Source organism: Quercus robur, chromosome 6, assembly GCF_932294415.1.
Source record: "Quercus robur chromosome 6, dhQueRobu3.1, whole genome shotgun sequence".
Lineage (NCBI taxonomy): Eukaryota > Viridiplantae > Streptophyta > Magnoliopsida > Fagales > Fagaceae > Quercus > Quercus robur.
The window spans coordinates 39,147,851-39,219,316 of NC_065539.1; the positions used below are offsets into that span (position 1 = coordinate 39,147,851).

The 71,466-nt window shown below is 36.1% G+C and overlaps 6 protein-coding genes and 1 non-coding gene across 9 annotated transcripts; 4 read left to right on the forward strand and 3 right to left on the reverse strand.

Moving 5' to 3' along the window:
* Positions 1–6,657: 6,657 nt before the first annotated feature.
* On the reverse strand, positions 6,658–7,710 carry LOC126690170 (uncharacterized). Its single transcript, XM_050385299.1, has 2 exons — positions 7,438–7,710; positions 6,658–7,002 (listed from the first exon to the last, which is right to left on the reverse strand). Exons 1-2 carry the CDS (start codon positions 7,708–7,710, stop codon positions 6,658–6,660), a joined length of 618 nt encoding a protein of 205 aa, XP_050241256.1.
* Positions 7,711–9,146: 1,436 nt separating this feature from the next.
* LOC126688700 (actin-related protein 9) lies at positions 9,147–30,525 on the forward strand. 3 transcript variants are annotated; one of them, XM_050383472.1, is made up of 21 exons: positions 9,147–9,305; positions 9,413–9,485; positions 9,591–9,700; positions 9,797–9,856; positions 9,955–10,020; positions 10,386–10,488; positions 14,408–14,616; positions 16,267–16,387; positions 17,662–17,726; positions 20,595–20,684; positions 21,860–21,910; positions 22,826–22,957; positions 24,325–24,414; positions 24,510–24,580; positions 24,659–24,858; positions 24,931–24,974; positions 25,072–25,121; positions 26,113–26,158; positions 28,263–28,313; positions 30,001–30,147; positions 30,282–30,525. In XM_050383472.1, exons 1-20 carry the CDS (start codon positions 9,303–9,305, stop codon positions 30,142–30,144), a joined length of 1,779 nt encoding a protein of 592 aa, XP_050239429.1. In that variant the 5' UTR covers positions 9,147–9,302; the 3' UTR covers positions 30,145–30,147; positions 30,282–30,525. The 3 variants fall into 3 exon arrangements, with proteins under 3 accessions (XP_050239429.1, XP_050239431.1, XP_050239432.1); XM_050383474.1 differs by having other exon boundaries at positions 14,426–14,616; XM_050383475.1 differs by lacking the exon at positions 21,860–21,910.
* An 852-nt stretch (positions 30,526–31,377) lies between these two features.
* On the forward strand, positions 31,378–31,505 carry LOC126690634 (U11 spliceosomal RNA). Its single transcript, XR_007644681.1, has one exon. It is a non-coding gene; the product is annotated as a U11 spliceosomal RNA (small nuclear RNA).
* Positions 31,506–34,424: 2,919 nt separating this feature from the next.
* Positions 34,425–35,468, reverse strand: LOC126688701 (enoyl-CoA delta isomerase 2, peroxisomal-like). Its single transcript, XM_050383476.1, has one exon. It carries the CDS (start codon positions 35,332–35,334, stop codon positions 34,609–34,611), a length of 726 nt encoding a protein of 241 aa, XP_050239433.1. The 5' UTR covers positions 35,335–35,468; the 3' UTR covers positions 34,425–34,608.
* An 8,799-nt stretch (positions 35,469–44,267) lies between these two features.
* LOC126690171 (uncharacterized) lies at positions 44,268–44,762 on the forward strand. The gene is made up of 2 exons (XM_050385300.1): positions 44,268–44,360; positions 44,442–44,762. The coding sequence occupies exons 1-2, from the start codon at positions 44,268–44,270 to the stop codon at positions 44,760–44,762; spliced, it is 414 nt and encodes a 137-aa protein (XP_050241257.1).
* A 9,591-nt stretch (positions 44,763–54,353) lies between these two features.
* Positions 54,354–61,449, forward strand: LOC126688702 (DNA repair protein RAD5B). Its single transcript, XM_050383477.1, has 18 exons — positions 54,354–55,477; positions 55,610–55,743; positions 55,964–56,099; positions 56,227–56,280; positions 56,476–56,625; positions 56,733–56,884; positions 56,991–57,075; positions 57,258–57,482; positions 57,738–57,881; positions 58,009–58,161; positions 58,430–58,497; positions 58,653–58,775; positions 58,881–58,980; positions 59,104–59,216; positions 59,325–59,898; positions 59,992–60,063; positions 60,171–60,269; positions 61,140–61,449. The coding sequence occupies exons 1-18, from the start codon at positions 54,500–54,502 to the stop codon at positions 61,260–61,262; spliced, it is 3,483 nt and encodes a 1,160-aa protein (XP_050239434.1). The 5' UTR covers positions 54,354–54,499; the 3' UTR covers positions 61,263–61,449.
* Positions 61,450–62,823: 1,374 nt separating this feature from the next.
* On the reverse strand, positions 62,824–63,135 carry LOC126690172 (uncharacterized protein At4g14450, chloroplastic-like). Its single transcript, XM_050385301.1, has one exon. It carries the CDS (start codon positions 63,133–63,135, stop codon positions 62,824–62,826), a length of 312 nt encoding a protein of 103 aa, XP_050241258.1.
* Positions 63,136–71,466: the final 8,331 nt, after the last annotated feature.

Below are 71,466 nucleotides of genomic sequence, written 5' to 3' on the forward strand. Positions count from 1 at the left end.
TTTAAATTTTTGTCATTACCTCTGCCTCTTGTCTCAAGGTTTAGGGCAGAACCAGATCTTGAGGTTTCACCTGCATCTCTTCTACAAATCTCTTCAGCCAAAATTAAATCTCGTATATCATTGTACTTGAGTTTTTCCTTTTCTGTAGAATTGCTTACTGTCATCCTTATTGCCTCCCAACTATTTGGCAAAGAAGCCAAAATGATCAATGCACGAATCTCATCATTAAAATCAATTTCTATAGACGACAATTGATTTGTGATAGTGTTAAATTCGTTCAGATGTTATGCTATTGATGCATTCTCTACCATCTTCAAATTAAACTGTTTCTTCATCAGATGCACCTTGTTGTTTGCTGACGGCTTTTCATACATACCAGACAAAGCCTTCATTAGATCTGCTGTGGTCTTCTCCTTTACAACATTGTGTGCAACAGATCTAGACAGAGTTAACCTGATAACTCCCAGTACTTGTCTGTTAAGAAGAGCTCATTCCTCAGCCTTCATAGTCTCAGGTTTTGTCCCCAAAAGAGACAGATGCAATTTCCTCCCATAGAGATAATCTTCAATCTGCATCATCTAATACGCGAAGTCTGTGCCATCAAACTTTTCTATTCCAGACACTTTTCCTGCTTCCTTTGCCATTGCTCCCACTCAAACCTAAACCTAGGCTCTGATACCAGTTATAGGGAATTAACCCGAATTCCCAACCTATGAGAAACAAAAAAAATAGAGAAAACACACGCCAAAGGAAAAAACAATCACACGCACAAGACAATATTTACATGGTTCGGCAATTTTCCTACGTCCACGGAATTGCAGGGATTTCACTATTATCAGAGAAAAAATACAAAGTGCGGCTACAGTGTTTTTAGTCTCTCAAGAACGACAACAACAGAAACCCTAATCACCAAAAAAACAGTTTTTATATCTTGCTTGGGCCTGTCGGCCTAAGCCTCCATTCCATGGACTAAGCCTTAGTAAATCTCCCATTAAAAACCACGCAACATTATTCAAGTCGGGTTGTCAACCAGATTAAACACAACTAGGCTCCACAAAGCCCAACACCACACTTAGTTATAACTTACAAAATTTTGTAGTACATCAACGGTTGTTCAGGACAAGGAATTCTTCTTTCAGTAAAGTCAGAATTGCATTTAAAAGCTTTTATAGTATCTAATTGTGGATGCTAGAAGGTCCACAACTGGTTATTACATTTTCTTAGGAGACTCATTGATTTCTTGGAAATCCAAGAAACAATCAATTGTCTCAAGATCATCTACTGAAGTCGAATACAAAGCCATAGGAGTGACAGTGTGTGAAATTACATGGTTATTGGCTTTATTGAAGGACCTTGAAGTTACTCATCCATAACCTATCATGATGTATGGTGATAATCAAGTAGCTATTCATATTGGGTAGAATCCAGTGTTCCATGAAAGAACCAAGCATATAGAGGTGAACTGCCAACTATAATGAAAAAAAAAAAAATCTCGCGGGTATATATATATATATATATATATATGTATATGAGTGCTCATTTGCTTTTCAATCTCTCATTTGAATCGGCAAGATGTTTGGCAAAATCGTTGACATAATCATTCTTACAATCAATGTAACAGGCTCTGTGCTTGAAATTATTTCCTACTTTACCGCATTTCTTTTGAAAAAGGGTTTCAAAGATACTCGTGATGGCCTCAAAGCGAGTGAAAAAGCATTGATGATGTAGATGGGGAAGAATACCACCACGTTAGAGTAGATCCGTGACAGTTGGATTCGTTTGATTAGGTTTGGCACAACCAGGTGGACTAGGCTACAGAAGTTGTTTCCATCCGTTAAGTTCGACTCTAAGCCTCCCAAGTTGTCTAATGCTAAGCCCGACAAAGAAAGCGAGCCTTGACCTGTTGACCTGTGACAACCTAAGCCTTGACCCCACCTAATCTAAATCACAATTAGAATCAAAATGAGAATGAAAATGTTTTTTTGGTTTTCTTTATGTGTTGGTTCCTTATGAGAAAGTAGAAAATCCCTTGAATCTTTTTTGTTTTTTCCTTTCTTTTTTGTAAAGTTGAAAATTAAAAATGCATTGAGTTCCATTCTTCTATTAATGTGTTCTATTCTTTGCTTGTTTTGGTTCTTATTGTTAATTGTCGTAAACCCGCGAGTTGTGCGTAATAATTTTTTTAAGGTGATTTCATTAAATATATTTATTGTTGTTGTTGTTGTTGTTGTTGTTATTGTTTTAGTTATTAACAATTGATTTTTCATTATCTTTTAAGGTAATAAAAACCTTACATATATATATATATATATATATATTTTTTTTTTTTTTTTAAACCTTTACATATACTTTTTTTTTAATGTGAATCTTTACATATACCTTAAGTAAACTCTATATATTTCACTTTTTTAGATGTGTAAAATCAGAGACTACTACTCCATAATGATAGCAGCTAATTTGTTTTATCATTTTTTTTCATGATCTTACTTGTAGCATTTCTTTCTACCATTATATATTTACTGACTGATAATAATTTGCATAATAGAGACGTTAAATCAGAGGTAGTGTCGTTCATTAGATTTTTAAAAGTAATGGTGTATGAAGATTATATATATACTTTTTTTTTTAACTTAATAAAAACCTTCCATATTCATTTTTTTTAAACCTTTACATATACTTTTTTTAAATGTGAATCTTTACATATACTTTAAGTAAACTCTATTTATTCCACTTCTTTAGACGTGTAAAGTATAGACTACTTTTTTTTTTTTTATACAAGATAGAATTCTACTCTAGCTTAATCTAAGTATATATGTGTATGAAACTCCCTCTTGGAGACTTCAACCCCGGCCCTTGCCCCCCACACCCTACCAAGCCCTTATACTACTCTATAATGATAGTAATTTCTATTATTATTGGAGAACATCTCCTTTTTTAAGTGAATGTAACAGTTGATTTTATTACACTATAAAGTTTTTAATGTTTTCCGTATGATTATCTCTATTTTATTTTTTACTTATTCTTGATATGGTCATCTTTATTTTATTTTATTTTTGATTTTTTCTTTATTAATTCTTTAGAACTTTGTATTGTTTTCTTTTCATAATTTTATTGCATTAAATATGCATTGTAGCGTTTTTTTTTTCATTTAATTTTGCTACCCTTAACATAGTATATCTATAAGAATTAGTTTCTTTATGTTATATTTGGTTTGATATCCTCATTATTAATATATATATATATATATATATATATATATATATTTTTTTTTTTTTTTAAATTTAGTGTTTCTAACATTGTGGGGTAGTATCTTTGAGTCCACACGAGTTTACTAGGACGGCTCTAATACGTTAACTATCACGATTCAAGGAAAAGTGCTAGCCATGTCTGCGTTATACCTCAAAAGGACTAGTCACAATTGAGACTCCTTGTAGTTGTTACTAAAGCTTATATCTACCCAGTAAATACCTGATGTGAGACTCATCACACACCAGCACAATATACACTATCAATCAAATTGGAACATCTCCAAACTCGATGACCAAATTAGCAATCTGAAAAGAGAAAAAGGGACTATTGAAGTGCACCGGTGTGGGGCTGGCAAAAGACCCTTTAACGATTTAGTCAGTATTTCTCTCAGTGACTCAAATATAGGAATTGGATGAATAGTTGTACATACCTTTGCTTAGTGAGGTTTGGTCCTTTATATAAAGAATTTGGAGTGGTTCTACTTGTTAGATGCCACTTCCATCGTCGGAGATGTGTGGACTTAGTGGGGAGAGTGGAATGAATTTCGGGGAATTCACCCATGTCTCTAAATAGTTGATCATGGTGTATTTGGCTCCTTAGTTGATGGGAGTTCTTGAAATTTACTAAGTGTTTATCCATCATCTATAAGCTCTTGTATTTAACAAACTGCTTTCCTTTGTATGAACTCTATTTCTCTTGAGGTGGTTTTCTTCAATCTCCTTGGACGACTCTTGTGGATGACTGTTGACTTTTTGGCTATCCATCAAAATCTGTTGTATCACAATAACAAAAATAAGTGACCCCCCCCCCCCCCCTAAATATTCTCCCATTTCCACAATCAAGGGATGTGTTGCAATTAGGTAGGCTATTTTTTATTTTCTTTCTTTCTAAAACTTCTTAATCTTTCCAAAAATAAAATAAAATTTTATTTGAAACATAAATGCACACAAAACTTAGATATTCCTTTATGGGTTGCAAAGAAAATGAAGGGAACAAAATTCAAACAGCACCATCAAAGTCAAATCCCAATCAAACTCTAAATCAAAACCCATTTGAATTGAAAGTGAAGAACACTTAAAAAACCCCCCTTTGAAACCTACCAACGCTAAAAATCAATCCTTCTAAGCCTCAATTGGACTAGATTTGAAAGCAAGTAGCCCCCATTTTGTAAATCTTGTCGTGTAAACGACAACAACTGCATAACAACCCTAGGTCAGTGATTATCATCGGCTTTTAAAGAAGATTTAGAAGTTTTATTAAAAAGATTGAAACCGGAGCAAGTGAAAGATGGGAAATTGGGAGTGACAAACACTGGATTGTCAAGGAAATTATTTATTTAGCCAAAAAAGAAAAACTTATAGACAAAATTTAGTTACAAAATTGATTGCAATCTTAGATTACAACCTTACTTAATATCTTTTTATTAGAAATGAATTTTAACAAATGCACCATTGGATTACATCTTCTTCTTATATATTCTATATTTGCAAATTTTCTAAAAAATTAAAGATTAATAGCTATATAATCAATAAATTGTTTAAATTGAGTTTTTGTAATTTAAAATTATATATAAAATATAAATTTATAGATCATATAGTAAATAATATCCAATTAACACAAAATTTGACATGTATATTGAGAGTATAAAGAACACGCAATTCAATGATTAGATTTTCAAATATGTAGTAATGTTTATTTTATTAAGTAATATTGTAACTTTAGGTTATAACCAATTTTATAACTAAATTTTGTTCAAAACTTATTTTGGTAGGGTATTGTATGAGCACCAATTGTTTAAGAAAACAAGGGTTGAAGAGAGAAGTCAATATTGAATAGAAAGAAAAAAAAAATTATTTTTCATATTATTAAATTTATTTTAATTGTTTTAAGGTTTTTTAGGTTAGTAATTTTTTTTTTTTTGCTAAATAGTTTTTTTTAGGTTAGTTAATTACATGGTCCATGTGACACAATTTAATTAGATTAATTAGAATAAAGAAAAAATAGTGAGTTAATCCCATATTGGAAAATGACTATGAGTTAAAGAGGTTTAAAGCTTGTATTGTATATCCAAGAGTTAGGCAATTTTGGATATATATCATTTTCAATTTCTTTAAGACCTTCTCCCCTCTTCCCATGTGTTTTAAAAATACTTAGGGTATATTTGGTAATTGTTTTTTCTCCTTCTTTTCTATTTTTGAGACTAAAAAACTTATTTAGCAAGCCAAAATGGACAGAAAATAAAAACTGTTCTCAAAACTAAATTTATAAAGGAAACTGAAAACTTGCAAACGATATTTTTTAGTTTCTAGTTTTCAAAAGTAAATGAAAATACGCATTTGATTTAATGAATTTGTCTCATTTAATAAGTTAGCATTAAAGTTCAAATCCTAGTAACTACATTTTTTTTTTCAAAAAACTATTTTTTTAATTTCAACTAATCAAACATGTTTTTAATTTCAAAAATACAAGAAATTTTGTTTTTTCTTTATATTCCCAAAAACAAATTTTTGAAAATAAAAAATAAAAATTGTTACCAAACATATCCTTAGTATTAAAAAAAAAGTGTTTTTCATTGCAAAATGTGAATAGGAATTCCTATGTAAATAAAATTTAAAATTTCAATGCTTAAGGGTCTGTTTGGATACCGCTTATTATTGAAAACTAAAAAACTGTAGCAAAATAATTTTTATATGTGTGAATAGTGCCATGAGACCTAGTTTTAAAGAAAAAATTGCTGAAATCTGTACTTGCGGGTTCCATGAACAGTGCACATGACCCACACAAAAAAACACAGACGCGCAAGTCCCCTGTTTTCAGTGTAATCCAAACATACACTAAGTATGTGTTTGGCTTCAAATTAAAAAGTCAGCTTATTTTACTATTCAACTTATTTTTGCTACTATTCATGTGTCCTATTACACTTTTTGGTATTATTCATAGGTCCCACTATACTATTTCAGCTAACTTTTATATTTATTTGCAGTACTTTCAATAATAAATTTTCACTTTAGGCAAAATAAATAAGCGGATCTTAAATAGATTCTAAAACTTGATTTTCAGAAAAACTTTTCTCCAAACACAATTTTTCATAATGGACTTTGTTAACAGGTGCCGGCTAGCACCTGTTAATGAACCAGTTGTGTTTCATTTATGATCTATCACAAATCCCATATGCATAGAAAATTGGCAAAATTTTACTTTTTACTTGTGATTTTGCAAAATGATTTGACTTTCTCCATCTAAACTGACACACATTTAATGTATATTCAGTTTTTTCCAAATCCCTAAAAAAAACATGAATAGTTTATTTTAAATTTTATCACATTAACGGGTGCTACACACCCATTAATGGCACCCATAATACTCTTAATTCTTTTTTTTTTTTTAGAATCCAGCTTGTTAGGACTTTTATTGAACAATATTGGCTAAATCAGCCTGAAATATAGCATAAGAAAGTGGAGACACAAACTCCATCCACACTACATAATCTAAAATATGAATCGCGTGTCTAGCTAATCCATGAGCTACCTTGTTACCTTCTCTCTTTGTATGAGAGTAAAGTAATGTACTAAAACTAGCTAAAGAAAGTTTAATATCCTCCACCAACAACCCAAATGGAGATAAAGAATGTTCACCCCTTTTTAAAGCTTGATGGACAAGGCTAGAGTCTCCTTCCAAAATAGCCTCGTTAATTCCAATTTCCCTTGCAAACTCCAGTGCTCTGTTTGCAGCAATAGCCTCCATGTCTGCTGCCTGATAAGCACAAGGGATCAGCTGCGATAGAGTAGCAATGGCTGCACCGTGTGAGTCTCGGATAATAACACCTATCCCAGATTTTCCTTCGTGCTCGAAAGTGGCTGCATCATAGTTGATTTTGTACAAATCACCGGGAGGGGGCTGCCAGGAAGCACGTGGGCTGCGCTGAGATGGGTTGCACGAAGATGGACTTGCAACGAGCTAGGCTGCACTTAACTCGTCCAGTCTTGCTCTTGCCGAGGAAGCAATCTGAGACAGCGTGCAATGTGGCTTGTGGAGTCGAGCTTGGTTTCTCTGAGTCCAAACCGACCACACCGTCATTGCAAATAGCTCGGCATTCCTCTGTTCTTGTATCACCCATGAGAGCAGTTCTTTGAAATCCAAAAACCTCCTATTATGGCGAAAACCTTATTGAACCGAATCTGTCCAGACCTCATCTAGTTTGGGACACGCCCACACTGCATGTAGCATTGTCTCAGGGAGCTGTTTGCACCGATCACACAGGGGGTTTGTGATGATAGTGCGCTGCATCAGGTTTTGTTTTGTAGGCAAGTAGTCACGGCATGTTCTCCATACGTGGTTCTTGACTTTGTTCGGAATGTCCAGCATCCATAACTTCTTCCATAGCTGGGTTTCAAGGGCCACCTGATTCCTTTCAATAGCTGGTTCTGCTTCTTCTTTAGAAAGCGATAACCTGACTTGCATGAGTACCTACCATCGTGAGATAAAGGCCAGTAGAGGCTGTCTTCCGTTTTAGTTCGTGCAAGGGGAATTTTTTTGATGATTTCAGCTTCCTGTGGGGTGAAGAGTCCTTCCAACATGGTCATATTCCACTGTCTTGTGTCTATGTCAATCAAAACATCCACTGTTGCCTCCTCCATTAAGTCCACTACCGGAGACAAAACCAAACCATGGTTCTTTTGAGGTAGCCACTTGTGTTTATAAATCTGGACTGTTTTCCCATTCCCAATGCGCCACTTTGCCCCCCTAAGGATGACATCTCTTCCATGGAGAATACTCTTCCATGCATAAGAGCTTGATCTCAAATCCTCCGCCTCCCATATGGTGCAATGAGGGAAAAACCTTGCTTTGAAAATTCTGTAAAACAAGGAATCTTTATTTGTCAACAGTCGTCATGCCTGTTTTGTCAAAAGTGAATCATTGTACATTGCCAAATCTCTGAAACCCATTCCCCCTACCATTTTTGATTTTGTCATTTCGTCCCATTTTAACCAGTGAATCTTCCGCCTATTTCCTCTTTCTCCCCACCAAAACTTTCTAATCAACACTTCAATTTCATTACATAGACCTATCGGTATTTTAAAGCAATCCATAGCAAAGGAAGGGATGGCTTGAATTACCCATTTTATCAACACCTCCCGCCCTGCTTGTGATAGTAATTTTCCTTCCCACCCTTGCAATTTCTTCCACACCTTCTCCTTAATATAGTTGAAACTAGCTTTTTTCCCTCTCCCTACCAACGAAGGAAGGCCCAAATACTTCTCATAATGCTGAATTTCCTGCACCCCTAGTAGGCCTCTGATAATTTCTTTAGTGTCATCCGGAGTGGATTTGCTAAAGAATAGTGCTGTCTTGCTTTTGTTTATCTTCTGACCCGACACCCTTTCATAGGAACCCAATAAATCAAGGATCACATTGCACTCATTTGATGTTGCTCTATAGAACAATAGGCTATCATCTGCAAAAAATAAGTGGGTTAGTTTTGGTCCTCTCCGGCACAAAGAGAACCCTTTAATCCTTCCTTCCGTTGCCTCTCTCCTTATAAGCCCATGTAGCCCCGCTGTGCATAAAAGGAAAAGGAAAGGGGATAATGGATCTCTTTGTCTGATGCCTTTGCTTGGGTTAATTAAACCCTTCGGTTCTCCATTCATCAATATTGAATAAGTGACCGTTGTAACACACAACATGATAAGACTGATCCACCTTTCTTATTCTTAATTATAAATAAAATACTCTTATTCTTAATTTTTTTTTTTAAAAAAAACCCAGAAATTTAGGGGAGATTTAATAACGTTGTTCTAGTATCGTTATTTATATATTTTAGAAATATGTATAAGTAAAAAAGTGTATAAAAATACATGTAATTTAAATTAAAAATTGAAAACATGGTTTAAATACGCATACTATACTGCCCATAAATTTTAGCTCGTTAATTAATTTTGCCGTAAAAACAAAAACCGAAAACGCAGTGGAGCAACAAGAGGAGCAACGGGCAACGGGCGATTTGAAATCGGAGTAGTTGTTGCAGCAAGCAACTCACTCCTCTTTCCTTCACCATGGTAACAACTCCCAACTCTCAAACCTCCTAATCTTTTGCTTTCACTTGCACTGCCACTCGGAATTTTAAAAACTATGTGATTATTTATTATTATTTTGATTTTGGCAGGATTACCTAAAAACCGTGGTACCTTCACAACTCACCGCCGAGCGAGGCCCCAATCTAGTCGTCATCAACCCTGGTTACTACTCTAACCCTAACCCTAACCCTAACCCTCTCACCACGCTACTGTTTTGCCACTACTGTTTTAGTTTTTACAATCACAAATTGCAAAAACACCTTTCAGGTTCTGCAAATATCAGAATAGGCCTCGCAACACACGACACTCCCTTTAATATTCCTCACTGCATTGCACGCTATACCAGCCAAGTCCCCAAGAAAAATGTTCAAGACCAGGTTCGCTGTTACCGCTTTATCACTTACATTTTCAAAGTTTTTTAATTTATGATTTTCTTCTTGTTGATTCTTGGATTTGGTTTGGGCTTTTTTCAGATGCTCAATTCTCAGATTACTACTGCTCAGCACATGGAGCGTGAGAAGGCATATGATGTTGTGAGTCTCAGTCTATGCACATTGTTATCAACTTTATCTTCACGGTTTAGGGAACATTTTTCATTATTTAAATTGTAATTTTGTTTGTTTTTGAAAAGATCGCGTCGTTGTTGAAGATACCTTTTTTGGATGAAGAGGTTGCTAACAATTCTTTCCCGCGCAAGGTATGCCTAGTGATTGGTACAAATGATACTTAGATGAAATTAGATGTAGTTATGGTGATTTGATTAACATGACCTGTTTTTTGTATTGTTTATGGTGTTTTGTAACGTTTCCTATAAACAACAACAACAAGCCTTAGTCCCAAAATTTTGGGGTAAACTATGGATTCTGAATCAACTAGTCAGGGTCGGTCACATGTATTATTTTCTTTTATTCTATTCAATCCAAACTCATACTCTATCACTTAATTGACATGTTCTTTTGACCATTTCTATAGTGTTATTTTCTATCCAAAGTCATTTTCTTCTATTGTCTACAGAGCAGCCCTTAGTCCACAATCAATGAAATTGATTAAATTGTTGTACAGATGGGACGTGTTGATGGGTATAATCCACATAATAGCAAGAAGGAAACAGCATTTACTTGGACTGATGTATATGAGAAGGAACCAAATTCATCTTTGCCATTAGGTAACAAAAAGTTTATAACATTTTTCTGTTTTGTCTATTTGTTACTGACTTCGCGTGCACATTTTTCTGAGCATCTTATTTGAGGTGGACAAAAGAGTGGTCTTTCTTTTTCTTCCCTTTTGGATTTCCTAGATTTGTGTACTTTTTGGCTAGTTTATCTGGCTTTCCTTAGTACACTGCCTGTGTACTTGGGGAGCATCATGAACTATACTTATTTCCTTTTAATATATATTTCTTTGCCAAAAAAAAAAACAGATAAAACCTTCCATATAGTTATAGAAGCATTGCTTGAGAACTAAAACCTTCCAATTATAAAAGCACTTCAAGTGGTGTATTTAAAGCCAGTGAGGTCCTAAAAAAGTGATAAAGAACTAAAAGTGCCACCCAAGTTGGTGCTTCTAAAAAGAATTATAGAATCACTACTACTAGATTGGTGTCTCCAAAAAAATTATGACAGTAATTGAAATAGTGCCTTTTCAAGTTCAATGAAGGCATTCCCAAAGAAAAGTAGAAGCACTGTTTGAAACAACACTTCCCAAATTATTAAGCCTTGTTGCATATAAATAGGGTTTTTTTCACATGCAAGTTTCGCCTAGAACTAAGTTACACACACACACACACACCTTGGTGTTTTAATAGAACATCCTTTGCTCTTGTTGTTTTTCATCAATTAGTTGCAGTCCTAATGATTTCTGCGTGTATTGCTTGGCAAGCTTTGGTCTTGATCCATCTTGATATAAGTGAGTGAGTCACTGCTGCATGCTTAAACTGGGAGGGATTAGGGAAAAGAATTGAACCATGTTAGTTTTCAGTTCCCCATGTTTTGTGAATAATCTCTCAGGTCAACTGGCTAATATTTTACTCCATTCCCACACACTGGTGGTCTGGGGTAAGGTCTGCAAGCATAACTTACACTGACTGGCCTAATCTGACCATAGAGCCTGTTTTAAGTTGTTTCTGCAATCCAAAACATGGCCCACTCAGCAGTAAACAACATGAGCAGTCTCATTTAACAAATTCTTGTTCTTTATTGCTACATTGCTGGTTTTCTAGGTCATAATTTTCCTCTGCTACCACTGCAATGGTTTTTAAATTTATTTTTCCTTTGCTTATTGTCAAGCAATGTACCAAATGTTGGGTTGTTAAGAAGCAAAATATCCATACATCCATAAAATGTGTGTAACTAAAATGAGAATGTTAAGTGGAAATACATAGAAAGATAGGATTCAAAATTGGATAGAAGCCAATGGTTAGAGTTTTTGAGATAAAGCTTTTGCCGGTATTATATAACTTTTGTCAAAAGAAGCATGCTGGTGTTTAAGGCTACTGTAATCTTGTATCAGTATATTCTAACTTTATTCAAAACTCAAGGCATCAATATATGTTAGTAAGTGTGATGGGTTCACAGCATTCTATGTTTATTGTACATGCACAGTTCTCTATGCCATGTGATTCATCCTTTGATTGATCTTTTTTTTTTATAGGTAATAATAATATTATTAAAACAAACTAAAAAATAGACAAAAGCCAATACAAGGTGTTCATGATGGTGAACACAAGGAAAAGCAATAAACAAAATAAACAGCAAACAACTAAAAGGAAAAACTTAAAACGCAATACTAAGGGAAGAAATAAACTCTAAGATAGTGGAGCATTCCGAGAAGCCCCAACACCTAGACCAATCAAATAAAGTCTTCTGGCACAGAGCTTGTAATTGAGCCAAGGATTTCTCAGTGTCCTCAAAAGAGCGCCGATTTCTTTCCATCCAAACAATCCACATCAAACAGCCGGGAATCATATTCCATATGTCTGAATTAAATTTTCCTAGCCAAAAACTCCAACAATACACCAAGCTTTCCACAGAGCCTGGCATGACCCAATGTATCCCAAAGATCTGAAGCTTGTAAACCCACAAAGAGTGAGCTACCGGACAATGGAGGAGAAGATGATCCACGGTTTCCTCATTCCGATGGCACATACAACACCTATTCACCAAAATGCGCCCCTTAAGCTTAAGATTATCCAAAGTAAGGATCTGCCCATGAACCGCTGTCCACACAAAAAAAGCCACCCTCCTAGGGATCTTAGCTTTCCAAACACCCTTCCACGGAAAATTGGAATCAGCTGCACCCTTAATGATATTGTAATAGGACCGGGTATCAGACATGCCATTCCCTTTGAGACACCAATGAGAGGTGTCATTCCCACCACCCCTAGGGATCCGAGATTGAATGAACTCAAGGAAAGATAAGGCAGCCCCTAATTCCCTTTCATGAAAGTTCCTATGAAATCTCAAATTCCAGATTCTATCGTTACGACCCTCTTGGTAGCATAGAACATCAGAAATGTAAGCTTCCTTGTCGTTAGAACACACATACAACTGAGGATAAAGCCTATTAAGCGTGTTATCTCCAACCCACTTATCATGCCAAAAAAGAATACGAGAGCCATCCCCCGCCACTAAGGACACATGGTTGGAGAAGCTCTCCCAACCATCATGAATACCACGCCATGGACCACAACCGTGAGCCCTTCTGCAACTTTTAGAACTCCACCCCCCTTGACCCTCACCATATTTAGAAGCAATAACCCTCCTCCAAAGATGAGTGCCTTCTCGCCCAAACCTCTATAACCATTTCCCTAACAATGCTTTATTAAAGTGCACTAACTTCCTGATCCCCAGACCACCCAAAGCTATCGGTAAACACACCTTCTCCCAAGCCACCAAAGGATATTTGAAACACTCCTCTGAAGATCCCCATAAAAACTTCCTCTGAATACGCTCCAATCTATCAGCCACAGCTACAGGAATGACAAATAAGGATAGATAGTATGTAGGAAGGCTAGAAAGAGTACTCTTCACCAGGGTAAGTCTACCCCCCTTAGATAAATAGAGACGCTTCCAACCCGAGAGTTTCTTCTCCATCCTCTCCAAAATAGGATTCCACATAGATGCTGTTTTGTAAGGGGTGCCCAATGGCATACCCAAGTACTTCAAAGGCAGACTACCCACCCTACAACGAAGAATGGCAGCCAACACATCTATATTTTCAACCTCCCCAACAGGAACAATCTCGCTCTTCCCCGCATTAACTTTCAGACCAGTAAAAGCTTGGAAGCTAGTCAATGCCAGCCTAATGGACAACAACTGATCTCTAGACGCATCACAAAACAAAATGGTATCATCTGAAAACAGCAAGTGTGAAATGCGTACCCCTATAGAGTTAGTAGGCCCCACATGAAAGCCACGAAGTAGACCACAATCCTCAGTTTTCTTCAGCAGCCTACTTAGAACTTCCATAATAAAGAGGAAAAGAAGAGGGGACAGCGGATCACCTTGTCTCAACCCACGAGAGCTTCCAAAAAAGCCTACCGGGGATCCATTCACAATAATAGAGAAACGAACAGTAGTTATGCAAGCCTTAATCCACCCCCTCCATCTCACCCCAAAACCCATCCTAGCCAATAAGTAAAACAATGCGTCCCAATTCACATGGTCATAGGCTTTCTCAATGTCCAATTTGCAAACCACCCCGGGCACATGGCTCTTCAATCTGCTGTCTAGGCACTCATTAGCAATAAGCACTGAATCCAAAATTTGTCTCCCACCAACAAAAGCATTTTGGGACTCAGAGATGAGACTATCTAGCACAACCCTCAATCTATTTGCCAACACCTTAGACAGCAGCTTGTACACACTCCCTACCAAACTAATAGGCCGAAAGTCCTTAACATCAATAGCATTATTTTTCTTGGGAATTAGAGTGAGAAACGAGGCATTTAAAGACCTTTCAAACACTGATCTTAATTGATCTTAATCTGGCAAATCAGTTTGATCTTAGTTCCTACCAAATGCTATTTCAGTTTGATCTTAGTTTTTATACCTTTATATATGCATATATTCAAATTGGTTATTCAGGAAGTTCGATAAATGAAGGTGTGGCTAATGAGTCTTTGGACCAGCATGAAGGCAGCAGTTCTAAGGAGCTTATTTCTAGCAAACCTAAATACAGACAATTCATTTTTGGCGAGGAAGCACTTAGAATATCACCTACAGAACCGTATTGCTTACGACGGCCTATTCGCAGAGGTCATTTGAATATTTCACAACACTATCCCATGCAGCAGGTATAGTTTTTATGTTTCGGTGTTGGGGTTTTACTGATTGTTCTTCTCTCTCTGAGTTTTTGTCCTCCCTTAGTTTAGTTTCCTGACTTCCCTCTGTTTGTTGTGTTGTTTGTTCCTTTTTTTTTTTTTTTTCTAGTTGTTCATCATCATGAACTTCTTGTATTCCTCTTTTTTCTATCATTTATAAAAGTTTTCTGATTACCTATCAAAAAAAGGTATAGTTTTTATGTTTATTAGCTTCCTCATGCATAAAAAATAAATGATTTCCAGTAGTCATATACATCAAATGCAAGTTTTCTCTTCGCCAGGAGGAAATGCACATGTTCTTCTTAGGATTCAGTGTCCCGCATGCTGCCCCAGTTTGTTAGAAACATAGGACATGCAGTTGCAACTTCCCCAATCTATTTTGTGGTCCAGATCATGAAATTTTTGTGCCTGATTAAATATTTCCTATTCCTTATTATTATTTGGAATTTTATTCTGATGGGATATATTAGGATAATGGTCACAAATTGCAAGAGGAAGGGAAAAAGGAAATGGATAGATAAGAAACCATTTTTACACTTGAAACTGATTTCATATTCTTTTTTCTTTTTTTTTGGATAGATAATAAGATTTTTATTGAAAGAACTAAACATCGTGTTCACGATGGTGAACACTCTAAACAAGAAACAAATGCAAATAGTTCAAGAACTAAAGCTAACAGATTGTAAGAATTCAAAAATTGAAATACACTGCGTAAAACCCCAAATACAAGCCCACTAAAAAAAATTACCAATGAGAAGAGATTTTAAGAGGTCTAAGGGTCTCTCATTGTCTTCAAAGGTACGGGTATTTCATTCTTGTTAAACTAACCATATTAAACATGCTGGGACCATATTCCATGTAGTTGACAGGTGCTTTCCAAACCAATTCCTCCAAGCAAAAAGATGAGAGCTAACTGTTTTCAGCATTACCCATTGGATCCCAAACACCTCAAAAACTTCACTCCATAAAGCATGAGAAAACTTATAGTGGAGTAGAAGATGATCCATAGATTACCTATCACAACGACACAAGCAACACCTATTAACCAGGGACTGACCTCTCATAATTAGATTATCAATGGTGAGTATCCCACCCCTAATTGCTGTCAATAAAAAGAAAGAAATCTGTTTGGGCACCTTTGCACACCAAATGCACTTCCAAGGAAAACTTCAGTGAGAGGACCAGACAACAAATTATAGTAACAATGCACATCAAACACACAAGTTTGAGTCAACTTCCAAGTCAGGTTGTCATACCCCTCACCCATTGGAATAAAGAAGCTCAAAAAAAGAACAAACATTTTCCACCTCCCATTGAAATAAAGGAACTTTTATAAGCTATATAAGCCTATCCCAATCATACGTTCTTCCATGGTAAGTGAGCTACTGCATACATGTTCCTGTACTGTATACCATCATGTTTGTTCCAGGTAACACTACTCAATGTTTTGTTTTGTTATCATTCACCTTGATCTTGCAAATTCTGTGGCCAACAAATATGGAAATATTGGTACCAATCTTCCTCATTGAAATTCTTACGCTTCAATTTCTAAAGAAAGCACAAAACAAGACTGTTTTCCAGTGTTTCACAAACTACTGTGCCTCACATTTTGCATATTTTCAGGTATTTGAGGATCTGCATGCTATTTGGGACTGGATTTTGATAGAGAAATTGCATATCCCTCTCAATCAAAGAAACATGTACTCTGCTATTCTTGTTGTGCCAGAAACATTTGATAATCGTGGTATTTTTATCTCAAATAGTTCTTTATAGATCATGATATCTACAGTTGGAGAAATCTTCTTCTTAATCTTTGCTATCTTCTGCTATGCTGTAAAATTATCCTTGAGTTGTATAGAAGTTTATTTCTGTCTATGACTCTGTCTCTGTGACCTGAATCATTGTGAAATTGTCAGTGACTTTAATTGCTGTCCTCCTCTCTATAATGTGTATAATTGTTTAGAAGTGTCAAGTGTGCTCTTAAATTGTTTCTGGATCATACTCCTTGTTTATAGGAATTCCTTAACATCTATCATATGCATCTTAAATGCCTAACCCTATATGTATCGAGGAGGTCTGCATGTCAAGTACATTATAGACAATTATTTTTGAAATCTTGGAGTCTCAGTTGTATGTAGATTTTTCTCCTGCTTGAACCTAAAGATAATCTCTTTGTAGATTAAAATTTGCTTACCAGATCTAGAACTAAGACACCATACTCATGCTTCTTAAAAAGCTTTTTGTTTCTATGTTGGATACTCTTTGTACTAGCACACTTAATACTCTTGAAATTTAAAAATTGTGGATATTCATGGCATTTATATTTGGTTTTAAGGAAAAAAAAAAAAACACAGAAAGAAAAATTTTGGTTAAGCTTTTCAATTTTAAGCATCCCTGAAACTTTATCTCATTGTGGTTGTCAGTCTGCACTCTGCAGTAGTGTTAGTGTGCATCTTATTATATTGTAGTGGGAGTTCAGAATGATGTCATTTTTTATATGTTGACTTTATTGATTTCAAAGGCACAAGCTCTGCTACCTGGTTTAAGTCTGTTAAACTTGTACCATAAATTTGGGATCTAGTCCCCATCTTAGGTTGAACTACTCCACCTATTCACCCATCCACAAAATAATTAATATTTTCAAGTTGTGCCAGTGGCTGCTGCATACTAGCTAACATTTTTTGTGTCTAACCGACTTTGATGTTACTGGATGAAGCCATACTGATATAATATTGAGTATTTTTTATTCTGCAAGCGTAGTTCATGTCACCGCTTGACATGCCATTATAGGAAAGATAATGACTAGACTCTGGTAAAAACTGCATTTTATAGTTTTCTTGTGGTCTAAGAAATAAGGATATTTTACTTGCACATCTGTGCTTGTGGTCTAAGAAATAAGGATATTTTACTTGCACATCTGTGCTTCTTTTTCCCATCTTTACTTATTTCTATCTTTTTGAAGAGAAAAATTGGGGAACTATTTTAATTTCCTATTTGTTGTCTGTTTGTCACATGCAGAGATAAAGGAAATGTTAACCTTAGTGTTGCGAGACCTGCGCTTCAGCTCAGCAGTGGTACACCAGGTGAGATATTTGATTATTTATTAAAATTTTCAAATGCTGACTTCTAAATTTTCTGTTCATGCTGGGTTCAAATTATGTCTTATATTCACCCTAGTTTTTTTCTTGAGATATTTATTTCTTTATAGTTTGTACTAATCTTGTCAAACTGGAGACATGTAAGTAAAATTTATTGTTGTCTCTGAGAAAGAGGAAGAATGACATGATTTTTTCCTTCTAGAAAGATTCCATTGGTGAGGTGTTTCTATTATAGACTCTTCTAGAAGATACTATTTGTGAGGTGTCCTTACCAACTATCACTATCAGAACATTCTTTGTTATATTTTGTAAATGCTTCTTCTACATATGTGGAATGGATTGGGTGAGATCTATATGGAAAAATAGCTCCTTTTCACATTTTCTCTTCTCATTAACATGGTATCAGAGCAACGAATTTGAATTGTTTCCTTGCCTCTAATTCATTCCCATGCCTACCCTTTGTTTTTCCCCTTCCTTTTTTTACCCTCTCTCTCTCTTATTTTTTATTCTCTGATTGCTCTGTTGGTTGGTTTTGGTTGTATTGGGTTGAACAATTTATTGATTTGAATGATGTTGGGATGTGTCTGAAGACATTGGAGCTAACTTCTGTCATCATCACCATCATTGCAATTGAATTCTGGTAGTGGAACAGCAGAACAATGTCCATGGCTGTTGTGTTTGCGGCTTCCTGATACTTAGAATGGCTTTTTTTTTTTAATTTAAATATTGTTGGTTGATGTGTCAATGTTGTTTTGTGAATTTTTGGTGGATCTATGAGATTTTAGGTGGTTTTTAGTCAGTTCTGACACTATCATGGTGGTTTCCGATGTGAGGAGTTGCACGTTTGAATGTTTTTTGGTCGTCGATGACCTATGCTGATGTTGGCATAGTGGTCTTAGGAAGTTTCTGAGTGTCACTACTCACCAGTGTTGTCACAGTTGGCAGTGACATCTCCTGTTTGGGCCTTGATGTTGATTGTTTCCGACCCTAGACAAGGATAGCTTAGTCTGGATAACATTATTTGTTTGGTTGTTGGTGCTACTGTTTGCTTGTCTGGACTCTGGTAAACTCAGTTTTAGGAGGATAATCTAATTATGTCTCTCACGCTATCTAGTATAAAATTGAGCATTTGGATCACTTTAATGCCCATTCGATCTGCAAAGGCTATTTCAGAGCATTTGCAACATATCTATTTTGGATCAGAGAATTTCACTTGCTTGTATGACAAGCAATGTTTTGGTCTTGAGCAAAGGAATCAGAGTTGGACTGTTACTCACAGGTCATGCGTGTAGTCAAAGAGAGGAACTTGTATCGATCACTCACAACTACCATTTTGTATATGGGGAATGAGATGTTGTTCAATGTCTTAGTGGTTTGAAGCTTGAGTATGAGCTAGTCACAGATCTTGTGTAATCATCTTTCCATGGGATTTATTCTTGACTTTAGTGTTCTACTCTTTCTAGATAATGACACCAAGCGCTTTACGTTTGTTGCCTTTTGTGGGTTGTGAAAAATAAGTTTACGCAAGATTAAATAAGAGAGAAGAATGAAAATCAACATAGAAATTTTACGTGGTTTGATAGTGTGCCTATGTCCACAGGAGTGAGCGGCTAATAATCCACATTATGAGAAATTAGGGTTACAACAATGTTTATATAGCATAACCCTACCCGGTACGAATTCCCAAAATACCACTATACCATACCGACCATTTGGCTAGTGGCCCATAATCAAATATAAGCCAACTCTAACATATACTTAGTTATCTCTCTATCACAAGACCAAACATCTCATACGAAATTATTGTGGTGAGATAGCTCTTAGTAGCCCCAAAACTCTTAAATTGGGACGATGCTATTTGAATGATTGAATACATAAAGAGAGCTCTAGGACGCGGCATATTGTTTAGAAATAATGGTCATCTCAGGGTAGAGGCATAACTGATACAGACTAGTAGTATCACCTTCAGATAGAAGGTCCACCACAAGGTATTGCACCTACTTGGGAGGAAATCTCATGACATGGAAAAATTAGAAGCAAATTATAGTTTCCTGATCAAGTGTAGAAGCTAACCTCTAGTAGCTAATTTGGTTACAACACTTTCTTCAGAAGTTAGGCTTCTTAGTAGCTACTCCTATCCCACTATCTTGTGATAACCATGACGTCATACGTATTGTTTCCAATCTTGTTTTCCATGAAAGGACTAAGCACATTAAATTAGACTTCTATTTCACACAAGACAAGATACTAAGTAGAGAAATAGTTACACAATTTGTGAAGAGCCTTATAGCTCAACTAGTACTTCCTGGTGTTTCCAATTGTGACGTCCAAGGTTCAAATCCCTCTTTTCCCAATTATCAAATTATCAAAAAATTGAAAAAAACCAACTTGCTGCTGTCTTTATAAAGCCATTATGTAGGAGTTTATTAGGCCTATATGTTCCAACCTAGGTTTATATGACATATATGCTCTAGCTTGAGGGGAGTGTTAGAAAGAGGAAGAATGCTATGATTGCATCCTTCTAGAAAGATTCCACTGGTGAAGTGTCTCTATTTTAGACAATTCTAGAAGATACTAATGGTGAGGTGTCCCTACTAGTTGTCACTATCAGAAATTTTTTTGTTATATTTAGTAATTGCTTCTCCTATATATGTGGGATGGATTGGGTGTGGGCTATATAGAAAAATAGCTCCTCCTTTTCATATTTTCTCTTCTCATTAACATTCTCAATGTTGTTGTTGATCTTTCTTGAATGCATTTCCACGTGTAGAATAAAAATGTTTTGGCTGTAATTAATGATTCATCTGGGATTTCCCTAGTAGATGATGATTTATACTGAATTTGGTGATGCAGGAAGGTCTAGCTGCAGTTTTTGGGAATGGGTTATCAACAGCATGTGTTGTAAACGTAGGTGCTCAGGTGACATCAGTCATTTGTGTTGAGGTAACTGAAATATGTGTGAAACCTATTTTTTGCTTGACATTCTGAACCTTTTTCTGCACTTCTGAAATCAAATATGTAAAAACTTCTTGTTTTGTTATCCGGCTTGCATATGTAAAAAATGTGTGAAATCAAATATGTTATGATTTATTTGTTTTGATTTTTATTTTTTTTATTCTATTATGAAGATTGTACATTTAGCAAAAATATTTTCCTTCTTCACAAAAGCTTACAGTTTTCCCCATATATTGCACTATTATAGACAAAGTTTCCCTCCAAACTAGTTTGGAATTTTTTTTTACAACCCATTACATGGCAACTCATAAAACCATCAACTACTACCTTCAGTGCTTCCATAACAACTCATAAGGATCGGCTCTATTAGCTTAACTACAGATCACAACCATGTGAGAGCATGTTGCCACTCCAGAAATATGTGTGAAACCTATTTTTTGCTTGACATTCTGAACCTTTTTCTGCACTTCTGAAATCAAATATGTAAAAAACTTCTTGTTTTGTTATCCAGCTTGCATATGTAAATAATGTGTGAAATCAAATATGTAAAATCAAATATGTGATGATTTATTTGTTTTGATTTTGATTTTGATTTTTTCTATTATGAAGATTGTACATTTAGCAAAAATATTTTCTTTCTTCACAAAAGCTTACAGTTTTCCCCATATATTGCACTATTATAGACAAAGTTTCCCTCCAAACCAGTTTGGAAATTTTTTTTTACAACCCATTACTTGCCAACTCATAAAACCATCCACTACTACCTTCAATGCTTCCATAACAACTCATAAGGATCAGCTCTGTTAGCTTAACTACAGATCAAAACCATGTGAGAGCATGTTGCCACTCCAGTATATATATATATATATATATATAAATTTTAAATAAAGAAAGGGAGAAACTCTAGTACACTGTACACAGCTAGTGTGCAGGAGCTACCACTCCAGAATAACTGTCAACGAAACTACTGCCAGAGGTATGCTATTGACGCCTCCATCAAAACCCCACAAACCATGGTATTATTGTTAGTAGAATGTCTCTCTTCCTCCCTCCCTGCCCCCTAAAGTCTTTTGGTATTTAGTTGTAGCACGACAAAGCCTATGTTTTGGAAAGTAGGGTTTCCTGCCTATAGTTATCAGCTTATTGTGACATTTGGTTTTCAGGATGGAGTGGCACTACCTACTACAGAAAAGACATTGCCTTTTGGTGGTGAGGTTTGGTCCCTCTTTCAACTCGTTACTTATGAATTAGCTATAAATTTGCAAGGAAATTGTACACCCTTGATAATTGGTTCTTTAGTTGTTACTATTGGAAAAGAGATTTTTCTGTGCTTCTTCACGCTTATTAGTTAAGTATATGAGGAAATTGTTCATCCCTGAAGTTGCATTGTTTGGAATGTAGACACCAAATTTTGTCATTTCATCCTCTCTCTCTCTCTCTATTTTGTTTCATTTAAAATTGAATTCTATACCCATGTCACTCCTATTATACTTGACTAAACCTCATCTAATTATTTATGTCAACAGTGTATGCCACCAATTTTTGCTTCTCTCTCTCTTGTGAATTAGCTTCTGAGGTCAAGCAGTCTCAACTTGTGACCTTTCTGACTGATTTCTTGTTTTCCAGGTGCCTTAAACTTGTATCATATCTTGCCACTGCATTTCTTTGCTTTTGCATGAGCCCAATAGTCCTAGACAGTTTTCTTTCTTTTATTTCCTGTATGCGTTAAATCTTTCTTCTTAAAGGCGCATGACACCAAGTATTTAAGTGCCATGCACCTCAAATGGTATCATGCCTTGCTGCTGCATTGATACGTTATCTTACAAATAACCTAATCTTCCTAGTTAACTTTATTTCTTTTTATTTCCTGCTTGTCACACCTCTAAGTTCTTTAATTATCCCAGTCAGTTTTCTCTCATCTTGTTAATTTGTTTTCCTCCTTTTATTGAAGTTCCATGAAATCAATATCTCTTTTCCAAATTTTTATTTGACCTTTTCTTTCTCATAAGGTTTCTGGAATACTTCTGTTGCACTCTTTTGTGCTTGTTCTATGATAGCCTAGTCTGCTTCATATGACACATAGGTGATTTATAGAGTTGGCTTTGATAATGATCTGTTTACATTTTCAGGATATATCAAGATGCCTTCTCTGGACTCAGAGGCATCATCAGACATGGCCACAAATCCGTACTGACATTTTGACAAAGCCAATAGATCTGTTGATGCTTAACCGACTGAAAGAGACATATTGCGAAATTAAAGTGAGTTCTCTATTTTTCCTTGGGTTAGCTGATTTTTAATTATCTTTCTTTCTCTTGATTAACAATAATGGTAGCTTTCTTCTCTGAAAGAAACCTAGATTTTTTTTTTTTTTTTTTTTTTTTAATGTTTTTCTAAAGAGTCGGTGTTTTGGCAAACTGCATGTGAGTGAATTTTATAGTTACTATCAGTATTTTCCTGGGCCTGTCCTTGTACTCTATAGCTTGTCAATAATCTTTAATTGCTTTAGTTTGTTACCAGTTTGCATTTTTTATCTAGGCCATGTTGGTCCCTGCCTCATGTGGCCTAAATTTTCATTAAAATTTAAGATTTTAAGGTATATTGAGAATTTAAGGTGCAAGAAGGGGGGAAAGTGGGAAAAGAAAACCTAAAAGCTAGGAAGCAACAGACACTTCATTTAGGGTACCGTACCCATGTCGTACCTGTGTCCATGCTTCCTAGCCTAAAAGGCATAAAAGATTTTTATTAATAGCAGTGAGTGGATGCAGGGAAAGTGATGTGCTGTGATATGAATTAGAAGATGTGAGTTGCTTAGAACAAATTGATAGATGGTTAGGCACCTCTGCAAAGAACACAAACTTCTCAAGAAAAGCTCTAAAAGGCTTATTTCATTTACATACAAAAACCGAATTACAAAGTGCTTACATTCTGGTACTTATACTGGTTGTTTGACATTGGCACTCTTCTAGATGATTGACTAGTGTCTAAATCCTATTGGCCAATGCTTAAACAATCATTTAACTAGCTAACTAATTGGTTACAATAGGACTAGGGTGGCTGCAGACTTAGCTACTGGTTTTGTGTCCAGCTACAACTGTAGAACAACTACTTAAATGCCCTGTATCAGAGTTATATGTAAAATTTATTACTTATCAAACTTTGAGGATTCTGGGATCTTTGCCGGATCTCAAACTTATTTTCTTTAAAATGTTGTTAGATTGGATGTTAGTAGTGCATAGTTTTTCTCTATTGTTGGTCAGCAATTTGATAGATATTTGTAATTTGCGTGCTTGATTGTTGGACTGTTGTATATGCCGTGTATACTTGGGTGACTCTTTCTTATCTTAATAAAATTCATTACTTATCAAAATAAAAAAAGCGAGTTATATGTTATAACATTAAAAGTCCACAGCATGTTAAATACAGGTTGAGTGATTGCTTATATGAAAAAGTTTGCTTTTTAGTAATTGACATGAATGGTGAACAAAATAGTTATATTTTTAATATTTGATGCAAATGGTGTCTATCAAATATGTTGGAGTATTTAACGTTTTATGGGCATGAATAAGGTTAAGTTTCCTTGCTTCTTTGGTTGGACTCTTTTCTAATAATATTTTCCCGTGCTCAGGAGGGGGAACTTGATGCTGTCACTGTTGTTCATTCTTATGAAGATGGCTTGCCAGCTGGATCTCACAAGACAAGACTAACAGCTCTTAATGTGTGTCTCTTAAAACTAAATCTTGTTTTATTTATTTTGTCCTTTCAAGTGTACCTAGTTTGGCAGAACAATTTTCCTTATGGATTTTTTAATAGGTTCCTCCTATGGGTCTGTTCTACCCATTGCTTTTGGTTCCAGATGTGTATCCTCCACCACCCCGTTCTTGGTTAGTAGTTCAATTGGTTTGCACATGAAGAAATCGGTAATAATTTGTGATAGTAATTTTAATTGTTTACCTTACCAGGTTTCATGACTATGAGGACATGCTTGAGGATACATGGCACTTGGATTTTCCCAGAAGATCTGACATATCAGATGGTTTATATCCTGGCATGAATGTTGGATTACCAATGTGGGATACCTACCCTGTTTTTACAGCTAGACCAAAGAAAGAAGAGAAGGTTGGCATTGCAGAGGCTATCACGAGTAGCATTCTTTCAACAGGTACGTTTGGATATATTTCTCTCAGTGTCTAGTAAGTGATACTAATTAAACTGTTTGGTGCTCTATTGACAGGGCGTATAGACCTCCAGAGAAAGTTGTTTTGCAGCATACAATTGGTGAGTTTTTGGCAGCTCTGGTGGACTGTGTGAGATCCTCTTTTAAATATTGAATGTTGTCAGGAGGAAATGACATTTTTTTTTTTTTGTGCTTTAGATTGGTGGAGTGGGTTTGACAAGTGGTCTTGTTCCTGCAGTTGAGGAGAGGTTTGTTCAACTCTTGCTTTTAGAAATAATGAGTGTGATTTTGGGTGCTAACAGCGATTATGATATTTTATATGATGTTCTGCATAAAATATAAAATAAAGTGTGAATCTTAATCTTGACAAAGAAAACCCATCAGGATAGACATTCATTCCTTTTGCTGGATTATTGCCTAACCATGTGTATCAACATCAGAGAGTACTAGCCTTTTGCAAATAAACTAGGTTAAAAGACTGCAGTTGTTAGGCCAGGAAATGTACCAGTTTAAGTTATAGGTCTTCTCCAGTAAAGAAGGTTCTAACAGGCTGATTTATTTTGGTGTTTTGTGCTGTGATTTATTCCTTGTAGGAGTGCTGTATAAGGTCGATATTACATTTACTAAGTGCTTTAGCTCTGAGGGATTTACCAAAAAGATTTCAAATAAGTTGACTTCAAAAGCGCATATGTTCATTTCCTAGTCCCAGATACCTTGTATTTTGAGTTGATTCACTATATTAGGGTGCTACTACCAAATTTTCTGTTGCTGGATCTTGTTTCATTTTGTGTCACATTCACCCTTTTTCTGTTTGCCAAGTTTGTTAGGGGAAACTACTGATAAATGCTACTTTTGTGTTATACTTTATTTGATAGAATTTCACAGAGAATTTCATACTTATGTAATGGAGCCCCTGGAGGACTGAATCTGTCCAATTCATTTTAGTCTTTGCCATATGACTATAGTGGAGTTCCCTTTAATTTGCAGTGCCCACCCCACTCTTCCCATTAATTTGTTAATTTTAACCCTGATTTTTGGTGGTGGGGTGAACATTGCAAATTTATTTCAATTAGAGTTGATTGTAAAAATTTGTAGTTTAGTATGGATAGCTAAAATTATACATTAAATCAAGTACACTGTTAAATGATTTCTGAAATGTAGTGGACTTATTCAGTTCTCTTGTGAGATTCCAACACCCTAATAATGTTTAAATGTCTTATTTGTCATTTATTGTTGCAGAGTTTTACATGCAATTCCTTCAAATGAAGCAATTGATACTGTTGAGGTTAGTTTAAACACGTTATTTCCTTCTTTGTCAGTTTCATTGTTTGGATAATTGATGTAAATAGAATCTGCTTTGGTTGTACTGCAGTACATTCTGCTTCTTGGAAATTGCTTCTGCATTCATAAAATAGCTTCTTAACACCAATTTTTAACTAAGACCTATGTTACACAATTCAACTTCTTTGAATTTCTGAACTTTTAACTTCGGAAAAATCATATTTTGATCTTATTTATTAAATGATGAAATAAGAATATAACTTAAATTCACTTATGGATCATAAAAAGTAATAGCAGGACCTCTTTGCAACTGAGATTTCTTTTTTCATATTTTAAGAATTTTTGCTGCTAGATTCAAACTTCTACATGTCAAGGATACCAATCAAATATATATATATATATATATATATATAAATATATATATTGTAGAGTATGCCAGTGGAACACTACCATCAAACTTTCATCTGGGAGCTTAAAACTTGAAAATTAGACTACCACAGTAATGGTCCTTGTTGCATAGAGATGTAAGTGATCCAAGGCATGCACCATGCGCTTTAGCAGACACAAGTTTTGTCAAAGTGGAAGAGAGTGATGATGGTTAAAACAAGTGCTTGTTTTCATTGGTTTATTGGACTTTAAAAAAGGGCAAAAGTACAACTGTACCTAGAAAAATTAATAACTTTAAAAAGTTGTACATTAGCTGAATAAGCTAGAAAAAAGCCAGTAAACACAATATTGATAATTGTTGTAACTTACCCTTTACTATATTTAAAAAGTCAATACCCCTTTATCACTAAATTTTAAATAAGGAGGGTAGTTTTGAAAACTTGTGCATTTTTTATTTGAAAGGCAATGCATTCAATGATGTTCCTTAAAAAACTGGATTTTCTAAACTGGATCAACAAAATGGGACATAGAGAGTAATATTTACGGTTTGCAGGACATTTTGATTCACAGTTTGGCATGTAGGACAGTTGTGTAAATTGTTGCACAAACTTGTTCAGACTCAAATTATGGGCAAAGAATTTATCCAAAAAAAAAAAAAACCAGAAAAATAGAGAAGTAAATAACACCTACCAAGGTTTGAATAAAGGAAAAAAGTGGAAATAAATTCAGCTAGGTTAGAACCCTAGATGGCTGTGAAAACCAACCTTCACAAACCAAAAGTTTCCCATATCTCATTTCTAATTGAGCTAATTTGTTGTAAGATAAACATACACTCCCTAACCCTAGTTACCAAAAGTTATATAGACATAACAGCTTAACAATCCCATAGGCGAACTGCGAACAAGTACAGCAATTATTACCGGTCTGACTTTTTTATTAAATTAGCCCTAATCTTCTTCTTGTACTGATGAACCTCTAAGTTCAGGCTGATTGCTGCTGCATCTTTAATAATACAAAATTCCTTCATTCACCCATACAAATGCAGATTGTTTCCTGATAAATATAAAGGAAATGCAGAATTAAAGCTATTAGAAATTAATGTCAAGAAACTTGAGCATTTTTAGAATTTCTGGTGTTATTTAACATCTTGGTTATTATAATGCAACCAAAAGGTTAAAACATGGATAAATAATTGTTTTTATCTTTTTTTTTATCAGTGAGTTTTGGGCCGAAGAGGACGGCAAAGGACTGATTCAAACTTAGATAAATAAATGAGTATTTAAAATTATAAATTATAAAATCACACATATATGGCCATGTCTCCTTGTCTGGATTTTATGAATTGCCGTGTCCAAGAACTTGTGTCCGTGCTAAAATGCGACAGTTATTCATACCCACAAATCATAGCAAAATAGTCGTAGCTTAGATTGATATCACTGGTGAAAAAAGAAAAGACTTCTCTAAAAAATTTATATATAGAAAGCTAAGCTTAAGGGGGAAGAAAATTTATATATGTATACATGTGTGTGTGTATTAGACTTGTAGTCGTAATAGTATGAGTCTCACTTATACAACTGGATGCACAGATCTAGTTTTGGCTGTATACATGTTATCATATTATGAGCTTCTGAGATTCCTATAGTGCCTCCTATTATCATATATTGTCTCACTTTTTTCAGTTGTAGATGATAAATTTTCTTATCTTAATGTATTTTAAATAGGTTCTGCAATCACGAACAAATCCAATTTTTGTGTCATGGAAAGGCGGAGTGGTAAGTCAAGTGCACACTGCTGTTTTCTGTTATTCTAGAATCCCATTTTTCTTGTAGTTGGTCCTTGTGAAGTTGATTCTGATTAAATTCTGTGTTTGTTTTCTGCATATGTTGACTGCCGTTTCTGTCTTTATGATTGGCTGATGAGATCTTTTGATTGAATATCTCAATTCCTTTCTGTGTGCTTTGATGGAGTACATGCCACCATAGAATATGAGAAATATTATCTGATAGTTCCCGGTGGAAAACATGCCTCCATGGAATATTAGAAATATTATCTGATAGGTCCCAAACAAATATGACTTAGATGACCTTTTTTCAATAAATATTATAAATGGCAGAATAAATGACAAGACTGAACAGTTAACAAACTTCAATAAATACAAAATTTAGGAAATATTAAACATGTATGATGAAAGTGAGAGTACTTCTTTTGGGATGGCTTGGAGAGTACACTTAATTGGCTTCATCTACTCTTCTCCCTCTAATTACTTATGCAAAATTCAGGAAATATCAAATATGTATTATGAAAGGGAGAGTACTTATTTTGGGATGGCTTGCAGAGCACGCTTAATGTGCCTTATCTACTCTTCTTTTTCCTCTAATTAGTTAGCAGAAAAGTTTAAAAAGAATAAAGAAGAAAGTTATTTAATATGTGTGAGGTAGGGGTTGCATTGTTTGCCAATGAACTATGGCTCAACTAACTCTTCCTCCTCCCATAATAATGGGATGGAAAGTGAGGTTGTGGATTCAAGACCCATTGGGTGCATGTGTAACTTACATTGTTCACATATATGTGCAATGATGACAAACAAGATAATGACACTTGTTCTTCTTTAGGATTAATGCGGTTAATCCAATTTAATATAGTTACTATTTTCAAAAAAATGCAAATTTTGGTGAAGTTCCCAAAGTGATCAAACTTGACATATTTATTTGAAAATAAAATATTATATGACGAAGACTAAGTGAATGACCTTAGCACTGAATTATGTAACTATTGAGTAATGTATATAAGGGCCAAAAGCCTCTTGACCTATTGGCACCTCCGGCTCCCCCCACCCCCCTTGGGGGTGAGCTTGACTTCCTCTGGCAAGAAAGAGAAATGAATATAAAGGTAAACGTACTTTTATTACTCCAATAAAATTGAGGTTTAGATAAGATAATATATCAGAATATAATATTTGAGGAATCAGGTTGATTAATGGAAGGAGTCAATAATGTGAAAGTCATGAGCTGATATGTGATGAGCTAAAAAGTATGGTTGCATGATTCAACTATATTAGCGTTTCCTGCTACAATTGCTTGTATTTTTTGTAATGTGTCGGTACTGTTTGGATTTCAACTTATAATATCTACATATATAAATTTGTGTCAAACAGCGAACTTTTGAAAAGAGAAGTTTGTTATTAGAGAGATTAGTGTTGAGAGTCAAAATTATGTAGAAATTTTGCTTCCCCTGAGTTTTACCTATATTTGAGTTGTGCTTGCACCATTTGACAAAAAGTATCTCATGCATTGGATATATGTATAATTCCTCTCACAATGTGGATCTCATGAAGTTGTGGGGTCCACACACTATAAGGTAAGGGTGCATAAATTTGATGTATGAGATAATTATTGCTCTTTGACATAGGATTTTAATTGCTTTACTTTTAAGAAATCCTTTGTCACATCTTAATGGCAGATTCTCGGGATTCTTGATTTCGGCCGCGATGCTTGGATACATCGAGAAGACTGGATTCGCAATGGAATTCACATTGGAAATGGCAGAAAATACAAGGACTCTTATTTCCTTCAAGCACAAGCAATGTGTTACATAAACTCCTGAAAGGTGACAGGCCCTCCTGCTGGTTTTTTATACTTGCTCATGATAGATGGTGCTTTTTGCAACTTTCAAGCAAAATTTAATCAATGTTTTTAGAATTTCTTCTCCCATTATTTACTGGTTTCAATTTAAACTTGCAGGTTTGACTGTCAGACTTCCCTGGAGGGATTTAAACTGTGTGTGTGTGTGTGTTTGTGTACAGTGGAAGATTGATGCTTGCTTACTGTAAGGATCTAATAGCCCAGCTTTAAAAAGAGAGTATCATTAAATTTTTTTTTTTTTTAAGTCAATGTATGTTCAGTTCTTTTCTTCACTTGCACTCAAAATCGAAGTTTTGCTCTTTTGGAACCTCAAATCTACCAGGTAGAACAAACCTTAAACCCAGCCTTTTGATTGATTTTTCCCTCTTCTCCTAACGAGTACCAAGAAAGTGACCTTAATCTGAGGCTAATTTTTTTTCCTCAAAATTTAGATCACCGGATCTTAGGGATTACAATCGATTATCATATTGAGGATTTTTTTTTTTTTTTTTTTTTTTTAATTTTAATTTGGGACTAAATCTAATGCTTTAAAACTTGGCTAGTTGGCTCTTATTCTTTTGAACGAATACAACCCATATTATGTAACCAGAGCGTGTGAACGAACCAGTAGAACATGCAGCGGCTTGGCTTGCAAACCGACTAGACAAATTAGCAGATGAGGTTCAGTTGGGATTATAATGGAAACCTTGCTGTCCTAGAGTGGCAATATACGGTGCAAAAGGGTCTGATAGGTTTAGTTGAATTTGAATATGATCAAATAATGCCAACAATGAAACTCAAAACTGGGAATATCTACTAGCCTTGAGATCTTACCGTAACTAAAAGCTAGTTTCATATTTGTGATGAAATAAGAAGGTGCCAGCTGTGGACCAACAAAGTCCACTACTTAGATTAATCTGGGAATGTACTTGATTAACATTCTTCAACCTTAAGTCAAAAGGACAAGGAGAAAATGAATTATTCTTCAATAGTTCTGTTCTATAAAAATGAGTACATCTAGGAACTAATACGCAGAACTGGCTCCACAATTTTATTATTATTTTTTAAAGCCAACGAATTTCGTAGCTTCTGCTAAATGAAGTCTCTCGGTCTCTTTTCTAAGTTGTAAGTCTACAACATCCCACATCGAAAAGAGAAGAGCGGGATATCGACAATAGCCTTCTATAAATATGGTTCGTAATCGAACTGGGAGATTTAAAAGGGTCGGTTGGCTAATTATGCCACGCTCGCCCTAGATTGGTGAGTGCTGTATGGAAATCAAGACATATGGCTGACATAATTTGTGGAAACCAATAGGGTTGGCTCCCTCTAGCCGACCCTCCATAGCATTACATCAATTGTTATGTTCTGGAAACAAAGCAATGTCTTTCATCTGTCTGGCTCCGAAAGCTTCTTGCTGACAAAATCACACATCGAAAAGACACGAGTGAGACATTGAAAATATCCTTCTATAAAACTAATTCGTGATGCTGTGACTGAAAAGAGTCGGTAGGCAAAATAACGTTAGCCCTCGATGGGTGAGTGCTGTATGTGTGATAAACATATGGCCGACATAATTTGTGGAAATTGACAGGGTTGGCTCTCATGTAAGCAAATTGTATTGTGGCCTCTCATGGTCTGAATCTGAACAACTGGAAGTAATACCCAACCTTCCAAGTTCCAACCAAAAAAAGAATAAAAATTTGATTCATACACTCGCTTACTTTTGTGTTTGGAATTTCGTATTCTACACAAGTACACAACATAAAACAAATTCGCTTGTGTTCACAAGCTATACAACAAACTAACATTACTCAGGCCTCCGACAGTACATAAATAAATACCGTTACTACTGCTTTAAATAAATAAAAGAAGCTCTTCTAGTCTTCTTTAACAAAAATATTGATAGGCGAAGGGATATAACCGGATTTGGCTAGGGTGTTTTCACCATGATTTGCAATATAATTGATCAGAATCAAATCTTCTTCCATGGTCCATGGCCCTTTTATCACTTTCAGCATTTTGGGATGGTTTATTCCTCTTTATTTTTGGGGGGAAGGACATGCATGGCCCTGGTTACACTAATCTCTGTGCACACACATAAAAATCGAAAAACTTACTAAAAAAGGCATAATAAAGAAAAATAGGCACTAGTATTTTTAATTGAATTCAAATCCTCTAGAGTTTTTATGATACTCTACAAAGTAGATTACTTTAAAACCTCACTTTTCATTTAAAATTAATATGAATTCAGCTTCCTAAACATTCACGTTAGACCAACACCGCTCACTAAAAATCAAATAAGGTTTGATGTATTTTAGTTTCTATTTGGATTTGAGAAAGTCCCAATCAACCAAACAACTCATTAGGTGAGCACACTTAGGTCAGATTTTAGAAGAGTCTTGTTAAATTTTGAAAATGCAACGCCATAGAATTATTGATGTAGTATGGGTAAGCCACAGGACCTTGGTGAAGAAGATACACCATGCATGCAATGCAGACATCGAAGCTTCCGTCTCCAAAAGTGGTCTTTGATGTGATTTGATTTTTGGGTTTGATTTATTTTTTGTTTTTTATACAAAAACCTTGCCCTATAGATGGCTGTGCATATTTGGTCTTAATGTGATTTGATTTTTGTATTTGATTTTTGATTTTTGATTTTTTTTATATATAAAAAAGCCTTGTCCTATAGATTTTTTTTTTTTTTTTTTTTAATCTCTTGAGAGTTTGCCCTATGAAAAATCAATATAATAGGGGTGGCAATTTGTTTTTGTGGATAGTGTTTATGGATCAGGTTCATGTCGTGTTGAGTCATGAGTATTCGGCTATATAGGTTGACCCAAACCTGACTTGTTTAGTAAACGTATCAAGAATCCTCAAACCTAACACGATCTGTTTATTAAATAAGTCAACCTGACTAACCCTTTTAATTAACAAATCAGGTAAATGTCAATACAAATAACTTGTTTAATAACCTGTTTGATTAATAGGTCATACATAACCTAAATAACTTGTTATCAATTTCTATGTATCTAAACTTAAATACAATTACAACCACAAACAATAATAACAAAAGCTTGTGTCTTTATAAGCTAAACGGGTCAAATGAGTTTGCATGTTGAATATGAACACGACCTGTTTATTAAACGGGTTAACCGTATAGACTTCAATATAATCCGAACTCGTTTAAGCCTCAACCCATGACCTGTTTATAAACGGGTTGGTCATGTTGGATTTGCGGGTCGTGTCAAATTTTGTCATCTCTATAATATATATAATTGTATCTATTTAACCAAGATTCAGTATTTTTATCCATACTACTACATCAATAGATTCTACGTATCATATTTTTAAAGTTTGCAAAGATTTTCTTCTAAAATCCGACTTAACTGTATCCATTAGTGAGTTGTTTGGTTGATTGAGAAATTTTCAAATACAAAAAGAAATTGAAATAAATCAAATAAGTTTAAGAAGCTGAATCCGTGATTTTTTTTTAAAATTTTTTTTTTTTTAAGAGTAGTTAGTAAATAAATGAAATGACAGTATCTTAAACCATTAATTTTAAATGAGGGGTGAAATTTTAAAAAACTTTACCTTATAAAGTACTCTAGAAACTCTCAAGAATGTAATGCCCTTAGGACATCGGTTAATAATCTATTTAATGTTTTAACAGTTTTTTTCATTTTCCATAAAAGTTGTGTCAAAATTTTTCTAAAATAGATTGTTAACCAATACTCTAAAGGCACTCGTTAGCATGACTCATATATATTATATTCTTTTTAAGTCATTTTTACTAGTATTTTTTGGAATTTTTTTTTTGGCCGAATAAAAAGACTTTATTGACGAAACAGAAACCAGAAACTATGAAATAGCCTAGCTAATAGCCTAATACATTAGCTACATTATTAGCTTCCATATGCACCCAATTAAACATCCCAACACTAGACTCAGCAGCTTGCCTAGCTGACTACAAAATCAGTAAGCCTCGAAGGTGACTGATCTGCTCCAGCTTTGATGGCTTCAATGCAGCTCTTAGAATCACTCTCTATGATTATATGAGAGTTAGACGTGTCTAAAGATAAACGTAAAGCCCACAAAATAGATAGCATTAGCCTCTGCTTGAACAGGACGTTGGTGATCACTCTCTTCGAGCAAGCAAACATCAGCTACCCTTTTTCCGGTACTAGAACTTGGAAAATTGAAATCTAAAATCTTGCATTTGTAACTCTATTTTAAAAAGTAGTATAAACTTTATACATAAAATATTTCTCAAAGTATTCCATTCATTTCCAAATCCCAATTTGATCAAATTATTCCAACAATTCTCTATAACTTTTTAACAGCCCAGCCAGCCAAGGTAACAAAATTACCTCCAACACACATGACATGACAGAAGCTTAGAGCAGCTTTTTATTACTATTACATAATCAGATGTGAAATTATTGTCTCAAAGCTTAGACGAGGCCACGACTGTTTTAGGAACCAATCCGAGCACGCCACATATCTCCGGATACAAACTCTTCCTGATCTCCGCATACACCTCACCGTTCCACTTCCTCTTCACCAATTGCTCCCCAAGGCGCACCGCGCCTTCAACCACACTCTCCTCGCTATCGTGCGCCGCCGAGTCCACGATTCCCATCCTCACCGCCTCTTCTCCCTTCACCTTCCTCCCGGCCAGCAATATATCGCGCCGAGCCGAGGCGGAGCCGATCTTTGACCTCATCAGAGCCGTGAAGTAATCTGGCAAAGTGAGGCCGATATCGACCTCGCTCATGTACAGCACGCCCCGATCGCGCCTCATCAGGACGTAGTCGTGGCTGAGCGCGAGGAGGAATCCGGCGGCGGCGGCGTGGCCGGGGAGGGCGGCGATTGTGGGCATAGGGAGGGAGAGGAGAGCGGAGACGACGGGTTTGAAGGAAGCGACCAAGTGGTGGAGTCGATCTATGGCGCCGGAGGAGGAGCCGGCGGATTGGGCCCATGCGAGGTCGAAGCCGTTAGAGAAGAATTTTCCGTGGGCGGTGGTGATGAGTGCGGAGCCATGGACAGCTTGGGATTTGACTTTGGAGAGAGCGAAGATGAGAGATTCGATGAGAGTTAGGCTGAAACGGTGGTCGTCGTCGCCGGTTAGGGTTAAGAAGAAGAGGTTGCCGCGCTTCTCTAATGTGCACATGCTTACAATTTCTCTCTCTTTCTCTCTCTCTCTCTCTCTCTTATTATTGTGTGAAAGCTATCTCCTATCTCATAGCTAGAAATAAGATGACTTTTTCCTTCACACTTGACAGTGGTACCATACTATTATCTCCAGTAGTAGACGAAGCTGAGTTGTACGGGGAAAATACATTTTTACCATCCTAAATTATTCCTGATTTACACCTTATGCCTTAAATTTGTTGAATGCATGATTTGCAATCTAAATTATAATTTTTATTATACTTTACCCCTAACATTAAGTTTGGTGTTAACTTAGATCGAAAAGTATGATATTATGTGAAAATATCTAATTACTCATCTTCTCGATCCATTAAAAACAAATAAAATATTACACTTTACTATCAAAAACTATATTCCTTATTACATTTTACATCCTAAATTTTGAATTTTCATCCAAGTTAACACCAAATTTAACATTGAGATGTAAAGTGTAACAAAAGTCATAGTTTAAGATGCAAAACGTTCATTCAAAAAGTTTAGGGTACAAAGTGTAACATATGGTATAATTTAGGGTGGTAAAGTGTAATATTCCTCTTTTATTAATTAGATAGTAATACTGACAAAAAAAAAAAATTGTATCAAATGATACCACACATATCAAAACCCAATAAACGAGAAACATGTGTATAAAAATAACTACCCACTAATACATGTCTTTCATTTGTTAGTGGGGCAGTTATTTTTTACTGACATGTCTTATATCTATTGAATTTTGATATTACTGACATGGTATCGATACCAAATACCTTTTCTATACAAATACATCTCTACTTGTTTTACATTTTTACACCATATTGTAGAGGTTAACTGTTAAGTTGTTATTATTTCTAATTTTAACCTACTACTAAAATTACTTTTTTATCTATTAATAATAACTCTGAATAATTTGTCTCCTATAATTAATTATGAAAATATTATATCCACTCAAATCTAACCGTTAACGATTGTACTTTAGATTGTAATAAATAAATAAAAACACACAATTGGACTTTAGAGTGCCACTGTAGGTGGGGTAGCTTTGGCATCCTCTTCTTCTCTGTGTTTTTAGTTGCCATGCCTCAAAATTTTGTGGCCTGTATTTCATAGAAGTAATAAAAGAAAGATATTTCTAACAAAAAAAATAATAATAATAAAAGCTGTAGGGACACGATTCTCAAGCGGCCCAACAACGATGATGGGCTCGCCTACAGAAAATCCCTTACAATAACATTTGTAGAGAGTGGGCTTGAAAGGCTAGAGTTGGGTCACGGGGCGTTAGTACAGGCCGGACTTTAGATGAGTCAAGACAGGAAAAGACTGTAGTCTGGATATTCAGGCCTTACACCTTCGTAACTTGAGGGATTTGGCTCCTCGGATCATGTCCGAGGAGCGCTAAAGTTTTCTCCGGTTACCCGACGGTGGGTTTTTCGGGGTGATACGCATATATTCTCCGGGCATTCTCCCTCCTGAAGCTTTTTCTCAGGAAGTGAGATGGGATCCCCCTCCTTATTAGTTTACCTTTCATTTTATACTAGTCTACGTTTGTTGTCCCTCGTCCACGTGTAGGGTCGATCTTTCCGGGACAGATATCTGTCCCATCAATCTAATCCCGAAATTGTTGGAGATGATCAATAAAGCCTAAAAATCCGGTTCTGTTAGGTGCAGTGTCATATCAGTGAAGGGTATTAAGGACAACTTCCTCCAAGATATTTTCTGATTTTCTAAGTTAGCTTGTAGGTCACTCTCATCCATGAGACTTCGGGCTTGCCGAGGACTAAGCTGTCCTCGGCTGTATCTTCGGGCCACTTTGGACTTCCTATTTTTGAGCTTGGGCCCTAGCCTCCTTCAGTGTGGACCTGTAGACTCCCCATAAGCGAGCGGGCCGGGCCCATAAACTATTGGGCCCCACAATAGCCCCTCAAAACCCTGCTGTCCAACGTCTTGGTTGGAAAGGTGAGTTTTGGTAATACCGAGCCTTTATTGCGGCTCATTTAATTCGGCCCTTGATCAACGTTGGCGACTCTTCACCTCCCCGAGGAATGCGCCGGTCTACAAGATGTTTCCCTCGATTTACGCGTGATGCGCTTATACCGTTTGGTTATCCGTAGCACGCCTTTAATATCTTCCTTTTACGAGACCTCCCAAATCTAACGGTTACTGATAGCGTGGGGGAACGAAACGGATGCACATTTATTCGCAGATTTTCTTGGGGATCAGAACGTGTTACGTGCCCTTGTCTTACTCCCTTATATAAAGAGGGATGACAAAAAGTGATTCTCCCATATTCGAACCCTTCAGGCTCTTCCCCGAGTTTACTTCTTTCCTCTGGTTATATCCTATCCAATAATACATCCACCATAGCAGTCAGCCATGAATAAACCCTTCCTTTCCCAGAAACGCCATGTCCTAACAAAACTTGAGATGGCTCGGTCGGGGCAAGGATGGCGGAGACTCAAGATTTGCCTCCCCCCTCTTTTAGCCAAAATCCGAAGCAGGGACTCGTCACACCCCACTTCCGGTGTGACTGAGTCGAAAACCTCCCTTGTCATCTCCATCCGCTCTCTCATGAGCATACCTAATATGGCTCCCATTTTCCCTCTTTTGCTCCTTTTACTTTCTTTTCATTACTTCCCTCTTCTTCTCCTCCTTCCTGCTCATGTCTTCCATCTTCTTTTTCCTTTGCACTCCTCAACGACAAGAGCTTGCTGAAGTGCTTCCATGTGTTCCAATTCTTCTTCCTTCCCCTTCTCCCTTTCTATACAAAGTTCTTCTTCTGATATGAACAGTACTGAGGCAGAGATTTTAGAGAGACTTTGAAGACGAGTTTAAAGGACACCTGGCGGTTTACTTATCTGTATTACGGATGTTATTACTGCTTCAACAGTTTATATTTTGTATAGGCTTGCTTAAGCCCTTCCTTGTACGTTGTAATAATTTTTTATATTAATAAAAGTTACTGTTATTCTATTTCGCATGTTCTGTTTATATGTTCCAATAAATTTGCAAGTTCTACTCGGCACAGTAGTATAGCATTTGAACCAATGACAACTAAGGCCAAAATACGTGCTAATAAAAAGACGCCATAATAACTTTAACAAAATTATTATTCGACATACAATCCGACCAGTGAGGAACGAGATTTACCTTGAAATTAATCGCGATGGGGATTAAGTGCTTGATAAGGTGCAAGAAGTAATTATCCGAGGACATGTCACCCTTTCAATGAGCAATTTCTTTAGGCTAACGATCATCAGTTCGTTTCGCCATCTTCTTAACACACTGGCCTTAACCTTTTCCAGTATTTAAGCCGAGAAACTTCTCCATCCGAGTAGTTGATTTCCCAAAAAGCCTGAGTCCGAGGACTTCGCACAGCCAGGGTTCTGTTTAGGGCTTATACTTTTTTTTTTTTCTTTTAGGTGCTCGGTTTTCCCATAGGCTTGAGTCCGAGGGCCATGCAAGTCCTAGGTTCTGTCCAAGACTTATAAGATATCTTTTTTTATGTTCCTGGTTTCCCTCTAGGCTTGAGTCCGAGGACCATGCAAGTCCTAGGTTCTGTCCAAGACTTATAAGATATCTTTTTCGTACTTGGTTTTCCCATAGGCTTGAGTCTGAGGACCATGCAAGTCCTAGGTTCTGCCCAAAACTCTTTGAGTTCAGATTCTCCCTTTCATAAGGCATTTCCCAAGGCGCCGAGCAGGGGTTGCCCTCGGCCACGGCCATTGCTCGGCGTGGGCCACAGTACCTGGGCCCTCACGCAAAGCGGGCCTGGACCGCAAATCCACTCAGCCTATGAATTAAGAGATATTTCTGCAACCTCTGGCCACGCGGTACTCTCTGATGTCACAGTGACCGAGGTGCGCCTTTACAAGGCTCTTTAATCTTGTGGTTGCAGTTGATGTTGGAAGTTAAGCCAGAACTGTTTTGTCTGTAGCGTTCCTTGGGACGCCGCGTGAGTTGACTGCCATCACCTTGTCTTTTCAAATAAATGGGAGGGAGAAAAAGTTGCTTTATATACGCATAAATCCTTCAGTTTTCTCCCACATCACAGCTTCCATATCCGGAGCTCTCCTCCCTTAGCATAACATGTTTAAGGCAAGGGTTGGGAAGAAAGAACTTTCTCCGCCGCTGATACGCCGTGCCTTCATGAGACTCAGCATAGTACGGTATAGGCACAGGAAGCATAAGTTCAGGAGAGTACTCCATTTCGTCCTGGGGGTAAGGGGTCTCTCCCTCTTTCAGTCAAAATCCGAAGCAGGTTCTGTTCATGCCAGAATTTTGGTATGTCAGAAGAAAGATTTTCCGCCATCAGCGCCTCTGCTTTGCGGCAGGCGTATATTTAGAGAAAGGCCCTCAACCTCCAACTCCCTGCACCTTTCCTTCAACGGTGTCAGGCTCAAGTTGGGTCTCTTTTGCTGTTTGAGTTGTGGGCATGTGAAAGCATTGAGGAAGAACAAGGTCTTGGAGCTGTAGCCAACCTCTCCTCTGATCTACCTCCTCAGCTTCATTTTATTCTCTTGTATTTTCCTTTCTTCTTGGTTATGTAGTGAGCTTCGACACAAACTGATTCCTGCTTTTTCATTGTACGCTGTACTATTTCTTTGTTTTAGTAAGAATGGAAATTTCTTTACTTGTTTTGAACACTGTTTCTTTGACAACACTGTTTCTTTGACAACACTATTTCGTGAATGGGTGTGCCCTATGTGTGCGTTTCTTCAAGAATATTTAGAGCAAAATAGCTTGAAGCATAATTTAACTAACTCTAATTTACCAACACTACCAGGCATTATATCGATAATTCATAATAAATCAAACTTAAGAAACTAACCGGGATATCAGTTGGATATTCTGTGATAAGCGTGTAAATATCGTCCAAGGCTGATGATTTCTAAACAATCCATCTGAGCAATCGACTGGGATATAGGGAACTCCAATGATGCTTTTGTGTATTTGGTTTCCCCACAGGCTTGGGTCCGAGGACCATGCAAGACCTTGGTTCTGTTCAAAACTTATAAGATTTCTTGTTTGTACTTGGTTTCCCCATAGGCTTGGGTCCGAGGACCATGCAAGGCCTTGGTTCTGTCCAAAACTTGTAAGATTTCTTGTTTGTACTTGGTTTTCCCATAGGCTTGGGTCCGAGGACCATGCAAGGCCTTGGTTCTGTCCAAAACTTGCAAGATTTCTTGTTTGTACTTGGTTTCCCCATAGGCTTGGGTCCGAGGACCATGCAAGGCCTTGGTTCTGTCCAAAACTTGTAAGATTTCTTGTTTGTACTTGGTTTCCCCATAGGCTTGGGTCCGAGGACCATGCAAGGCCTTGGTTCTGTCCAAAACTTGTAAGATTTCTTGTTTGTACTTGGTTTCCCCATAGGCTTGGGTCCGAGGACCATGCAAGGCCTTGGTTCTGTCCAAAACTTGCAAGATTTCTTTTTAAGTAGTCTTTTCTCTATAGTTATGTTATTTATTTTTCGAAGGTTAGCCCACGGGCCAAGGAGGGGAGAGTTGGCCTGAGGCCGGAAGCCCCTGGAGCTGCCCGCGCCGTTAGTGGCGCAAGGCGAAGCCCCTAGCAGAAGTTTATGGCGGAGCAACAACCGCACGTCGCCGGAGATGAGGAAGACTCGTGAATCTCTGCTTGCTAGAGAGCTGGCTTATGCGCCACTCGCGCCAACGCGCAAGCCTTCCCACAGACGGCGCCAATTGTAGGGACACGATTCTCAAGCGGCCCAACAACGATGATGGGCTCGCCTACAGAAAATCCCTTACAATAACATTTGTAGAGAGTGGGCTTGAAAGGCTAGAGTTGGGTCACGGGGCGTTAGTACAGGCCGGACTTTAGATGAGTCAAGACAGGAAAAGACTGTAGTCTGGATATTCAGGCCTTACACCTTCGTAACTTGAGGGATTTGGCTCCTCGGATCATGTCCGAGGAGCGCTAAAGTTTTCTCCGGTTACCCGACGGTGGGTTTTTTGGGGTGATACGCATATATTCTCCGGGCATTCTCCCTCCTGAAGCTTTTTCTCAGGAAGTGAGATGGGATCCCCCTCCTTATTAGTTTACCTTTCCTTTTATACTAGCCTACGTTTGTTGTCCCTCGTCCACGTGTAGGGTCGATCTTTCCGGGACAGATATCTGTCCCATCAATCTAATCCCGAAATTGTTGGAGATGATCAATAAAGCCTAAAAATCCGACTCTGTTAGGTGCAGTGTCATATCAGTGAAGGGTATTAAGGACAACTTCCTCCAAGATATTTTCTGATTTTCTAAGTTAGCTTGTAGGTGACTCTCATCCATGAGACTTCGGTCCTGCCGAGGACTAAGCTGTCCTCGGCTGTATCTTCGGGCCACTTTGGACTTCCTATTTTTGAGCTTGGGCCCTGGCCTCCTTCAGTGTGGACCTGTAGACTCCCCATAAGCGAGCGGGCCGGGCCCATAAACTATTGGGCCCCACAAAAGCAATATATTACTTAGAAATAAATAAACATATAAAAGAAGAATATTTAATAACAAATTATATGATACACTAATATTTAAAACATTATTTTTTCTTGGTCCAAATTTGAAAGAAAATGCTAAAATTATTGCAAATATTACTACTATACAAAATTTACAAATTGATATAACCGGAATATGTGGTGTTACTAAAACAACAAAATAAATGAATGCTTAAATAATTGAAATAGTTTCAAGTGATGTTAAAAATAATACAAATTTTATTACTTTTTTTAGAAGAAATTTTATTACCTAAGTCTTCCAAATTATATTATTTTCTTGAAGTTGCACCAATCACATTTATGATTATATCAGTTTGTAAATTTTTGTAATAAAATTCGTAATAATTTTAGCATTTTTTTTTTCAATTTTTGCGATTGGTGATATATTAATTTATAAGGTTTAAGTAATGAAATTTGTAGTATTTCTAATATTACTCAAAATCAAAATCACCTTTGAATTTTTTATGGATATTTTGGTCTTATGTTATGTGATATGTGGTAGTTTCCCTTCTCTAAAATTCTTTTGTAATAAATGAAACTTGATCATGAATCATTTTACAATAACAAATACACTTAGAGTGCGTTTGGTACACCGAATGAAGATTACAACAGGAATTGTAATCTTTATTACTATAAATAAAATATATTGTAATGTAATAATTAAACTTACTCATAAGTTTGGTTGTGAGTTATAATATTAGAATAAAACTTAAAAATTTATTTTAGGAAATATCTTACTCATACAATTATATCTCCTTAAAAATTATTATTTTTAAAATTTAAAAGAGATATATGTTATTTTTTATGATTTTTTATTTTTATAATTGTTAAATGTATATGGAAAGTTTGTTTATTTGGAAATATATAAGTTTTGAAATTATTGTTCTTATTAAGGAATAGATAAAACAACCATTTTAAAGATGAATAGTTATTCCTCATTTTGAAGAATAGTTATTTATAAGGAATGATTATTCCTTATAATAAAAACATAACCAAATTAAAGAATAGCTAAATAATAGGAATAATTATTATATTACAGTATTTATTACAGTCTACCAAACGTGCCCTTACCGTTTCTTTCATTCTGGATGAAGTCTTCCAAAGTAATTTGAGAGAATTTTTTCAAACCCATTACATGGTGATTTATAAAACTATCCACATATATTATTTAAACAAGTTACATGACTCATCAAATAAATCAAGTTACATGATCTCTAGTCTCCCCATCTTGATTTCTCAAGTGTTGGATCAAGATGGACCTAGGCCCTCTCCTTTTTGTATTTTTCCCCTTGTTGGGTTGATCAATAAAGTATTTATTGAGCAGAAAAAGGAAAAAAAGATCTATATACATATTATAGAGACAATCTAAATATTCAATGTTCTTTTTTTCTTTTAGGTGTAAAATTTAAGTATTTAAACTCTCAATACAACTTCCTAACGAGTTTCATACAAACTTATATGAAAGCAATGATGTTAAGAATGTACTTATAAAAATAAAACATTGTAAAGATAAGTTCAACAGATATATATATATGTGGAAAATTACAATTTACCCGCCTGTAATTTGAAATTTAATACTTTACTCACCTGAGGTTAGTTCGGTTAGATTTTTGTAATCCATCTCTATTAAAAATAGGATTGAATATGTAATTTTGTGCTACTTTGATGTCTATCTCCTCCAAAAACACAAAAAAACATTAAAAAAAAAATTCAAGATCAAATAAGATAAAAAAAAAAAAAAAAAATCCAATGGAACTCTTGCATCATGAGATTTTAAACCACATGTAGACAATTTAAATTTTAGTCAAACCTTAGGTGGATAAAGGGTCAAAATTTAAACCACAAGTAAGCAATTTGAATTTCAGTCAAACCATAGGTGGGTAAGTTATAATTTGTCCGTATATAAATCTAATGAGGTCATGAATCTTTCTTTTAGGCATAAAATTTAGGTATTTAAACTCTCACTACAATTTTCTAACGAGTTTAATGAAGAAAAAGAGCCCGAAAATCCCCTTGGGTTCTTAGAAAATGTACTAAACTGAGGAAGTCAATTCCAAAATTCCAAAATTTGTCATATATATATATAGGCTATTGATGCATTACAAGAACAAGCTCAAGGTGCTATACAATAAAAATATGGTGAAACATGTGAAATACATAAATTTGAAACTTTTCATCATATATAGCAAGAAGATAAAATTTTCAATTTAATTTTGCCACAACCTATCATTTGAATTTCTCTGTAGCTAAGCAAGCTCTCTCTACAACAACAGAGAAGCTTTCCTTAGATATTAGAACCGATGTTCCTTGGGTGAGGATTTCATTGTACCTCAGGTAACCATAGTTACTTGGAGGTTTTTGGGGACTATTTTCTCTCTTTTCACCTAGGGTATTAGGGAAACATGAGGGTTGGAGTGATATAGAGATGGACAACTTGGCCGAGCATTGGCAAAAGCTATCATTGAACGATAGAGAAGATGAAAACTTAGAACTCCCTGAAGAGAATTCATCAAATGAGGTTATCCTGGTTGCAAAATTCCTAATGAAGAGGGCTTTGAGTGTTGAGGCAGTCATTAGAACTTTTAGTCCATTGTAGCAGTCAGTGAAGGGCTTCGAGGTGAGAAGAGTAGGGGACCATGTATTATTGTTTGTGTTCGACAATAAGGAGGAAGCAGAAAAAATCCTTAGCAATGCACCATGGAGCTTTGACAAACATCTTGTGGTGCTACAATGGTACGACAAAGAAGTGCCTATCAAGGCTTTAGAATTCAGTAAGATCCCAATTTGGGTTCAGGTCCACGATATCCCAATGAGATTTTTGAATCGTAAGGTTGTGGAAGATTTGTGTGAGGTTGTGGGCTCAGTATGCAGAGTGGATGATGTTAATGAGATGGATGGAGGGATGGAGGGAGCATTATGAGGGTCAAGGTTCTTATAGACATAAATACACCACTTTGCAGGGGGAGACAATTTTCTTCTTCTTAGGGGGAACAAGTTTGGGTTTCTTTCAAGTGTGAAAGATTACCCAAACTTTGCTATTGGTGTGGATGCTTAAGCCATGGAGACAAAGACTGCGAAATATGGTTAGATAGTGAAGGTTAGTTGAAGAAGGAAGAGCAAGCTTATGGATCCTGGATTCATGCTCCTCCATTTGTCAAAGGGAGAAGCTCGGTGATCAAAGTACCAGGGTTTTACAAGGCAAGGAAAAAAAAGAGGCAACAGATGTCCAGAAAGGAGCCAACTCTGATCTCGGTGGCGGTGTTGGGTCCTCAGCAATCTCCGGTGGTGACGCAGTCACAATCCAAGGAAGGTGAGGATATCCAAGAGGAAATCCATGTCAGGGAGGCATGTTTAGTTACCGAGACTGTGACCACGATGGGCAAAGTGAGGGAAAGCCGGGATTCTAGGGAAGACTTTGAAGAGTGGATTGAGGAGATTAACAGGGATTTGAAAAAGTTTGACAAAGACGAATTGTCAAAATCGGATACTGATATGGTTAGAATCTTGGGGGAAGCTATCAGTAATGAGCATGCAAAAAAGTTGGATTCTGACCAGAATAGGGAGGCAGTGAAGGAGTTATGTTATGGGCATCACCTTGGGAGCTTTTCGGACAAGGAGATGAGTGGACAGCCACGTGTAAATGCTGCTAACCTGGTAAGTGTCCCAATCACTTAAACTATATTAGGAGATATTAAAAATATACTGGGTAGACTTGATAAAACAGCCATGGTGGAGTGTAAAAAAAGAAGAAAGAACGTACTTAGGGCAAGCACTGATGAACATATGAGCCCCTTGGCTTTGACAAGGGCAAAGAGAACTTGTGATGAGGATGTTAGTGGGTTACCAAGTAAAAAGAGAGCAATTTCCCTCTATGATCAAGCTACACTTTCATCAATGGTGGAGGCTGTTAAACAGCCCCACCAAAAGCAATGAATCTATTATGCTGAAACTGTCGGGGGCTTGGGAACCCCCAAATAGAGCAAGAGCTTGAAGACATTATTCAGGCTCAAGGTCCCTCAATCGTGTTCTTAGCCGAAACATGGCTTGATAAAGTTAGGCTAATTCTTATTCGTTATAAGCTCAAGTTTGAAGGTTTGTTGGAATTCTCAAGGGAGGGCAAAGGTGGGGGGGTGGCTGTTATGTGGAAAAAAAGATGTAGATTTTTCAGTTGACACGTACTCACCTAACCATATTGATGCTATTATAAATAAAGGAAAGGAGGATGAATGGTAGTTCACCGGTTTTTATGGCGAACTCGACACAAGGAACCACTATATTTCTTAGGCCACATTAAGGAGACTAAAATCAAAATACTCGTTGACTTGGCTGAGTGTTGGCGACTTTAATGAGATAACTAGGGCACATGAGAAGTCCGAAGGGAGGTTGAGGCCGAGTAAGCAAATGGAGGATTTTAGAGATGTATTAGATGAATGTGGGTTCCAAGATCTTGGGTTCAGTGGCAACAAGTTTACATGGTGTAATGGGCATGGGGAAGGCCACATGATGTAGGAAAGGTTGGATAGAGCAGTGGGTACGGTGGAGTGGATGGATATGTTCCCGGCATCTAAGGTGGTTCATTTGGAGAGTGGCTCTTCGGACCACAAGCCTCTCATGATCTTTCTAGCAGGCATACCAAAAAAGATTAACAAACCGTGGAGGTTCAAACAAATGTGGGTGGAGGATGTGGGACGTAGGGAAGTGGTGGAAGATGCTTGGGCATTTTCAGGGTAGTGCCTTCAATAGATTGGAAGGAAAAGTAGATAGGTGCCGTAGGAATTTGAAATGGTGGAGCAAGGTGGCTTTTGGGAATGTGACCCGAAAATTAAGGGAGAAGAAGAGCTTACTAGGGCTGGTCGAAGTTGAAGCAATTAGAGGAGAAAACATTGCACGGGTATTGAGGCTGAAAAAGGAAATTTCCAAACTCCTAGTGAGAGAGGAACAAATGTGGAAGCAACGGTCTCGCTCCTTGTGGTTGCAAGAAGGGGATAACAACACAAGATATTTCCATAGTCGAGCCTCCCACAGATTTATCAGTAATCGAATTGATAGTTTGGAAGATGCAAAGAGTTGTGTAGTGATGAGGATGGCATATCTAGTATCTTAGTAGACTGTTACCAACAACTCTTTACCTCGTCCAACCCGGCCATGGTTGATGCTGTTGTTGATAAAATTTCATGCTCAATTAGTGATTAGATGAATGAAGAGCTATTGGCTGACTTCACAAGGGAAGAAGTGGTAGTGGCCTTGAAACAAAAGGAACCTTTGAAATCACCGGGCCGGATGGGCTACCACTATTGTTCTTTCAGCATTATTGGCAAGCGGTTAAGGATGATGTGATTGAGGCGCTGCTGAGTTGTCTATCTACGGGCGTTATTCTCCCATCCATCAATCGTACATTCATCACCCTTATCCCAAAGGTAAAAAGCCCTTCAAAAGTCTCTGAATTTCTCCCTATTTCCTTATGTAACATTATCTATAAGCTTGTTTCAAAGTTTGTTGCAAACAGGATGAAGGGTTTATTACCTCTTATTATTTCGGATTCAAAGAGTGCCTTCCAATCCGATAAGGCAATTTCGAATAACATCCTTGTAGATTTTGAGACCCTTCACCACATGAAAAATCAGAAGTCAAAGAAGGGAGGGTTTATGGCTCTTAAATTAGATATGAGTAAGGCGTACGATAAAGTTGAGTGGCGGTTCTTGGAGTTAACCATGAGAAAAATGGGCTTTTGTAATCAGTGGGTGGACTTGATTATGTCTTGCATTGGTTCAGCCTCTTACCAAGTATTGGTGAATGGGGTTCCAAGAGGGGATATATGGCCGACAAGAGGGATTAGGCAGGGTAATCCTTTATCCCCGTATCTCTTATTGGTATGTTCAAAAGCTTTGAACCAACAACTATAGTATGCAGCCAGTTCCAGGGCAATTAGAGGCTTTTCCTTATGTCGAGATGGTCCAAAAATCAGCCATTTATTCTTTGCCGATGACACACTGCTCTTTTGCCGAGCAACAATGGGAGATTTGGAGGTAATCCTTCATTTCTTATAGTTATATGAGCTAGCCTCAGGGCAAAAGTTGAATAGAGAAAAAACCACGGTGTTTTTTAGTAAGGCTACTATGGAGGAATGAAGGATGGAGTTGGCGGAATTTTTGGGCGTGAGTGAGGTTAAAGAGTACGAGAAATATCTTGGCCTATCGGCCGTGGTGGGGCAAAAGAAGAAAGAGAGCCTCAATTACATAAAAGAAAGAGTGTGACATAACCTTCAAGGGTGGAAGGAAAGGCTCTTATCTCAAGTGGGTAAGGAAGTATTGCTCAAGGCAGTGGTTCAAGCAATTCCCACCTTTGCAATAAGTTGCTTCAAACTCCCAAAGGGGCTCATACAAGATATTGAGAGGTTGATTAGGAAATTTTGGTGGGGGCAACAGGGAGATTAATGTAAAATCCATTAGAAGAATTAGGAGACTTTGTGCAAACCAAAGGCATTGAAGGGAATGGGCTTCAAGGACTTGGAGAAGTTCAATGAGGCGATGTTGGCAAAACAAATATGGAGGTTACTAACTAACCACACATCGCTGTTTTACAGGGTTTTTTGAGCCAAGTGCTTCCCAAATGGCGAGTTTTGGATGCCAAACCTTCTTCGGGGTCATATGCTTGGCAAAGCATTGTAAAAGCAAAGAATCTTGTCCAATCGGGTTTGCTGTGGAGGGTAGGAGATGGAAAACAAATAAAAATCTTTGGGGACAAATGGCTGCCTGGGGAGGAACCTGCCAAAGTTATCTCACCTTTAAATAGCATCTCAGCTGAGTGGACAGTGAGCAGGTTGTTGGACACGAATGGTGCTGGCTGGAATGCCTAATTGGTGGATGCCATGTTCCTCTCTTTTGAAGCCCAACGGATCAAAGGTATACCTATTTGTGTCACTAACCAAGAAGATTGTGTGTCATGGCCAAAATGTAGAACCAGGCTTTACTTTGTAAAATCTGGGTATCAAATGTTGTGTGAAGCCGAGGCAAATGGTGTGCCATCAGGGTCTACAGATGAGGGCGTAAAACTCTTTTGGAAGAACGTTTGGTGTATCAAATTGCCAAATAAGATTAAAGTCTTCCTATGGTGGGCATGCTCAAATGCTTTACCAACAAAAGTGGGGCTTCACAAAAGAAAGGTTATCGACAATACAATATGTGATTAGTGTTTGAAGGAAGATGAGGATGAGGTTCATGTTGTTTGGGGTTGTGAATGTATCCACTCGGCATGGAAAGCTCTGTTTGCAACGGTAAGGTTGAAATACCCCAGGGTGGAAACTATGTATGACCTGGCCAGTATCGTCCATGTTGAGACCGGAGAGCTTGATAAATTTGCCATGGTTGCCTGGGTGAAATGGCAGCTCAAAAATAAGCTTCAGTGTAAGGAGACAAGTACCCCGGTACACAAAATCTACAAATCTGCCTTGATTCTTTTGGTTGAGTTTTAGCAGAAGGGGCCAAGGATAGTTGGTCAAAGCCATCCAATCCGAACCAGTGGCAGCCTCCTCCTAACGCAATAAAGGTAAACTTTGATGGTGCAGTCTTTGGGGACTCTTAAGAGGCAGGGGTGAGGGTTGTGATTAGGAACGATCGTGGGGAGGTGATGGCTTCTTTGTCAGAGAAAATAATGACGCCATCGTCAGTGGAAATGCTTGAGATGTTGGCTGCTAGGAGAGCTGCCATCTTCGCTCGTGAATTGAGCTTCAAGAATGTTTGGTTTGAAGGTGATGCCAAGGGGGTGGTGAGAAGCTTAAGGGATAGGGACAGCTCAAATGCTTTTGTTGGGCACTTAGTGAAAGACTTTATGTCTATAGTTGGTTTGTTTCAAACCTATTCTATCTCTCATGTAAGGCAGCAGGGCAATAGTATAGGCCATGCTTTAACTAGAGAGGCTAGAATGTCTTTTCCTTTACGTATTTGGATGAAAGATGTTCCACCAAATGTTTTGATTTTTGTAACCAAAGATTTTTCCTGTTGAATATAGTTTTCCCAGCAGGATGGATTTCTCAAAAAAAAAAAAAAAAAAGAGCAGGAAGATAAATTTAAGAGTAGTTGTGAGGGAGAGAGGGAAGACTCGTATATGCCATTGTTTTCACCAAAGAATTCAAAATGCGACTCTTGTACTATTGTTGTATGGGATTTTTCTTTAAAGTTAGGGTTTTTGTAGGTGAACGTCCTCCATTATGTTTGATATGATTGGAGAGTTTTATACTATCCTTTAGTTGCTCTCAACAATTGGTCTTTCATCATGGAGCTCTAAGGTGCTAAACTAATGTTTTGGTTCGGTTTACTTTACTGCTTTTAGCATCAATAAGGGAAAATGTTGAGCAAATGGGATTGGGTGCTATTCCTCACCCATTTTTAGCATCTTGGGAAGTTGGCCATGTTGGCATTATGCAACCAGACAAGAAGCCAAGTTGGTCCAATATCCTAAAATTGCAACATTTGAAAGTTTTAACCACATTTAGCAGGAGTTACATGGTTTTGTTTAGATGAAAACTTTTCGATACATGACCTTCTCCATGTGCACTTGGTCATGCAAGCATCCCTAGCTTGCATAGCATGACATATGTTATGAATTCATGCAAAAAGTCTTAAAAAATCTAACCACACCAATCAAACCACACTCTCTCAAATCAAATCCCCCTTTAAACACCTAGACTTGGGTCATGTATAGACATGGCAAACGGACGGGTCTGGTCGAGTTGACCCATATTTTTCAAACAAACTTTTTTTTTTTTTTTTACAAAAACAAATCAATGGCAACATTTTTAGAGAGAATGAATAAAATAATTAAGGAAATGAATTGTACTTAATGCCACTTGTTAATATCCATCCAATTCTAACAATTTTAAGCACAACTAAAATTCTTTATAGTCATGAATTCATGATGGAAAAAGTCTTCTACAAATTTACAATTTCAAAAAGAGATAGATCTTAAGGAGCACCAAAATGTATATATTTTAAGTTTACACTACTAATAATATCATTCTCAAAAAAAAAAAAAATTAAAAAAATAAACATGTCATCACCTCCTTAAATGCACATGTTCTTAGGCGTGTGAGTGTCTGTGTGTGGTGTATGTTAGCTAGTTAGTGGTTTGTGGACTACAGCTACAAGAGCACACAGTTTTGTTTTGTCACGTATTTTCTCAATTTTGTCAAATTCTCAAAAAAAAAAAAAATAAATGAGAAAATAAATGAGATAAAGTACATGAATTGGACCTGACTTGCATTAGGCTGGTAAGATTTTTGCAAAAATGGACACCAACTTATATTAATATGAAAAATAGTAACAATAATGATGTTTTTCTCAACCCCATAGAATATGAGGGCATAATTTATTTTCTTATATCTATCCTAATAATATTTCTCAAAAAGAAAAAGAAAAAGATTTCTCTTAATAATGGAATGGAAGATGAGATTAATGAGTCACGAGTCATGAAGCATTGGGTACATGTGTCATTTTATTAAGGGAAAAATCTAAAATTGACCCTCTAACTTTCAACTTTTTTCATTTCAGTTCTCTGACTTTCAGTTTTGTCATTTCAGTCCTCTAACTTTCAATTATTGTCAATTCAGTACTTCGTTAAACCTCATTTATGTCCCACCACTAATTGAGCCAAAACGACGTCGTTTTGGCTTTTTTTTTTAATAAATTTTGGGATTAAAAGAAAATTAAAAAAAAAAAAAAAACATTTAGGAGAAGAGCTAAATGGGCAAAATGGGCAACTACACCTGAAGGTCAACTAGAAGAAGAGCTAGATATAGAGACTTGGAGAGAGAAGGGCAGCCATTAAGAGCGAGAGGCAAGGTGTGGAATATTGGGAGAGAGAGCTTGAGAGACTTGAACAGTATGTTAGAGGAGCTGCTCGACTGTACTTTCTTTGTCCTCTTCGTCAGCTCGTTGAAAGCTCCGACTAGCTCCACCACCATCTTACCTCTAGTCTGCTCCACCAGCGCTGTCGTAACCGCTACCTCCAGGGGCGGAGCCATGTTGCTCCATGGCCCCCCCCAAAATTTTAAATTTTCTCAACAGCATGTATAGCAAAAATATATAGGCCCCCTAAAAAAATTATAATCGGCCCCCCATTTGTTTAGAAGACTTAAACTTTGTCTAATAGGTAAAACTTCTCCTCAAATAAAAGAATAGTTGAGCTCCCCAATTATCCAAAGACTTGTAATTAATCTAGTCGACAATGAACTACTCTCTACAAATAGAATAGATGTTAACCCATTTCAAAACAAAGCTTTTACATTTTCCTCTTCATTCTCATTCTCAAGCTACGTGCCTTTTGCTTTTTCTCCTCAATATTGCTGCCAGCCTCATTGTTTAGTTAATATTAACAAAACAAAACTCATCTCAACACAGTCACACAAAACTGAAAACCCTCACAGCTAGTAAAAACAAATCTATCCCTTTTTTTTTTCCATCTCATTGCTGCTATAGTAGAGTAGTGAACTTGGAAGTGTGTAAGGATGTGGGTTTGTGTTGGGGGATAATTCATTAAAATATTTTTAAAAATAAATAATATGAATGATAAAGTGGATGTTGCTTAAAATAATAGTGGAATTTATTTTTCTTTAATGTGAGTAACATCTATATAATTGAGAAAAAAAAATTAGGTTCTTTTTAGGTTAATTCTTGAGTCATATTAAAGATATTAATAATTTAAAATTTAGGACACTTGTAGTTGTAGCAACAAATGTTTTTTTTTTTTTAATTGCAAAATATTCTTCTTTAATGATTTGATGTTGGTGGCTGAATTTAAGATGCCTGTAACAACATTTAGAATTCATAATTTGATGATAATAGATTAATTTTATTCTATGAAAGATTATCGTCATGCAAAGTTTTTTTTTTTTTTTGGATATTATGTATGTCTATAGTGAATTAGACAATTTATGGATATATTAGAGTTGATAACTTTGTATTCAATATATTTATGAATTATGATTATTGTATAAATATTATAACTCGGCCCCCTCAAGTTAAAAATCCTGGCTATGCCCCTGGATACCTTTGCTCTCACCAACCACCCACTACGGTGACTACTACGTCATCGGCCACCAGGACTAATCACTCTTGGGGCTGCCGTAGTGGGTGGTTGGTGAGAGCAAAGGTAGCGGCTGCGACGACGCTGGTGGAGCAGACTGGAAGTAAGATGGTGGTGGAGCTAGTTGTCGACCACTAGGACCAATCACTCTTGGATTAATCCGAGGGAATATGTGAGTATGAGTGTGAAGATTTGGTAAGGGTATTATCTTGGAGGTTGGGTCTTGTGAGCAGAAGAGCTCCATTGATAACAGCAAATCAGCAACAACAATAACAATGTCCACCACTCACTAGTTGCTACCCTTCAGCTATGTCGTTGTTCCCTTAAATGTTTTCCTTTTTCAATATTAGTTTTTTTTTTTAATTTTCTTTTAATTCCAAAATTTATAAAAAAAAAAAGAGCCAAAACAACAATTAACGGTAGGACATAACTGAGATTTAACGGAGTATCGAATTGACAACAATTGAAAGTTAGAGGACTGAAATGACAAAACTGAAAGTTAAAGAATTGAAATGAAAAAGACTGAGAGCTATTTTAGATTTTTGCATTTTATTAACTATTAATTCTCATAGGTTTAACTATGGGCCTTCATCGTACTCCTCATGAAATTATTGACGGACTGGCCTACTGGTTCAATGTTTAAAATAGGCCTTTTTGGAATGAACGGGTTTTCTAAATATAAATGGTAAATACCCACAATTTGGGCCAGAATTTATCTTCACCGTGTTTTGTTTGATGGCTTGGGCGTAAAAAAAGTACATAGATAGCTCAAAGCTTTTTTACCATTGTTCCCACCATATATTTCTCGTGAAAAATTAACTCCTCCCATTTTTTAACCAACAGATCATCAGGTCAATTTATCCAAATCATTCCACTAAACACTCAGTTTCGAAGATTTAAACTTTATATTTTGATTATAAAAACTAAAAAGGTCTACTAAGATTAAACTTATAGGTTGTTCCTCAAAAAAAAAAAAAAAAAGAAGATTAAACTTATAGGTTACTTTCTAGATTAAAATAAATAAACTTTGTGTTTTTTTTTTTTTTGGATAAAGATTAGAAAAAATCCTTTTGTGCAATTGAACATTTGAACAATTACTGTTAACCAAATGGTAGCCTAAAAAGTCCTGCTACTTTCCAAAACATTCAAAACGGCAACGCCTTAACTTTCGCTAAACATTACACTTCTCCTAAAAGTCCATTGGCCAAAAAAGGAAGGAAATTTTACTTTTCCATTTTTTTTACACTCTTTTTCGCGCCAAATCGTGAGAAATCAGTAAACCAAAAAAGGCAAGCAAATGCAAAACCATTAAAAATATTAAAAAAAAGAAAAAAAAGACCGCGAAATTACCCACAGTAAAAACCTTTCGCGCCAAATGAAATTAGCTCTAAATAGAGAACAGAAGTTACAAAACCATTACTCGTACTACCAATACCATACCCTCCAAATTCCTCTTCTCTGAAACACTGAGAAGCCCCAAACTCTGCCTTTTTTTCTCTTTCACTATTTTCACATAGTCCCATTTTTTTTCTCAAATCTGATAAACCAAAACAAACCATTTCACTACTGTCCCAACTCATGGAGCCTAAACCCATGGATGACATTGATGGTACACTCCAAAACCCCGGGTTATCGGCCCCGCCCATTACCGTGAAGCGTACCATTACTAGTACCGGCGCTCGGATCACAACCCAGATCAAAGAAGACGGCTCCGAGGACTCAGAAGAAGTCAAACCGGTGAAAAGTCTGGTAGGGGATGAAGTTGAGGACAAGGTTGTTGTGAGTGAAAATGTTTGCTCAGATTGTCTTGCTGGCTCAGTAGAAGGCGTCAAGTCCTCCAGAACAAGGTTCGAGGAGTTTATTAAGGCAAATAAGAAAATCGTGTCTGAAGAGGAGTGTCTCAAAACCGAGAGTAAAGAAGAACCGCAAGTAAACAGGGTCGAGGAGGAACCTGATGTTGGTTTTGACGATAAAAAGAAACCCGAGGATTCGGATAGTGATCGGCCATTAGTACCTGAAAAGAGTGTTGAGGAGGAGCCTGATGTGGGTTTTGAGGCTAAGGTTCCATCGGTACCCGAAAAGAGTTTCAAAAACATGTCTTATAAAGAGCGGCTACAGTTCTGGGGTTGTGCCATGTTCAGCGGTGAAGGTACCAATGCACATGAGAAAAAGGTGAAGCCTGAAGGATTGGAGACTGCCCGTTTGGCTAATGAGTCTAAGGCTAATGTTAGAGTGAGAGAAGAGCCTCGATTGTTTGCTGAGAATAAGGTCAATGTGAAAGAGGAATCAGTCCGTTCTAGCTTCTGGTCGAAACCGCAAAATGTGAAGAAGGAAAAGGTTGAAGAACAAAGGGTTAGTGCTGGTTTGGTGGAGGATGGGGATTTTCCAGAGGATCCTGATTGGTTTCTGGTGGGAAGGACGTTAGTCACTGCGCTTTCGACCACAAAAGGAAGGAAATTGGTGGACAATGAGATCGTTAATTTCACTTTTCCTTCTCCAAATTCCAGATATAATATGCAGTGGATTGTTCGCTTCTCAACCAAACGGTCCGGAGAGGTATACCCGATTTACATTTTCATTCTACTATCTGGTTTGCTGTTTTGTTTTGGTTTGTTTGGAGTTTTTGGTTTATGTTTATTGGAGTTACAGAGTTATGTGTTTCAATTTTTTTATATGTTAAATTTTTAGATTGGTCGGCTTCCAATGGAGTGGGCAAAATGTGTTGTTCCACTTGTGTGTTCTAATAAGGTTAAAGTACTTGGACGATGTGTAGCAGCACCAGCAAACCTTTCTTTGATGCAAGAAATAATGTTGTATGTAAGGTAAAGTCCTAATTTTTTTTTGTTCTATTAAATTTGCACTCTTTACTATTCTACTCATTTTGCAAGCCAAACAATTAAAAAGATGAAAGCTTTCTGATGAAATGTATATAGATATAGTAGATGAAATTGATTGGTTTGATGTTTGGAAGCTTTCATAATCCCCATTCAATTAATGGATAATTTTGGTGTAAATGAAATGCATTAATAATACGCATGGCAGCTTTTATATTCATCATTCCATATTCTCGGATGGGGTCGAGTCTTCGTGGAGGCTAGATGGTTGCCGTAGCATTGACTCTACAGTTTATCCTCTTCTTACTCTGTTCAACTTGCTGAAAAATAAACCATTTCAGAAGGTATCCTCAAGTCTGTTTTTTCTTGATTATGTTACAATTCTATATCAGCACACTAGTCTCGTGATGACATTTATATTCACTGTGTCTTTTATGTTGCATTAATAGTGTTTGTGTTTGCTTCAATCAGGCTGACTTTACTCCGGCAGAACTTGATTCTCGGAAACGCCTTCTAAATCTAGAAGTATGTATGATTGTTCTCATTCTTTTATTTATTTATTGATTTTCCAATATATGCATTAGTGTTGCTGGCTTCTCATCAATGTCATGCATGTAGAGATGCACTATCCAAAAGAAAAGAAAAGGATAATATGTACTGTATCAGGAATGTAGACAGTCACATGTCACAAGCATAAATACTTACTGTTGATCATAACAGGGTGATTCAGAAGAGGCTGCATCTATGTTGCCTATTGTGAAGCGAAGAAAGGGTAGCCAACAATTTCCAGAACAAAACAAAGATGAACAAACCATTACAGAGTCATCTCTAAATAAGCTTATGGGTGCAGTAGACGTTTATAACTTGGAGGTAGACCAATTTGAGTGTTTATCTTTTAATTTCATAATTTGGAACAAATATTGTATGAGAATTCATTAATTTGTCTCTTTTGATTATTTTCTCTTGTAATTCTTTAGGAGATGGAACCCCCAAATACACTTTTGTGTGATCTTAGGCCGTACCAGAAACAAGCTCTCTACTGGATGTCAAAATTAGAGCAGGGAATTGATGTTGAAAAGGCAGCAGAAACTCTTCATCCATGCTGGTCAGCCTATCGCATATGTGATGGGTATGTAACTTTAACTTTAACTTTAAGACATTTCTTTTTTGTTTAACAAATATTGTAGCCCCTTGGTTAAGTCAAAGTTGTAAAGTAACTTATCTGAATTTTACAGAAGGGCTTCCTCAATATATGTGAACGTTTTCTCAGGGGAAGCAACTACAAAATTTCCAACTGCAACACAGATGGCAAGAGGAGGGGTGAGTTCTCTATTATCCTTCTATTCATACTTGATTAGATTTTACACATTGCAGCAAATGACTTGTTTCATATTTTCTTCCCTTTTTCTCCTTATCCCTTTGTTTTGTGGGGGAAGGGACGAAGGGTGAGGATGTCAATATTGTCCATTTGGTTTATTTCTAACTTATGAAGTAATGATTAGATATTAGCTGATGCAATGGGGCTTGGGAAGACTGTGATGACAATTGCTCTAATACTTGCAAGACGAGGCAGAGGATGCCCTGATAACGCAGAGCTTGACACTGAAACTGCAGAGAATGCTCAAATTACAAAGAAGAGGAAGACAGATTCTCATATAAATATCTCATCTAAAGCAAAAGGTGGCACTCTCATTGTTTGTCCCATGGCATTGTTAGGACAATGGAAGGTGAATCTCCTTACTATTATGTTTATTCAATGAAGAATACCCCTAATGTGATGAAGCCTTAATAATTTTTGAAGTCACACTTGTTGGATGTATGTTTTACATCAATTGATGATGCCACTAGGCTGAAGAGTGGAAAAAAAATGCTTGTAATGCTTCCTTTACTAATTACTGATACTTCAAACACCAAATCCTGAAATTTTACCTCACCTGTAACAACTTGGTGATATGTCTTATCAATTCTTTTAAAAATTCCAGGATGAGCTTGAAACCCATTCCGAGCCAGAAAGTATATCCATTTTTGTTCACTATGGTGGGGACAGGACCAATAACCCGAAGGTGATCGCAGAACATGATGTGGTCTTGACAACATATGGAGTCTTAACTGCAGCTTACAAAAGTGTAAGGAAATCCTTTTTTACAGCCGTGTCTATCTACTGGAATTCCCTAATATCTATTCTTAGGTTGTATATTCATTTATCTTTCACTTCACTTATCTTTTAAAAGGAACTTTGTATATCTGAAACAGGATGCAGAGGACAGCATCTTCCACAAGGTCAGCTGGTATAGAGTGGTTTTAGATGAAGCTCATACCATAAAATGCTGGAAGACTCTAGGCGCTCAGGCTGCCTGTGCATTGTCCTCGTGTTGTCGGTGGTGTTTAACAGGAACCCCTCTTCAGGTTTGAATTGTTTAGATATACATTTATGTTTGTTTTCTAGATAACATCATAATTTCATGGGCACAGGAAGTCCTTGAATCAAATAATATGGTGCCCCCCTTCCCCCAAATTTTTTTTTTCTTCAAATAATATACTGTGAATTTTTAGCAGTTTTAAAGTTATACACTACATCTAAATGATTGATCTTTTAACTCTAAAGTCCAGGAAGAGGAATACTCACTGGCATATCATTTTTTTAATGAAATCTTTTTGCCATCACTTGTTGCAGAATAATTTGGAAGACCTCTACAGCCTTCTATGCTTCTTACATGTTGAACCATGGTGCAATTGGGCTTGGTATGATAAAACTTGTTCATTATTAACTCTCCAAGCATCAGTTTAGTTTACTTATCAAAAAAAGTTTATGTTATTGATGGGGGTATAAAATGTAATTGTTTAAGCTTATCTAGGGTGCATTATTAGTTGTTCATTTGGTCTTCTTCTTGATATAGGTGGAATAAACTGATTCAAAAGCCTTATGAGAATGGTGATCCAAGAGCGATGAAATTGATCAAGGCTATTTTGAGGCCGTTGATGTTGAGAAGAACAAAGGAAACAAAGGATAAAGAAGGAAGGTGATCACCCATTTCTCAATTCATTTGTATCTGTTTTCCCCCTTCTATCATCATATAGTTTGTAAAACTTTGTCAGCATTGTGACTTTTGGTGCTTTCGGTTTAGGCCCATACTTGTTCTCCCTCCAACTGACATTCAAATCATTGAGTGTGAACAATCAGAAGCTGAACATGACTTTTATGATGCCCTTTTTAGGAAATCTAAAGTAAGTTGTCTTATTAATTTTGTTATTTTGCACTTAATTACTTAGAGTTGCTTTGAGTGGATTCTTAACCTGTTAAGCAGAGTTCTTATCAACGAAAAAGCTTACAATCTTCTATGAAAACAGGTCCAATTTGACCAGTTTGTGGCACAAGGCAAGGTCCTCCACAACTTTGCAAATATCCTTGAGTTACTACTACGATTGAGACAGTGTTGCAACCATCCGTTTCTTGTTATGAGGTGATGAATTTTGCAAATACCATGAGCTAATTGTCATCCCATGAGTTTCACATCTACAATTTTTTTCATGCCTATGTTTCTAATAATTCTTGCTTTGAACATATACAGTCGAGCTGATTCACAAAAGTATACAGATCTGAACAAACTTGCAAAAAGGTTCCTGGAAACTAATACTGATTCTGGCACAAATCAGACTGTCCCAACTAGAGCATACATTGAAGAGGTTGTTGAGGGTATACGGAAAGGTGAAAATATGGAGTGCCCCATATGCATGGAGTTTGCAGATGACCCTGTGCTCACTCCTTGTGCACATAGGATGTGCAGAGAGTGTCTCCTCTCAAGCTGGCGGACCCCAACATCGGGGCTATGCCCAATTTGTCGGCAATTGCTAAAAAAGACTGAGCTCATAACATGCCCAACAGAAAACCAGTTCCGGGTTGATGTTGAGAATAACTGGAAGGAGTCTTCAAAGGTTTCAAAACTCTTGGATTGCTTGGAACAAATTTGTGAGTCAGGTTCTGGTGAAAAGAGCATTGTTTTCAGTCAATGGACTTCATTTTTAGATCTCCTGGAGATCCCATTGAAGAGGAGAGGAGTTGGCTTCTTAAGGTTTGATGGAAAGCTGGTGCAGAAGCAAAGAGAGAGGGTCTTGAAGGAGTTCAGTGAAACCAAAGACAAAATGGTAAGCAGTTATTTCGACTAGAATTCTTCTTTTCTGCTTCTTTATTTTTTACTGTTAGGTGGTTAAAATCTTATTACTGATTAAACGTTCCAGGTATTGTTAATGTCCCTGAAAGCTGGTGGTGTAGGTTTGAATTTAACTGCTGCCTCTCATGTATTCTTAATGGTACATTTTCATCTATGCTTCTCTGATGATCACTTTTACCTTTTTTTTTTTTCCAACATACACAGGAATCTTCCCTTCAGATTAATATTGTTGTATTTCATATGTAGGATCCTTGGTGGAATCCTGCTGTAGAGGAGCAAGCAATAATGCGAATTCATCGCATTGGACAAAAGCGAACAGTTCGTGTTAGAAGGTTCATTGTTAGGGTAAGTTTTGCTCAATTATTTTCGATTTCAAGCTAAGAAGCATGGACACTTCAAAGCCCCTCATAGTGTGGTGTCATGTTATGTATGTGTCCAAGTTTGCATTTTATGTTATCTTCTCCTGCTCTGTGGTCAAATCTTGATCAAGGGTTGAAGACTTCTATAATGGCTGTCTTGAGGATTTCAACTTGTTCATTGATGAGATTCTATCTAATGTAGAATATTTAACATTCGCACCAAATGAAGATGGGTCTAATAGAGCCCACCCCCATTAGGAAATTAACTGGGCTAGGTGGCCTAGGATGTCCTGGACTACTAGCTTCTGCAAAGCATAAAAACTATTAGACCTCAAACATGTTTGAAGTCTTGGGTGAATGTCTACTTGGCCATTGTACAAAAATTGGAACACTTGGCCAGTGTAATTCTGTAGACCTAAAACAAAACAGGCATTTTAGTTCAAACTATTATTTATAAGACCAAACATTATAAATCAGTTACTTTTTCTTATTGATTTGTGCTTTCTTGAGAAAAGTTCTTCAAGGCTCCATTATTACTTTAGTGGTTCAATGGTACGTGACATCCACTTACTTCGAGTTGTGTCCTTATCATTTCTAGAGTCTTAATCCAGTTAAGCAAAGCCGGCATTCAACTAGTTCGTTCATGTTTCTAATTAGAATGTTCGAGTTTACTTTTAAGCTTTTGAATAGGCTATTTATTGAGGCTAACTATTATTACGAGTTGTCAGTATTTTTTCCAAAGTAGTTAGTTGACCTTGTACTAAATCAAATTGTTTTGTGGCAATTTTGACTTGTACAATGGTTTTTGTCAACTAAAAAATATATATATAATTTGGGCTTGGTCAATGTGACACAGGACACGGTAGAGGAGAGAATGCAACAAGTCCAGGCACGAAAGCAGCGAATGATTGCAGGAGCCCTCACAGAAGAGGAGGTTCGGACGGCTAGGATTGAGGAGCTCAAAATGCTCTTCAGATAAATTCTTTTAATCTTAGTCATTAAGCTATAATATTATTATATCGGGTACATCATGAAATATATTTTGGTGAGCAAAAAGCAAGCTCTGGAGGGCTTTCTTGTATAGTCTGCTTTTGGAAATGCCCAATTTTGTCAAACTTTCATTCAAAAGCAACAAGAGAGAAAACATAACATAGTTTCTTGCAATATTTTTTTTTCTTTATTTCTTTGTTTAGTTTGACGCGGAAAATAATTCTACCTCACATGAAAGTTGAAAAAAATTCCTTAAGTTGTAAAATATATTCTGCAAAACCTTTTAATATACTAATAATAATAATAATGAGCTACTCTTTTTGGATCATTGAGGCAAATTTGAGTCTCATATGATATGATCTGTCTCTCCTTGTTTCTACCGTGAAAAGTGAATACGATTTTGCCAAAAAAGAGTATTAATATATAAAAATTATAAATGGTACCAAAAAAAAAAAAACACTGGAATATTCTAAAAATGACGCATGTATCCTTGACCACCGAATGGTACTAAAAAAAATCCGAACAACACGACAATGGAGATAACATCAAATGAGGGCCAACTACGTGTCGATCATATCTTGGTCCGATCGAGGTTGAGGACTGACCACGTAACTGGGATCTCAGCCGTTGGATTTATTGGAGTTCATCGAATCTAGACCGCGTGTGTCGTGTGTGTAGAGAGACGTTCAAACTTCAAAAGTCATAAAATGCTCATATAAAGATTTGATAAACTAACGTCTGTTTGAAGCGTAAATAAAAGAGTCAAAACCCGGAGGTGTGTGAGTGTGAGTGAGGGCAACGTTTCACAAAAACTCCCCCCACGGTTTTGGTTTTGGTTTTGGTCGGTGGGTCCCTTTAAGAATGCGTCAGAAACGCACCCAACCCAACTCAACCTTAGCTATTATTAAGAAGAGATTTGTACAGATTTTTATTACCATTTTTTTTATTATATAATTAATAAAAAATTGTACTTCGAACAAAACAAAACAAAGTAACAAACCATTAATTAACTAACTAAAAGGAGGAGTTTCAGGTGCCACAGAGTGACAGTGAAATATGCGAATGTAATGATTCATTTAACAATAAATTCACAAAGTTGCATTTACTTTTCCATTTTCTCAAACTTCCAAGAACTTGAGAAGAGAAAAACAAAGGAGTAGTAGTAGTAAATTTTTTAAAAATGGGATAATGGATGGCATTGCAAGAATGCAAATTTATTTTCCAATTATTTGACCAGGTTTCAATTCAGACAAAATCAAAGTGTACATACAACTATACAAAGGTAACTGGTTTCGTAAAGGGTATCCCATTGATTTATATGACTCCGTATACGGCTTTTTTGTATCATGTTAAAGTTTATCAAAAACACAAAAAATAAAAAAAAATAAAAAAAAACCTCTTCCAGTCCGTTAGATCTGCGTACAGTATGAAGTCAAACCTTGCACAATCCTAATTCCTCATTGCAATAATAATAATAATAATAATAATATAACAACAGTAATAACATTAACATCATTTTACAATTACATGGGTCGGGTTCTAATTGCTAACTAAACGGGCACAAAGGGCCGCCCCCGCGGAGCTGGGCCGTAGCTAAAAGGCGCCGCCGGGTGCTGCCACTTCTTGAAACCCACTTTCTCAGTCTCAGCCACCGAGCTCTGCTGCTGTAGCTGCCTCGGCTCATCGGCCCCAAGCTTCGGCGACGTGGGTGACGTGGCAAGCGGTGATAGGAGAGGGATAGCCACGTTCCAAGTAGAAGAAGCAGGAGCGGCGATCTGTAGTGATGCTGGGGCCCGCCGTTGTAACCGGCTCGGCTGGAGCCTGCTACCGGTCCCGGATTTATTTCTCTGTGAATCGGCCATAGAGAGAGAGTAGTACTCTTATTGGTCTAAAGTCTAAACAAATAAAAATAGTGTTAGAACCTAGAAGTGAAAAAGAGAGAAGAGAAGTGGGTTTGGTTTGGTTTGGTTTTTTTGTTTTGGTTGAGGCTCAATGATTTTTGTGTTAATGGAAATGATAAAGAGAAGGGTGGGTTTGGTGGTATATATAAGGAGCATGAGGTGGACACGTTCTATTCTGTTGTTTTGTGGGCTCCACCAAGAGTCAAAAGGCAGCAAAGGCATATATAGGTTTTTTATTATATATTTTTTTTATGTACCTATTTTCTTTTTTGTTATATATATACTTTGGTAATTGTCGTAAGTAACATATAACACACGGCTTGGCTTTACAGCCGTTTATTTTAGGGGTGGGGTTAACCAAGAATAAAGCTCGTACAGCATTTTCTTTTTGAGGGAAATAACGAATAATAAAGCTCGTACAGCATTTTCACAATAATCTTTAGGTGGTAATCTGCGGGTTAAAAATGTGATACCGACACATGAAAACCAACGAGGCAAAAATTATGTACTATTTAAATTTTATTGTGAAATTATTATAAAAATTTATAATTTCATAACAAAATTTAGTTGGCAATCTCTAAATAGGAAGTAAAAAAACGATAAAGAAACAGTATCTAGTAGTGGAACCAAATTTTTAGTTTTTTAGCACCGCAAAAAGTTATTTTATCTATTTTACCTTTTCACATCTAACATAAGTGGTTTTATTTTAGCTTTTAACACAATAAAATAATATTTCATTCAACCACCAAAACACAACCAAAACCATCATCAAAGCCATAGAAATCACTGCACAGCCACAACCCTGCCACTGTAACCAGTGCCCATCAAAACCAATTGTATGTTTTTAGACCCCTTAAAACACAATTGGATTAACCTAGTAAATTAGCCAAGTGATTACTTAGTCCAAGTTTTAGATCTAGGTTAACACAATCATATAATCATATCATGCAAAGCAGTGGAAATATAAATAACACAATGATATGATGACCCAGGAAACCAAACCGGTAAAAACCTGGAGATGATTTAACATAGCTATCCTTAAGGTAAACTTGAATCCACTATGAAAGAATCGAAGTTTTACAATAGGACTTAGACCGCTAACATCCTATTACTACCCCTTAGTAGAAACTTACTGACACGACCACGTCCAAACTCTGAGACCACAAATTCTTTCTTTTTTGGATTCTCCAGCAAGTACAAGCACACCCGCTTGTATTTCTTTAAACTTCTATGGTAGCAACTGGATGATCATCAAGTTCTTGAACAAACCTCCTTCTTGATAATTCCAAGCTTGTGTAAAGGAAAGCTCCTTACAGATCTCATAAGAGATTTACACAAACCGTAATATGAGCAACCTCTAAAACGTGGCTAGGGTTTGTCTTATATACCTAGAGCAAAAACATAAAACCCTAAACGTTTTAATGAACTAGAGCTGAGTTGGAATTCTGTAGAAAAACGCATTCTGCCCGAATTTCAATTGATCAAGCCTAAGTTTCGATTGGTCGAGCTAGACCGAAATGCATTATCAATTTTGCATCAACTTGAATCCAACTTTACATAAAAGACACAACTTTGAGCAAGTCTAAACAAGACTAAATAATCTGTTTTGATCATGGTTTGCCAACAATACACATTAGAGTTCTAAATATATTAGTTCCTAAGTCTTTAGAACCTAACACCAGTGAAGAAGAACAAAAAAAAAAAAAAAGCAGAAAAATCAGACGGAAACAAAAACCCAAACCCAAACCCAAACCCATACATGAAACAAAAACCTAGCTCGAAACACAAACCTGAAACATAAGCACAACCCAAAACTTAGCCTGAAATCCACTTCGAAACACAAGCACAAACGCCGAAAACAGAGAAGAGACGCCGAGATGGGTTAGCATGGGTCGGCGGTGATGGGTTTGTGGCGGCTAGGCTCGTGCAGATCGGCAATGGGTCTGTGAGAAAGAAAGAAGTAGATGGAGAGGTAGTGAGGAGAGAGACACAGAGAGAGGAAAATGAAATGCAGAAGAAAGAATAAAAAATAAGAAAAGTAGTGTGAACGCAAAATAAATATTTTTTTACCCTTCAGCTATAGTGCACAGTCAAAAATAGCTATAACTGTGGAGCAAAAAAATATTGTTTTGCTCCACTATTGCGGGGTACATTTTGAGTTTTAATGGTGCTAAAAATAGCTATATAGTTATTTAGCACCATTATTGCTAGTGCTCTTAATGGGAGGTAAAAAAAAAATGATACTTCATAAAAGAACCAATAAGGCAATAACTACATACTTATTATTTAGGTTTTATTGTGAAAATGTTATGTACACGAGCACATCAAATAATAAGGCAGAGAAGAGTTTTTGGTATTTTTGTTAAATTCTTCACTTTATTGACTATATTCTTTTTTCTTTCTTTCTTCACCACCCCGTGTTCCATGGACTCCCTTCTGGAGAATCTGTGTAGCTTTTCCTTTTTTAAACTTACTTTTGTTTTTGTGAAGATCTGGCTTCAATTCCAAAGCTAAACGTGTCTGTCAGTTTTATTTGGCACTTTTGGTGGGCCTGATATAGTGATATTGTTCTAAGTTTTGTTGATGTGATAGGATTTTTGCTATTAAAAAAAAAAAAAAAAAAAAAAGGTCTGAATTTAGAAAAGATGGATGGTAATACTTATATTTTATACTATCTAATAAGAGATTGTCAAATAAATCTTTTACTTAAAACTCAAATGGGTAATAAAATTAATTGAGTATAGTTGTGTCTATTATTTAATATGTTATATGATGATGTGACAAATTTAGATTAGAAGGGTAAAACTTGAATTTTACATTACATCCTAATAGAATTTAACCTCTTAAAAAAAAAGAAAAAGATATAAGGGATTTTTAAGATGAAAAGTTATGTTTACTGAAACTTAAATCAAATTTCGTAAGTCAATTTATTTGGTTGGTTTGTTAGTGTTAAAGTTAGTTGATGTGAAACAATAGATTTAAGTTGAATATTTATCAGTACTTGATCTTAAGTTTTGAGATTTAAGATGTTGAGCTTAAGGATTTGAGTTGATAAATTTGCTAGAAGCCTAGAACCTCAAACTCAAATTTTGATTGACATTAATTTCTTAAAAGAATTAATAAATTGGAGAGTCCACCCATCTTTCATTCGTGGCATGTTTCACCAATCATGGTATGTTATATGTTTGATTATTTTATTTATTTATTATTTTCATTTTAAATTTTGACTGTTTTATAAAGAAAGTCAAATAAATATACAGCAAGTTGACTATTTTATAGATAGAAAATTTGTATTTCTATTAAGTAAGTTGTCTTTGTATTAGTTCAAGTTGGAATAATTTTTCCACAAAAAGCAAAATTTTTTGAATAATTAAACATGGCACTCATTCAAAGTGCAAAACTATACATCTTACTAGTAACACAAGCATAGAGAGAATATCTGAAAGAGAGGTTACGTGGAAGAAGCAATCTTATTACAAATGAATTATAACTATACTAGCCTCATCACATGCGCTTCCCACGTGTAATAAAGTTTTTTTATCTTTTATATTTTTGGGTTTATATGTGGAGGTGGGAAAAAAACAGTTTAGTGATAAAAAAAAAATGGTACGTTTGTGGAAAAAAAAATGTAGTTTTATTTTTTATTTTTTTTTTCAAAAAGAAGAAGTTGTATTAGTACTTGACAACTAACATAAGAGAGAAATGCGGAGGTGCGAGAAAAAACAGTTTTATTTTTTTTAAATTAGTTAAAAATTAGGAGTTTTTAAAATTACTAATTTTACATGTCTAATCCTATGATTTAAGCCTTAAAAATAGATGAATTTGAGAGTATTTTGGGCATCTAAATTGAGGATTCCAAATAGGGGAAACCCCTTAAATAGTAGTATAGACTATAGAAATAGGGAAAAAAAAAAGCATAAAGATTTTAAAAAAAAATAAAAAAAAGAGTAATTTTAGAGATGCAAATTTTTTTACAAATTGCTGATGTGGTAAGTGATTATTAGTAAATGAAAAAGTAATGTTAATGGTGGGTTTAGATAAAAACTAATAAGAAGTTTATCACATCAACAGTTTGTAAAAATATTGTAAAATTGTTTGTAGTTGTAACATTACTCTTAAAAAAATCACTTAATACTTGCATGGTTTAACTTTAGATATCATAAAAGCTAAGAAAACAAAGACATTAATAGATTGTTTGAATGGATGGGGAGTAAAGGAGAGTAGAGTATAAGGAGGGAGAGTAAATTAAATTACATTGTTTGGGTGTTTTTTAAGGGAGGAGGGGGAGGGATTTAGAGGGGTTTGGAGGGGTTTTAACTACTTCTAACTCCTCATTTTTAATTCTTCCAAATTGGAGAGATTTTGAGGGAGAGTAGAGTATAGAAATACTTCACCGAATGAATTACCAAATTTACCTTTACCATATTAACAAAATTACAAACTATGAAAATTCTAATTATTCCTCTCCCCCTTACTTAATTTTAAAAAGGGGTTATTACAGTTAACCCACTTGTGGTTTGGTCGGTTTTAGCTAAGCCTACCCATGGTTTAAAAAGTATCACTTAACCCACCTAAGGTGCCCTTTGTTAGACATCTGTAACCCATCTCACCATTTTCCATTAGAAAAACAGGGGTAAAAATGTATTTTCAATAATATTTTATATCTCTCTCCTCCGTCTCCTCCTTTGAATCCAGAACTTCAAAACAAAACATAAAACAAACAAAAAAAAGCCATTAATACTAAAATTCTCAAGATCAAAATTTCACAAACCCATCTATGACTATGAATATTCTCCTATCATCATTTGAAGTTTTGTTCTAGTATGTACTAGTGAAAAAATTCCTCTACCTCAATGGCAAGAGGATTGATGTTCATTGCTATTATTGCTTTTGCACCTCAATATACTCAAGGACAATTACTTTTGCACCTCAATATATCCACACCATAGCAAATTCCACATCCAAACCCATTTATGATAAACCATATCTCATCAACCACAAAACTCAAAAATCTAAATAACCATTTCTACAAAACCCATAAAGCAAAAAATGTAAATATCACAGATGCAATATCAAACACACGAGCTGTTACAAAAAACCTAGAAATCTAATGACAATTTCTGCAAATAGATAGTCATATATATTTCAAATTAACCAAACCACAAAACCCAGAAATCTAACAACTCTTACCCATGGTTTAAAAAGTGTCACTTAACCCACCTGAGATGCCCTCCGTTAGACATCCGTAACCCATCTCACCATTTTCCGTTAGAAAAATAGGGGTAAAAATATATTTTCAATAATATTTTATATCTCTCTCCTCCTTTGAATCCAGAACTTCAAAACAAAACATAAAACCAAAAAGAAAAGCCATTAATACTAAAATTCTCAGGATCGAGATTTCACAAACCCATCTATAACTATGAATATTCTCCTATCATCATTTGAAGTTTTGTTCTAGTATGTACTAGTGAAAAAATTCCTCTCTACCTCAATGAAAAGAGGATTGATGTTCATTGCAAAAATCATAGCCATTATTGCTTTTGCACCTCAATATACTCAAGGACAATTTACTTTTGCACCTCAATATATCCACACCATAGCAAATTCCACATCCAAACCCATTTCTAATAAACTATATCTTGTCAACCACAAAACTCAAAAATCTAAATAACCATTTCTACAAAACCCATAAAGCAAAAAATGGAAATATCACAGATGCAATATCAAACTCATGAGCTGTTATAGAAAACCCAGAAATCTAATGACAATTTTTGCAAATAGATAGTCATATATATTTCAAATCAACCAAAACCACAAAACCCAAAAATCTAACAACAATTCCTACAAAAACCAGCCAAACCCAAGGTGCCTCTGCTAATATCTCGTCAGATAACACCAAATCGCACCACTATGAGACTATTATAACTCTGATTTGCCAAAGCCTCCATTGCCTCTATCCTTTCATTCCTTGCCGAAAACCCAAATTCCAAAACCCCCTCTCTTTGACCTCTCACATAGGTTATTTTTTTTTAATAATCAAAGATCTATGATGTTAAGAATGATGGGGCATGAAGGTCGGATTTGTGAAGAGGAATTTCGAAGTCTCACAGATCGAGCATGAGTTCTAGATTTCTAAACTCTTTTCCCTCTCCTTCCTTGCCTCAAAACCTAATTCTAGATTTTAATTTGTTTGTTTTTGTTATTTTTTTTTTATTTTAATGGTGAAACTGATGAGGTGGGTTACGGGTGTCTAACAGAGAGCACTTTAGGTTGGTTAAGTGACACTTTTTAAATCATGGGTAGGCTTAGTTAAAACCGGCCAAACCACAGGTGGGTTAACTACAATTACCTCTTTTAAAAAATCCAAACAAGGTGGAGGATAACTATTCTCCTCTACTCTCCTCCCCTCTACTCCAAACATAGCATAATAGTCCGTTTGGATTGAGGGAGAGGGAGAGGGAATAGAGTAGATTTGGCTCAAAATTAACTTATTTTCAACAAATTTTACTCCACTCCACCCCTTCTTAATCCAAACGGGCCTTAAATGTCTTGAATTGTTACATAAGTGCATACCTATATGCGCAATTATATTTAGTAGTGCATATCTGATTGCAAATGTCTAATACGTTTTCACCCAAAATCTTAAGCTAGGAGATTTGTGATTAAACAAATAATTCAAATTTAAAAGCATCACCCTTTAAATTTTCTATTTACAACTTAAAAATCCATTGAATACTTTGTATATTCTTGTGGTCCATTTGAATGGTATGATTTGGATATTTGAATTTGGATAATTAAAATACAAATATCTTGTTTGGACAATTTAAAAAATGTCAAGAATTTGAATTTGACAAATTCACAAAAGATTTTAAAAGTTTAAAATCACTAAATTTGAAATAATACCTAAAATTAATGGATTTGAAAACAAAGCATTTTAAATCTATCCATTTAAAATCCATATTCAAATTCATATTTAAGTCTCCATACAAGTTTTTTTGGAGTATTTTGGCCATTGTAGTTTTTTTTTTGGGATAGAATCGCCATTGTAGTTTTCTTGTTAACAGTGACATGACATCATAGGCAGTAGGCAGCATTTTTTAAGCGAAAAAAAAAAAAGGCCTGATTCACGTTTGCTCATGATTTTCATCGGACAGAACAAGCGCGGAACTTGTATGGAATTTTTCTTTTTGGTTTTCTTTAGTGCAAGTTCGTATTGGCGCCTATAATCAACAATTTTAATAAATTTGTGCCGTAGAAACTGGATCATTTCAAAAAATAGTCCCAATTTTCAATTTGAATTACTCTCCTTCTGCATTGTTATGAAGCCAAGCCGAACTAAAAGTAAGTGAAGCTGACAACTTTTTCCTAACAGAAAGCCAACATATCATACATACATATTATTAATATGAAAAATAGTAGACTATTTACGCAACTTTTATGGAAATGTAAACTTTTTTTTTTTTTTTTCACAACTTACAATTCTTTACGAATAGTAGAATCAAAAGTATTTACACAACTTTTGCTACAAATAGTAAAGTTTTGAGTTGTGAATGATGAAAATATAAACTTATAATTTTCTCTACAGTTTACAACTCATTACATAACTAATTATGCCAAAAAATTTATACAAAATTGCAATCCTAGTACGGTTCAATTAATATTATCACAATTCAGCCAAAGGGTTAATTGTGAAAAAGCTAAACTAAAGATACGGTTAGTACTGTGCTATAAATTGTCGCATACTTTTGAATTATTAAAAGTCCTATCATTGCAGATTTTTGGAATTGACACATTTCAGATTATATGATGCCTTCATTGATGGAATAGGAAGAAAAATCACGGGGTTGAGTAAAGGACAGAATATTCTTCACACCTTAAAGCTTTCTATTATATGAAAGTTTAGGTTTTTACATATGGTAATGTTTTTCTTAAAGAAAGTTTTCCTTTTTCCTCACTTTTCTACCTAGACTTCTGCCTTTTCTCTCTATTTTTCTTGACTCTTCTTGTCCTACTTGTTTAGCAACATGTTCATTTTATAGTATAAGAAATATTGTAAGGTACATAAGGATAGGTGTCAAGCCCCCATTCTCCCATTTAAACCCTAATACAGCTATTGTACTATACTATGGCTAGAAGAGAGAGAAGAGAGAAGATACGCCAATGTCAGGGTAGGGGGATGAAGGGTGGCTCTGCAACACCATGGAGGACAAGTCATAAACAAGGAAAGAGACATCAGGGAGGTCAGGAGTGATATATGTGTCCTTAGTTGTGGTCCAACACAAATTTAGC

Coding starts and splice junctions, on each gene's coding strand:
- LOC126690170 (XM_050385299.1), bottom strand. CDS start 7,710: ATGCAAGTCAGGTTATCGCTTTCTAAAGAAGAAGCAGAACCAGCTATT. Junction 7,003..7,437: donor CGTGTCCCAAACTAGATGAG/GTCTGGACAGAT, acceptor TGTGCTTATCAG/GCAGCAGACATGGAGGCTAT.
- LOC126688700 (XM_050383472.1), top strand. Junction 24,415..24,509: donor CAAGACTAACAGCTCTTAAT/GTGTGTCTCTTA, acceptor ATTTTTTAATAG/GTTCCTCCTATGGGTCTGTT. Junction 26,159..28,262: donor AAGCAATTGATACTGTTGAG/GTTAGTTTAAAC, acceptor TATTTTAAATAG/GTTCTGCAATCACGAACAAA.
- LOC126688701 (XM_050383476.1), bottom strand. CDS start 35,334: ATGTGCACATTAGAGAAGCGCGGCAACCTCTTCTTCTTAACCCTAACC.
- LOC126690171 (XM_050385300.1), top strand. CDS start 44,268: ATGGACAACTTGGCCGAGCATTGGCAAAAGCTATCATTGAACGATAGA. Junction 44,361..44,441: donor AAGAGAATTCATCAAATGAG/GTTATCCTGGTT, acceptor CCATTGTAGCAG/TCAGTGAAGGGCTTCGAGGT.
- LOC126688702 (XM_050383477.1), top strand. CDS start 54,500: ATGGAGCCTAAACCCATGGATGACATTGATGGTACACTCCAAAACCCC. Junction 55,744..55,963: donor GAAATAATGTTGTATGTAAG/GTAAAGTCCTAA, acceptor TACGCATGGCAG/CTTTTATATTCATCATTCCA. Junction 57,076..57,257: donor CACAGATGGCAAGAGGAGGG/GTGAGTTCTCTA, acceptor AGTAATGATTAG/ATATTAGCTGATGCAATGGG.
- LOC126690172 (XM_050385301.1), bottom strand. CDS start 63,135: ATGGCCGATTCACAGAGAAATAAATCCGGGACCGGTAGCAGGCTCCAG.